The 71,681-nt window shown below is 45.6% G+C and overlaps 1 protein-coding gene across 5 annotated transcripts; it reads left to right on the top strand.

Annotated features, from left to right (window-relative positions):
- The first annotated feature begins 19,540 nt into the window (after window positions 1–19,540).
- Window positions 19,541–62,985, top strand: LYRM9 (LYR motif containing 9). 5 transcript variants are annotated; one of them, XR_003506715.1, is made up of 6 exons: window positions 19,541–19,635; window positions 30,005–30,147; window positions 31,806–31,898; window positions 32,791–33,035; window positions 35,134–35,269; window positions 40,450–41,245. XR_003506715.1 is itself a non-coding variant. In XM_027517110.1 (4 exons), exons 2-4 carry the CDS (start codon window positions 30,022–30,024, stop codon window positions 32,806–32,808), a joined length of 237 nt encoding a protein of 78 aa, XP_027372911.1. In that variant the 5' UTR covers window positions 19,541–19,635; window positions 30,005–30,021; the 3' UTR covers window positions 32,809–35,078. The 5 variants fall into 5 exon arrangements, 1 of the variants encoding a protein (XP_027372911.1); XR_003506716.1 differs by lacking the exons at window positions 35,134–35,269; window positions 40,450–41,245 and adding an exon at window positions 62,922–62,985; XR_003506714.1 differs by lacking the exon at window positions 35,134–35,269.
- Window positions 62,986–71,681: the final 8,696 nt, after the last annotated feature.

Raw genomic sequence — 71,681 nt, 5'->3', positions numbered from 1 at the left:
AATTATTGATTGTGATGAGCAGCTTCCTCGTAGTGAGTTGGGAGGGCATTTGAGTGCGGTAGGCGGGGGTAAGGTGGTGGGGAGCCTTCTCTCCAGAAGGGATATCTGAGCCTGAAGGACAGAAGGAACCACAGTGAAGACAGAGGCAGAGACTTCCAGGTGAGGTGGAGGCAAGGGCAGGGAAGTTGCCGACAGAGCAGCTGTGTGTCTGGGCACAAGTGGCTGAACAGCTGAGTTGAGGCAAGGACCAGAGTGCTCTTCAGGGTTTGGGATTTTGTTCTAGAGGAGAGGAGAAACCACTGACCTGTTTTAAACTGGGGAGTGGTGGAGTCTGATCTCAGTTTTAAAAAGATGGTTCTGAGGACTTCCCTGATGGTCCAGTGGTTAAGACGCGTGTTTCCAATGCAAGGGATGTGGGTTTGATCCCTGGTCAGGGAACTAAGATCCCACACACTGAGTGATGTGGCCAGGGGAAAAAAAAAATAGACTGGCTAGGATCAAGATAAGTTGGGCCATTAGAGACCCCCTTTACTCCCCATACCTAGAAATGCCTTTCATTGAAAAAAAAAACTATAATATAAAAATATAATAAAATATAAAATGTATTTTTATAAAAATATAATAACCTATAATGGAACATAATTTCAAAAATAATATATGTGTGTACATATAACTGAATCACCTTGCTGTGCACCTGAAACATTGTAAGTCAATTATATTTCAATAAAATATATATTAAGAAAAAATGACAACAAAATTAAACTGAACTATATATCTGAGTTTGATAGAAAGAGACAAATAACCTTGGATGAGAGACTAAAAGGGAAGTTAAACACAGAACAGGAAGATTCCAAGTGGACTCTGGCTGCTGGGGGTGGGGGGCATGGGAGAGGGGCCAAGAGAAAGTTCCAGAATACAAACCCTACGGGATGGTGGCTGGAGTTTTCATGCCTGTGCTGGGCAGGAGACAAGCCTTGAGCCCTTTTGAAAAGGGAACTCAGAATGAAACCCCTTCATAAATGCAGGCCTCTGAAAGAGGTTTCCTGGTAGCTTAGCAGTCAAAGAATCCACCTGCAATGCAGGAAATACAGGTTTGATCTCTGGGTCGGGAAGATTCCCTGGAAAAGGAAATGGCAACCTGCTCCAGTGTTCTTGCCTGGGAAATCCCATGGACAGAGGAACTTGGTGGGCCCCAGTCCATGGGGTCACAAAAGAGTCGGACACGACTTAGTGACCAAACAACAACAAAAAGCCTCCAGTGAAATGGCTCAAGATACTTTCCCTCATTAGCTCAGGGAAGGAACAAGAATTCGTGTCTTTGTCTTGTGGAAAAAAGAATCTCTAAGAAATTAGAACTGCAATCCTGTGCCACGTGACAGGGTAGATTAAAAAAAAATTACACCATCTGAGTGGTATGTGCTTAGTCTCTCAGTCGTGTCTTACTCTTTGCGACCCTTTGGATTGCAGCCTGCCAAGCCCCTCTGTCCGTGGATTCTTCAGACAAGAATACTGGTGTGGGTTGCCATTTCCGTCTCCAGGGGACCTTCCTAACTCAGGGATGGAACTGGTGTCTCCTGCACAGCAGGTGGATTCTTTACCAGCTGAGCCATCAGGGAAGCCCCTGAGTGTTGCTCTTATTGTTCAGTCGCTCAGTTGTGTCCAACTCTTTGCCACCTTAGTGGTGTGGGAATTGACAGATTGGCCCCAGACCAATGGGTTAGGATGAGGAAAGGGAGACCACATTAGGAGGCTCTTGTATTATTTTCTGGGGTTCTTGATCTTTAAAGTACAAATGTGGGACTTACCTGGTGGACCAGAGGTTGATTCTGAGCTTCCAATTCAGGAGGCTTGGGTTCAATCCCTGGTTGGGGATTTTATTAAAATGCAGATTCTGATTCCCTGGGTCTAGGTGGGGTGTGAGACTCTGCCTCTCTAACAAGCTCCTAAGTCATGCTGCTGCTGTGGGTGTGTGTGTGCCCAGTCATGTCTGACTCTTTGCAACCCCATGGACTGCAGCCCACCAGGCTCCTCTGTCCATGGGATTTTCTAGACAAGAATACTGGAGTGGGTTGCCATTTCCTTCTCCAGGGGATTGAAGCCATGTCTCTTGTATCTCCTGCAATGACAGGTGGATTCTTTATCACTGCACCATCTGGAAAGCCTGCTGTCGATGCTGCTGCTCTCCAAACCATTCTCTGAATGGCAAGTCTCTATGTAACAGACCATGAGGGCTTGGACTAGGCTGGTGATGAGAGAGACAGAGGAAGATGGACTCAAAAGATAGGTTGGGGGAGAATTGCTACTGAAGGATAGATGTGAAAGGGAGAGAATTGATACTGAAGGACAGATGTGGACGGAGGGGAAAGGGAATCAGGGGAACCCAGGGCTGGGTTTCTGGCTTTGGTAATGGTGGTGCCATTTATTGATATAGAGAAGACCAGGGCAAGAACAAGCTTTTTTTTTTTTTTTTTTGCAGGGGAAGGGTACTGTGTTTGGGAGGATCAAAAACTCAAGGCCAGGCAACTGCAAATACCATGCCTTATCTGCTTTCTCCGAAAAATGTTACTAGGAGGCATGCAGGATATGAATGATCTGTTTTCCCAGCTTGGGTTGCTGACAACAATCTTTGCTTTGTAGGTCCAATCTGGCAAGTCTTAAAAGCTTAATAAATAGCCAGCTTTGTAAACGAGGTCCAGAAATGACCAGCAAACTCCTCCTATCTGCCCCTCAAACCTTCAATACACGCTTCCCTTGCTTAATACTGGCTATGACCAGAACACAAATCAATTGAATTTAGGCTCTATCTATGAGGATCTTCCAAACTGCTCCACATGCAGTCAATTTGAATGAGCAGACTGCTTGTCCATTGCACTTTCTAATCAGTGATATAACATGTGCAGAGTTAAGGATTCTTTTTTGGACAAATATTTCTTTAAAAAGGAAAAGAAGTTATCTTTGTGTCAGGCTCTCTGTTAGGTACTTTTACACACACGATCCACTTCAGTTGCTTCAACAGTTTTTCCAGGTAGGTACTGTTATTTCTCTTTTCACAGATGAGGAAAGTTGGAAAAGACCCTGATGCTGGGAAAGATCTGGGGCAAGAGTGGGCAACAGAGGATGAGATGGTTGGATGGCATCACTGATTCAATGGACATGAGTTTGAGCAAGCTCTGGGACATAGTGAAGGACAGGGAAGCCTGGTGTTCTGCAGTTCATGGGATCACAAAGAGACAGACACGGCCGAGCGGCAGAACAACAACTGTTATTCCCCTTTGCACAGATGAGGAAACTGGGCTCAGAGGGACAAGTAACTTGTTCAAGGTCCCACACAGTCAGCGAATGGAAGGGCTGAACCTCTGTCAGCCTTGGTCCAAAGTCCAAGTTCTTTTTACACTGCTCTGGGCTCCCCAGTTTCCAGGGGAAACTAGTTTAGTTTTCTAGTTGCTAGCTAAATCCCAATTATATGATTAGGCCACCCAAGATGGCTATTCTCTTGCTCTTCCTGCTTGACCAATGCCTGTCTCACCTACACCCCGATTGACTTTCCCTCTTAATCAGAGAGCCTAACCAGTAAATGCCTATGTACTTGCCCCCAGCCCCAGCTAGTGATTGTTCTAATCTTCAGATCAGAGCCATCTCCACTATGATAGTTTATCAAAGGGGCAATGAGAGGCGTGCCCCTCTGCTGGTTTCTCTGGCAACTGATGAGCCAATCTGATATTAATTAACCCTATAACTGGTTACCTCCTTTTCCCTCTGGTAGCAAAGACTACTGCCACGTTCTGCCGGCTGTCTGCTGCACACATTGGGGCGTTGCTCCAGGACCTTGCTTCAGTCATGTAAGATCCTTCCTCCATTAAACTATCGATGTCTCTGTTACTGACTCCAGGCTTTAGTCTTGAGGCTGGGCAAGCACAGGGCTTGCAGGCCTGGGAGGGGCAGCCCAACACCAGTGTCTTCGGAGATATTCTTTCAGAGTCAGGGGAGGGAGGCTCAGAAGAGTATTCTAGAGAAGGCAGCACTTTACATCGTGCTTTCAAGAATGGCGAGGACATGGAAAGACAGGGGACCCTCCCAGGTAGCAATTCCAGGTCGTGAGACTAAACGCAAGCCGGGCAAGCTGGCAGCCTCTGCTCACAGGCCTTCTTCCACTCCCATCTTCCCTACCAACATCCATCCAGGTTTCTCCTGGCCCAGGTTAAATGCCTGACACCTTCAGGCTGAAAGAGGTGTCCATTTCCTATTCACTCATGACACCCTGTGATTATTTCTATCACTGCTACTTCCTTATTAAATGATTCTGCATTCAACTATATATAAAATAAGTAACGAATAAAGACCTACTGTGTAGCACAGGGAACTCTACCCCATACTCTGTAATGGTGCATATGGGAAAAGAATCTAAAAAAGAGTGAGTATATTTATATATATAGCTGATTCACTTTCTGTACACCTGAAATTAACACAAATTATAAAATCAGCTATACTCCAATAAAATTTTTTAAAAAATTAAAAATGATTGTGTTTTGTGTTCCCTTCTTGAGGTCAAGGATTTCATATATTTTTGAAGCCCCAGAGACAAAACAATGCCTAGTACATAATAAGCTCTTGATAAGAAAAAAGTTTTTTGGAAGAATTGAATGTTTTTTCATGATGATTTTCCTTCCCTCTGCACTGTTTTGTTAGTTGGTTTGTTCCACTCCACGTTGGTTGGGATACCTCAGTGATTTAAACAAGAAAATGTACTGCTTCCATGTAAGAGTCAGAGTAGCAGCAGGCCATACTGATAAGGTCCCTTTGTGGCGGGGGGGGTGGGGGTGGGGTGGGGGTGGGGTGGGGTGGTGGTACCCAGGATCCTGCTGGCCAGTAGCTCTGTCATCCCTCAGATGTCGCCTTCATTTATTTGCACGATTGGAGGTGGCTCACCACCCCATCTGGAGAAGGCAATGGCACCCCACTCCAGTACTCTTGCCTGGAAAATCCCATGCACGGAGGAGCCCGGTAGGCTGCAGTCCATGGGGTTGCGAAGAGTCAGACACGACTGAGCGACTTCACTTTTCACTTTCATGCACTGGAGAAGGAAATGGCAACCCACTCCAGTGTTCTTGCCTGGAGAATCCCAGGGACGGAGAAGCCTGGTGAGCTGCCTTCTATGGGGTTGCACAGAGTCAGACACGACTGACGTGACTTAGCAGCAGCGGCAGCAGCAGCGGCAGCAGCAGCGGCAGCAGCAGGACTTAGTTGTGGCACTAGAGATTTTTAGTTGCGGCATCCGGGATCTGGGCTTCCCTGGTGGTTCAGTGGTAAAGAATCTGCCTGCCAATGCAGGAGACTCAGGTTTGATCCCTGGGTCGGGAAGATCCCCTGGAGAAGGAAATGGCAACCCACTCCAGTATTCTTCCCTGGGAAATCCCGTGGACAGAAGAGCCTGGCAGGCTACTCTACAGCAAGAATCAGACACAACTTAGTGACTAAACCACCACCATCACCACCACGTGGGATATAGTTCCCTGACCAGGCATGGAACTCAGACCCTCTGCATTGGGAGTGTGGAGTCTTAGCCACTGAACCACCGGGAAGTCCTGCTGCTTCCTTTTTAAAGGTGCACCTCTCCCATCTCTTCACATCCCATTTTCAGGACCTGGTGATGGCTACAAAGGAGACTGGGAAAGTAGTTTTCATCTGGGCAACCATCTAAGGCTAAAATTTCCATTACCAGAGAAGGAAAGAATAGATATGGGAGTGTGGGGAGGGCAGGAAGAAGTAGCAGTGTCTGTCTGCCACACTTTCTTTTCTTTTAATAAAAATTTTATTTTATTGAAGTATTATTGATTTATAATGTTGTGTTAGTTTCTGGTGTACACCCAAGTTATTCTGTTATACATATATACAGATTCTTTTTCATTATGGTTTATTACAGGATACGGAATATAGGTCCTTGTGCTATAGAATACGACCTTGTTGTTTATACTCCATTCTTATACTGCTGCTAAGTCACTTCAGTCGTGTCCGACTCTGTGCGACCCCATAGACGGCAGGCCATCAGGCTCCCCCATCCCTGGGATACTCCAGGCAAGAATACTGGAGTGGGTTGCCATTTCCTTCTCCAATGCATGAAAGTGAAAAGTGAAAGTGAAGTCGCTCAGTCGTGTCCAACTCGTAGAGACCCCATGGACCACAGCCCACCAGGCTCCTCTGTCCATGGGATTCTCCGGGCAAGAGTACTGGAGTGGGGTGCCATTGCCTTCTCCATTCTTATACTGGTGTATTGTAAATATTCAGACAGTTCCATATGATATGCTTGACCTATTTTTTTCTTTCCAAGGTGCATTTTCGATTGAATTACTCACCAATCATGCATAGTCATCTTACGTGTCCTCTGAGAGCATGAAATCTTTCATCTGTATCTTGCACAACCTTGATCTTATAGCATGCCTGGTACCTAGTTACTTAATCAGTAGTTGCTAAATGAATACATGGGTGAAGAAGAGAAGAGCTTTGTCATTCCTCCATAACCTGTTTCTATGGAGCTGGATTTATCAATCACATTAGGTAAACAGTACAAATAAATCAGTATTATCTGTGTTGAGTTATTACAAAATGTGGAAGCATTGAGGGACATCAACATCGTCTTCCCTGCCCTGTGGTGGTGCTGCTCTTGAGCCACAAGAGTCAGACTGGGGACCAGTGACTTTACTCCCAGGACACATGTCATGAGGTCAGCTGTACCACCACCATCTTCTCCCCCTTTCCTCTCGTTCTCCTTCAGAAGAAGGACCTGTCTCCACTCTGCAGTTCTAGAAACACTTCTTTTAAGTTAGAATGCAAATACCAAGGAGTTGTGTGTGCGTGCTTAGTTGCTCAGTTCAGGGTAAATAAATAATCCTGAGGATTTCCATTTTCTAAAGAGTCCTGATACTGCCCTCTCTGCACATTTTGACCAGTGGCTTTGGCTTTTTGCCAGGCTTCTCTGTCCATGGACTTCTCCAGGCAAGGATACTGGAGTGGGTAGCCATTCCCTTCTCTAGGCAGTCTTCCCAACCCAGGGATGGAACCTGGGTCTCCTGCATTGCAGGCAGATTCTTTACCATCTGAGCCACGAGGGAAACCCCAGCTTTACAAAACCAGATAACATTTTGGCAATGTCAGAGCCAGCTGGCCCCCAAGAGTCTGTTACCATGGCAAACAGTGAGGTCACATAAGGATTACCCACTTGACCCGAGCTTGTTATGTCTAGACACTCATGCTGAGGGCGACATCACCCAGGAATTCAGGGACTCTGTAGGCCTGCCCTCGTTTCTGGTTTGTCACATTTTCCTCCAGCCTCCTGGAAACCCCAAACAGGATTTCCAGCTCCTTTCAGATTCCTGTCTGGCATTTCCTCGCTCTCTGCTCTCCTGGGGACAGGACTGCTTTTGGCAGACAGACGCTACCCCTCCCTCCCCCAATCCAGGAAGGGCCCTGGCCTCTATGACAGCAAATCCATTGCACCACTTAGGTTTAATTAGAGCACAATGACGGATGATTAGTTTACACATCAAAGCACTGAAACAACTTGACAAATTGGCCCCATCCCAAAGCCCAGCGCGGGAGCTGGCCTTGAACTCAGAGGCTCTGCCCTTGGGGGCCGCGGAGGTGGTGATGAAAGCTCGGGAGCCCCAGGCAGGGGCGCACAGAAGGAGTTCTGTTTCTCAAGAGAAGAAATGCATCCCAGCTGTTGCCAGCCCTGATTGTGCCTCTGCATCTCCCTCACCTTGACTTTCCTCCTCCTGGCTCTCCCCCGGCTGCTGCTCAAAGTTCATGTGTGGTAGGCTCGAAGTTCATGTGTGGTAGGCTCTCAGTACTTTGGAGACAGATAATCATGAGTTACCCAAGCCCTTTGCTAGTTCTCTTTTTTTACCCTGTTTACCCTCCAAGTGGGATTTGGAGTGTTCAATTAGGAAACCTACCAAGGAAGGAGAGAGAAACAAAATTCATCTTCAAACCAGCCACTTGGTTACCAACTGATGATTTTTTTGTTGGCAAACTAATGGAGGAAAGAGAAACTATAGACTGCAATGAAGTAAAGGAATTATTTCTAGGTCTCCTTTCTGTACGCTCTCTGTGTATGACCTGAAGTCAGGTGAACCCAGGAGAGCACGTGGCATTAGACTGTTTCCGAGGTTTATCACATATTTCAGATCTCTGATTGTCATGCTGGGTCCCAGAGAGGTTGATGGTGTGTTGGAAGCCGTTCGGGTTCTTCTGGCTCAAAAGACCAGTCTGTTCATACTAACAATCACTTAATTCAGCGATTAAACCAACAAAAAAACCCTAAACGTCCACCCAGTAGTTGAACTGAATTCACCCTCTCACTTGGTCTACACTCATAGCCTCATGGAAGAACAATTGGTGTGTCCTGCTTCAGAGTCATCTCATCAAAGTCAATGGCAGAGCAGAGACTTGAATCAAGGTCTTCCTCCGTAGCCCTTATCCCCTCAGGACTACGTGATCTTTCCAGTGGTCGGAAGGATACAGGGCGGAGGTCACATAAACATCGCTCGAAGCGCGAAGGCTCAGGCCTCTCTCCTGAACAATTGATGGAGACGCAGTGCATGGTGGGATTCTTGTTTCCTCGCTGTGGGCCTCGGGTGTGAGCGGACATCAGCCTCAGCCCCGTGATGTGGGCAGACAGATGAATGCTGACTGCCGGTAGCACTGGACAGTCAGTGGGCGGGAGCTGGGTTCAGACTGCTGTAAGCGGAGCACTTCAGAAGGAGGATGACACGGCATTATTACCATAAACCAGGAGCCTATTGATCGGGCTGATTAGAAAACCTTCCAAGGCACGGGGGTAATTAGCACAATTTACAGCGTAGCAGTTATCAGCTTCATTGCTTAATTAACAATGTAAATATCTTCCTAAATGACATTTTATAATCATGATCAGACCCTCTAGCGTTTGCCCTGTTCACTGCTTAATTCCTTCCCAGATGTACAGATAGCCAGCCGCCTAACATACCGTTGCTGCATCTTATAAGATAAAACAATTGTTCGCGCCCCGCGTCTCCTCTTTTGGATTTTACTGGGGGTCTGTTCTGCCTTCCTCTCTCCAGCCTGAAATCTACAGTCTGCCAATTGAATTGCCAATTAAAAGTACTTAATTAGACGTGAAAGGGGAGTTCTGTCATGTTCTGGATTCTGAACTATTTTTTATTTATGTGCTTAGCAGGATAAGTCATCTTAAATTAGCATCACATTTTTCCCTCTGAAGAGCATGTGAGAAATGAGGCTATTAGGAGGAGAGGTTTAACACAATATTTGTGTACACTAGTCATGGGTGCAGGGAATCATCCCAAGCGCATATGGCGTTTTGGCAAGCAGGGTTACTCTTCATCTTTATTTTATTTCCTTATCATGTCTTGTTGAATTAATGTTTGCAATAGAAATTTTGGCCTTCCTTATCAAACATATGTGCAGACAACTTATTGTTTGATTTTTTTTAAACTTTCAATTCACCTCTTCTTTTGAGTATCAGGGCCATACCGAAAGATTACTGTTCCACGTTTAAGTTCCCAATGCATACAAACAAATTCAAATCTTAATGCAGCCCTGGGGTTGGAAAGTTCAGATGCTCATAATCCTCCCTGGAAAGAATGCCCCCTAAGCTTTCCATTCCTGGAGGCTTGATGATTTCACCTGGTGAATGATCCACTTCTGATCTATCTGCACAATGTGCAGAAAGGGGGTTTAATACAAACCAGTGCGTAGTATATTGGAAAAATGGTAGGGAAGGCAAAATGTGAATTTTGGAGGAATTTGCTGTGGGTTTTAATTAACCATCTTGCCCTTGTTCCCCATTATCATTGATTTGTGTGATAAGTGCCAATTATACGTGTCATAAGTATACTGCTTTTCGCTGAAGACAAGAGATCTCATGTGTGATGCAAATCAGGACTCTCAGAATGCTAATTTTGTAATGAGCCAATGCATTCTTCAAGGAGTTTATAGTCTAGAGGGGGAATAAAACATGTGCATAAATAATTATAATGCAAAGTAGAGAACTGGTGGGTCATGAGACAGCGAAGAAAGAATTATGGCCAAAAAAGAGGGTGGAGGAATAAATTATAGTTGAGGGATTTAGGAAGGCCTGCTTGAAGGTCGGGGCAAACTGGCTTAAAAGCAGACTGAGAGTATAGGGTGTGGTTTCCAGATGAGGGGGGCAGCAGGAAGAAAATACAGAGGTGGGACAGCATGAAATTTAAATGAGGAACAAGATGTTTACCATGGCCTTTACAGGAGGCATGCGAAGGGAAGCAGTGGCGGGAACACTGCAAAGGTAGGTCGGGGCTCCCTGGTGCAGAATCTAGCATCCAAAGCCAAAACATCTGCATTGATTTTTTAAAATATATCTTTATTCATTTGGCTGCGTCGGGTCTTAGGCACCGCACACGGGATTTTCCTTGCGTCGTGGCTCCGTAGGTGCAGTGCCCTGGCTTACTTGCCCAGAGGCATGTGGGATCTTAGTTCCCTAACCTGGGATGGAACCTGTGTCCGTTGCATTGCAAGGTGGATTCTTAGCCCCTGGACAACCAGGGAGGGCCTTGCACTGATTTTTGCATATCACAGGTTGGCTATTTTTTTTTTTTTTTTTGGTAAAGGGCCAGAGAGTACATTTTAGGCTTTGCAGGATATGTGATCTCTGTCACAACTGGTCAGCTCTGCCATTGGAACACGAAATCAGTCAGAGGCAACATGTACATGAATGGGCATCATGATGTTTCAATAAAACTTTACTTATGGACACTGAAGTGTGAATTTTGATGTGTTACAATACATTCCTCTTATGATTTTATCAATACTACTCTCCTCTGCTATCGGGGTAGGCAGAGGCATGAAGTTGTGCGTGCATGCTAAGTCACTACAGTCGCGTCTGACTCTTTGAGACCCTATGGACTGTAGCCTGCCAGGCTCCTCTGTCCATGGGCTTCTCCAGGCAAGAATACTGAAGTGGGTTGCCATTTTCTTCTCCAGGGGATCGTCCCAACCCAGGCATCAAACCCACATTGTTTATGTCTCCTGCACTGGCAGGTGGTTTTTTGTTGTTTTTTTTTTACCACTAGCAACACCTGCAGAGTCCACTGGGGTAAGGGGTATGAAGCCGTAACCATCTCCTAAGCTCTGAGTTTTTCTTTACTTTTGAATATATTCCCATAATCACAGAGAACCAAGTGCTGATGAGTTTGGATCCAGGGCGGCAGAGAACCACAGAGTCAGGGCCTCATGTGATGGTGATGGCACACGCGTGCACCGGGGGCTGTGGTTCTATCATCCTGTTGGCCTGGAACAAGCTTCAGCATGTAGCACTAGGGCAGCACTCCCAGTGGGCTTAATGGTATTTGGTAGTTAAAAAAGAAATACCTAGGTCAAGAGTTTTGACAATCCCTGTGTGGTAAATGTAATACATAGACCGTCCTCTACTTTTATGAACCCGCCTTCTGGTACACTATACACTGACATTCCTAAACCAGTTTCCCTGTATTGAATTAGGTCTTTCTGTACATGAGCAGGCTAATAACTTCCATCCATCTCCTGGGTAAGATTCTGTGTGTGCGTGTGTGCTCAGTCCTGTCCGACTCTTAGTGACCCCATGGACTGTAGCCTGCAGGCTCCTCTGTCCATGGGCTTCTCCTGACCAAGAATGCTGGAGTGGGTTGCCATTTCCTCCTCCAGGGGATCTTCCTGACTCAGAGATGGAAACTGCATCTCCTGCATCTCTTGTATTGGCAGGTGGATTCTTTACCTCTGAGCCACCTGGGAAGCCCCATGATTCTGTAACTTCCAGAAAATAGTTTTCCTCCTCCCCAGTCCCCCTGCCCTTGACTGTACCAACCTGCCCTCCAGGACTGGGATGGGAATTTAGACTGTGGGAAGCCTCCTAGCCCCTTCCAGCTTTCCTTCCCGCCCAGATTCCCTGAGAGTTAACGTAGGGCTCACAGAGGCAGGTACAGAAGGAATGCTGAACCAGGCTTTTCTTTTGTGATCTGGATCAAAGTAGTTGTCTCTCATTTCCGATTACAACTGACATGACATAGAATTTTCTAAAACCATAAAATGTATTTTTTTCTGATTTGCAATTTCATGTTTATGCCTAAATAGAATGTATCTTATTTATCTCCTCTTTTATCTTCCCTGCCCTCTCTTACTCAGAAATGTCTTTAATTTTTTTTCTAACAACTAATGTTGAACAATATACGGCAAAGAAAAGGTTTATTGCTGCTGCTGCTGCTAAGTCGCTTCAGTCCAGTCTGACTCTGTGTGACCCCATAGACGGCAGGCCACCAGGCTCCCCCGTCCCTGATATTCTCCAGGCAAGAACACTGGAGTGGGTTGCCATTTCTTTCTCCAATGCATGAAAGTGAAAAGTGAAAGTGAAGTCGCTCAGTCGTGTCCAACTCCTAGCAACCCCATGGACTACAGCCTACCAGGCTCTTCTGTCCATGGGATTTTCCAGGCAAGAGTACTGGAGTGGGTTGCCATTGCCTTCTCCAAAAGGTTTATTAGGTAACTAACAATGTTTCATGGCACCCCACTCCAGTACTCTTGCCTGGAAAATCCCATGGATGGAGGAGCCTGGTAGGCTGCAGTCCATGGGGTCGCTTCACTTTCACTTTTCACTTTCATGCATTGGAGAAGGAAATGGCAACCCACTCCAGTACTCTTGCCTGGAAAATCCCATGGACAGAGGAGCCTGGTAGGTTGCAGTCCATGGGGTCGCTAAGAGTCGGACACGACTGAGCGACTTCACTTTCACTTTTCACTTTCCTGCATTGGAGAAGGAAATGGCAACCCACTCCAGTGTTCTTGCCTGGAGAATCCCAGGGACGGGGGATCCTGGTGGGCTGCTGTCTATGGGGTCGCACAGAGTCGACATGACTGAAGTGACTTAGCAGTAGCAGCAGCAATGTTTCAAGAAGGAGGGTATGGTTGGCTGACCCAAAGGCTGCCAGGAGCAGAGGAAGGAAGCTAAGGACAGAGTGGAAGGAAGCTTATCATAACATGGAAGCCATTGAAAACCTTGTTAAGAGCAATTTTGATGGCATGATGATGGAAGCCACCTATATCCCCGTAAGCGTGAACAGGGGAATGAGTGAAGAAGTGAGATAGCCTGTGTAGACAATTAATAATGGCTTCATCACTTAGATCTCAGTTTAAATGTTACCTCTTTGGAGTGATCTGAAGTAGCCATTTGATGACTGTCTGTGCTTAGTCACTCAGTCGTGTCTAACTCTTTGCAACCCCATGGACTGTAGCCCACCAGGCTCCTCTGTATCCTGAGGATTACAAGATTCTGAGATTACAAGATAAACAAGTCCATGGGATTCTCCAGGCAAGGATACTGGAGTGGGTTGCCATTTCCTTTTCCAAGGGATCGAACCCAGGTCTCCTGCATTGCAGGTGGATTCTTTACGGTCTGGTGACTGTCACAAGGCTATATTTCTCACCAAAGCACTTATCTATGACCCGATAGTGTCTTCTTTCTTTCTTTGCTGTTCTCTGCCACCAGGACACCACGTATGCACAATAATCAGATCATGTTTTATTTTTGTATATCTCAGAACCTAGAAGATTGCTTGGTTCCTGTAGGTATTCTGTAAACATTTGTTGAATGAATGGATACAAGTTTGGCTGTGGTAGAGGATGGAGCAATATAGCCCAGAGCTTCTCACACTCTAGTGTGCCTGGGGATCTTGTTAAAAGGCAGACTCTGATTCTGTAGGTATGGGTAGGAGATTCTACATTTCTAACAAGCTCCCAAGTGAGGCCAGTGCTTCTGGTCTGTGAATCCCATTTTGAGTAGCGAGTACCCTGGGTTACTTTGGTACATCGCTCAGAGTGAACAGGTGGAGAAAAGAGGGGGAAGGCAGAGGGGACAGAATACAGAGACCCAGCCGGAGGAGGGGTTGGTTTTTCAAAGGCAAAAGGAAACTTTCCCCTGTTTAATAGGAAAAAAGCAGAAGAGGTGAGGAGAGGAGGAAATTCTTGACTGAGGGTGCCTAACTTTTCAATGAGGTCATCATCGGAGAGAGAGGGTGAAGGTGGGCTGTGGGTGTTCCAGAAACAGTCATTTTCTTCCCAGGTATCTTCCAGTATGACTGAGTTTGCATCAAAAATTTAAAGCGAAACATCAGCTCTCTTGTGTCATTTTCCCAACATTAATCTGCTCTGGTGCAGGCTGGAGAAAGAGGATGGGAGGGTCATCCAGAGAGAGCATGACAGATGGCAAGAGGAACCAGGGAGTTGTGGGTGTTGGTAAGGGAGAGTGATTTTAATGATGGAACACAGGAAGTGGGGCAGAAACACTGGGACCCTGAGACACTGCTGCTCAGTCCTGCTCTCATGGGGCTCTAGGGGTGAAGACAACATACATATCTATTGTTGTTGCTATTCAGTTGCTAGGTCATGTCTGACTGTTTGTGACCCTATGGACTGCAGCATGCCTGTCTCCTCTGTACTCTCCACTGTCTCCTGGAGTTTGCTTAAATTCATGTCCTTTGAGTTGATGATGCTATCTAACCATCTCATCCTCTGCTGCCCTTCTCCTTTTGCCTTCAATCTTTCCCAGCTTCAAGATCTTTTCCAGTGAGTTGTCTCTTTGCATCAGGTGGTCGAAGTATTGAAGCTTCAGCTTCAGCATCCGTCTTTCTAATGAATATTCAGAGTTGATTTCCTTTAGGTTTGACTGGTTTGATCTCCTTGCAGTCCAAGGGACTCTCAAGAGTCTTCTCCAGCACCACAGTTCGAAAGCATCAATTCTTTGGTACGTATGTATGTAACCAGCAGACCTGTCAATGCCTCACCCATAATTCCTTGAGCCTTCCATTACGTATATCTGGCTGACTTGCAGCTGCCAGCATCTGCATCTCTGCCTGAGAGCATTGCAAGCCAGAAGTAGTACCAGGGAATCAGTGCTACTGAGAGCATCAGGCAAACGGTAACTAACAGGAACTGATGTATAAATACCCTGGCTCCCACAACCCTCCAGTGGGATAACTGATGTGTGTGTTCTATTTCGGTTCTTCAGCAAGATGAAACTTAGTGCCCTTGGTGATAACTTGCTGAGCAAGATTCTCTTTATGGGTTACCTTCCCTGTCTCACTGCCCATAATGGATATTTTCTAGGCTTATCTCCTAAACAGGTTACTTGCTCTTGAATCCTTGTTTCAAAGTTGTCTTCTTCTGGGGGAAGATGAACTAAGGTGTATATAATTATAAACTGTGATGAATACCTTAGAGACAAGTACAGGCTACTATTTGGGAGGAGAAGGGTATCTGCCCCAGTGTCTAGTGGGAGTGGGGGCATCGGGGAAGTTGATCTAAAGGAGGTACAGGATGGAAGGAACATGGGGCTTTTGAGGGTCTGAAAGGCCACGATGGGCCCAGCAGGGAACTAGGGGCACTAGGTAAAGCCTAAGAAGGAAGATCCTGCAGGGTCTTGCTGAATGTGGTAAAGCATCCAGCATACCTATTCAGAGAACGTTGAGAAGCCGTTACAGGAGCTAAAGAGGATAGTGTCAAGATCACATGTGCTTCTAACAAAAAGAGGAGAAGGATAGGAAAACAGGACTGGGAGAGATGGAGCTCAGAGGCTTCTGCTAAGACCCTGGGCTTTGCATGGAGGAGTCTCAACAAATGTTTGCTGAAGTGGAATTCTCCAGGCAAGAATGCTGGAGTGGATAGCCATTCCCTTCTCCAGGGGATCTTCCTAACCCAGGGATGGAACCCAGGTCTCCTGCCTTGTATGCAGATTTTTCACTGTCTGAGCCCCCAAGGAAGCCCAGCTAATGCTAACCCTATTTGATTGATCAGAATGCCTTACTTCTGGGCCACAGTGAGTGAGTAATGGTTTCCCTTAATTGATGATGCCCTTTTGTTCAGGGCTACTTCACTTAACTTTATCAGGCTTTGGGGGAGGAAAAGATAAATTCCTTTAATTTTTTCTCATTCTCCACTTCCTTCCTTTTTTTTTTTTTTTAACCCTTCTCTTCTCTCTCCCACCTTCCTCTCTACACTTTGTCTCTTATCTTCCTCCAAATTATACTTTTAAATAAAGTGGATCATTTCATACAGTCTCCACTTCTATTAACCATGGCATTTAATTCTTCTTTGTGGCCAGCTTAATGCTCTGCAGATGTAGTCAATGGAAACAGGATTACATTTTGTGAACAAGGTGATTTTAAAGCAGATCGTGAGTAAAATGCCATCAACATGATCCTTTGTGAATATCTCCATATACACACGCGGCAGGCACTTACACTTTTTATGGGAAAAATTCCATTCCAAAACTGATTAATACAAAAAATTGCCTGCCTGTGTGCATGTTATTTATAATCTGAAATCACGAGACATTGAGCATATTTTCAAATAGAAAAAGTAAAGACTCCGTATTCAGAGATGACACGCATCTGACCATCAGTGTGGTCTCAACGTGTGGCCACTGTAGATATATGACTACAGAACACGCTGAGGATATAGAGTGATTTATACTGGTCAGCAAGTTTAGATTTACAGAGCTGCAGAGAGAAACCCAAGACAGAGAGAGGTCCAGAAAGGCTAAAACCCAGGCGGTCAATTACTCTCCTAGTGTGAACAGTCACAGTTGTACCCTTCTTCCTCTTTTACTCTTTTTATGTGTTTTAAATCCTTGCTCATCCCCTTGTGCAACCCAGCAATGAAAGAAAAAAGACATTAGTCCTCTGAGATTTCACATAACCTTTTATACCCAATATTTTCATTGTCTTTAACAAAATCTTGAGTAGTCAGTGAGGGTTGTTTTGCAACACCCCAGGGTGGAGAAGATCTGTTCCTAGGGCTTTCCGTTGTCACCCTGGTGTCCTCTTTTGGCACATTCACCAGTCACCCCAGGCCCCTCACCCTGTGTTTTGGCAGGATTTGAGACATGCAAATGGCAAACTGGTAAACAGCAACTTTGCATATTTTGAATAGAAGAGAACCTTGGAGTACTACTCTTTCTGTTCACAGGGAAATCTGAGATAATGGGGAATGAGAACAAGGGCAGACCAAGGGTCCTGAGTGTTTTCTTCAAAGTGTTTATTATGCTTGTTAAATCTATTGTACAGTGATGAATGAATTTGAATTATTTACATGGTCAGCTTTTGAGACAATAACCTGATTTAATCAGACAATGCAAATGTATCATGTCTCTTTGAAATCTAAAAACAGGTTTAAACTAGAAGAAGCTTCAGGACTTGTAACTTCTCCCACAAATATGGTTACAAACCTGCAGTTGTCAGGTTAAATGACATATTGTCAGAAGTCAAGAGAATAGAATGATGTATTTCTTAGGAAAGTCGATAAATGCCCCTGGGAGAAATGTCCCCTGGACTGCCAACTCTTAGGTGACAAAGTTCTTAAGTAAAAAGACTTTCAATTCTGTTTGTCTCTAAATATCACTCACGCACTGTCTGACATGAGGATGTTCATCTGCTAAAATGTCAGTGTAATGGAAGTTGACATGGTAAGAATGGTTGGATTTTCATTAGATTGTGTGCCTGGTATCATTTTAGTGACTGTTTGGACTGTAAGAATTCTTCAGTTTTACTACTGAAGTTGTAAGAACCTAAAGGTTGCTGTCACATTAAAAGTACTATAATCCAATTAGTTCAAAATCTAGGTTTCCATCACCATTTGGAAAACACTGGACATTATTATCCAAGCCTAGTCTACTTTGGATTATTATTTTTTTTTCCTGGATGCTTATAAGGAAATTTTTGTGAAAGGTTAAAATTATTTGTAAAGACAGAAGAGGCACCAATGATTCTGAAGGTGGAGTCTTTCTGAGGTAAAGTGAACAGCTTGCATCTTGAATATTTTATAAGATCTAGGTATTAGAACAATGTTTGTGATGCAGGAACACAGAGATCTAGGAACAAAAGGGAGATAGGGCCAAAGAACAGACTGTAATGTTTCATCAAAATATTAGGCAGTCTTAAGACTGAAAACAGGAATGGATGGATGGTGATACTGCAGATTGTTCCTAATAAGAGCTTTAAAAGCTTCATCATGTATCAATTGGATCCACACTGATGTGCCCTTGACTCTGTGTATGTAAATAAAGGACTGATTTAGGAGGGTATAATTGTATCTTTCATATATATTTCAGATATATTTGGTCCAAGTCTACATATTGAAAATAAGTTAAAGGATTGAGGTCATTATCTGACTATTTCAGGGGAGCAACCCCCACCTGATTTGGAGGGAGGCTAGTATATTAGGTGGGCTTCCCTGGTGGCTCAGTATATTGGGTGGGCTTCCCTGGTGGCTCAGTATATTAGGTGAAGAGGAACAAAAAAGAAAGAAAAGAAAGGAGGGAAGGAGAGAGGGAGGGAAAAAAAGGAAGGGAAGGGGGAAGCAAGGTAATTTTCCCTAATTACCTCTAAAGGTAATTAGGAAAAAAGAAAAAACTTTACAACAACACTTCTGTTAAGAAATATCTCCTACTTTTCTCATCCTAAAAGAAGAAAAAGAGATCCCCAGGTGCCATCAGGGAGCAATGTTTCCCTTCAAAAATAAACTAAAGAAAGAAGGAGAAAGAAAAAGAAAAAAAGTTAAAATAAAAAGTTGTCTTGTTAAATCAGCTACACATGGAGTCTGCCTGTGTAAGGAAATCAGCCTTTTCATTACAAATAGGTTTAAAAAGCCCTAGAGAAGGGAGATGTGAACAGAAGCAATATTACCCACTAACAACCTAACTCCCTTTTCGGCATCAGCTGAGAGAAGATCAGCAGCTCATTGAACAGCGGGTTTGTCTTAAGATAAAGACTCATCTTTATTTCTTTCAGGACATAAAACTTGTATTTAAATCAATTCAGAGAAGCACTTTAGCTCTAAACATTAGAGAGCAGGGAGAGCCTATTTAATAAAACAGCATTATTTCATTTTCAAAGAAAGATACTGGAAGTAGCTATGAGTTTAAATTCTGTATTCTTTTCCTCAATTATAATTATAGATGGGTCTGAAAGGAAGCATGACTATTACTGTCATATTTATTCTTTTGACAGGTGTTATGGGACTGTAATTTGATGAAATGACTCAATACGCAGTTTCCCATCCAAATATAATTCCGTCATCAACACGAGTGGCTTAGGAAAAGTCCTCCTGCAAGCCTTTTCGCAGATCTTGAACACTCATATTTTAGCAGTAATTCATATTCAGGAAAATGGGGGGAGACTTGTCTCTGAGGTGGCAAAAGCCAAAAGGAAGAGTGGGTGTTTCAAGAAGGCTGTTGCTCAGTCAACTCGGTCATGTCCAACTCTTTGAGACCCCATGGACGGTAGCCCGCCAGGCTCCTCTGTCCATGGGCTCTCCCAGACAAGAATCTTGGAGTGGGTTCCTATTTCCTTCTCCGAGAAGAAGGCTGTTAGTTGGATAGTTTTATTTTTTCACAAGGTGGGCTCGGATCAGGGAAAAGGGCACCCAATCCAGTTCCCTCATTAACAGACGCCAAGTCCCACGCGCGGCCGGAAGAGGGCGCTCGACGCACAGTCGCCTGGCGGGGGCGGTGCTCGGCAGCCGCGGGGCGCAGGCGCACTCGTGGCCGCCGCGACTGAGGCGGATGTTCCCCAGCGGAGGCGGGTGAGCCGCTCGGCACAGGCGGAGGGCGGGAGCGTGGGCGGGCGAGCGGGGACCGGAGACACCTGGGGCGGCAGGGACGGACTGCGGTTGGGAGGCCTCGGGGCGTCCTCGACCTGGCGCGGCCTGTGGAAGACCCAGCGCCGCTCTCTCGACCCTCTGACCTCCAGAGAGCCGGGTTGTCCGGAGTGCGGCTCCCTGTACACGCCGCAGGCCTCGCGGCAGGGGCTGGCTGAGGGCCGGGGGTCGGAGGAGAAGGCCCCGGACTTCGGGGAGGGGGCTTGGGAGCGCCACGAGGAGCCCAGGGGTCTGCGGGCGCCGGGCCTGCTGGTGAAATGTGCCTGTCGGGCCTCGGTTTGCCAATTTTTAAAAGCAGTCACGGCCCCTGCGCGGCCCGAGTGCTCGCAGCAGCCTGTGAGCGCGCTTACCTCGAGTCACCTTTATCTACTCTTCTGCCTAACAGATCGAGCCCGTGGCCGGAACTCCTGCGCCTTTACGACTTAATCTGTCCTTTTGTTTGTTTTTACATGGCATACAGTTCACTCCCTTAAAGTGCACAGCTCAGTGTCTTTTTAGTTCAGTCACAGGACACAGGCCTCTCTCCCTACCTTTACCCAGCCACACTCTCCTTGTCCCTCAGATTTAATGTCCCTTTCTCAAGAAACCTTCTCTGACCCTTGACTGGGTGAGGGACCCCGTGTGCCAGTCTCTGGGGACCTGAATTCCACTTTGTGGTCTGCGTGTGTGCATGCTCAGTCGTGCCCCACTCTTTGCGACCCCATAGACTGTAGCCCGCCAGGCAACTCTGTCCATGGAATTCTCCAGGCAAGAGTACTGGAGTGGGTTGCCACTTCCTTCTCCAGGCGGGTCTTCCCAACGCGGAGATTTAAGCCACATCTCTTGAGTCTCCAGCATTGGCAGGGGGATTCTTGACCACTGCACCACCTGTGCATGCTCAGCTTCATTCAGTGCTTCCAGTTCTTTGTGACCCTGTGGACTGTATCCTGCCAGGCTCCTCTGTCCATGGGATTCTCCAGGCAAGAATAGTGGAGTGGGTTGCCATGCTGTCCTCCAGGGTATCTTCCCAATCCAGGGATCGAACCTGGATGTCCTGCATTACGGGTAGATTCTTCACTGTCTGAGCCACTGGGGAAGCCTGCACCATCTGTAGTATTTACTAATACTTGGGTTTTTTTTTTTTTATTATCCTGTTAATGTGTAAATTTCTTGGGGTGAAGGGTCACCTTGATTGTTTCTGTAACTCCAGCATCTAGCACTTTATGAGTGCTTGATGACTGTTTCAACACACACATGTGCCTTCTGTGTGTCAGACACTGTGCTAAGGATACAGCCATGAACAAAATTACTCCTGCTCTTGTGGAACTTACGTTCCAGAGGGGGAATTAATACAAAGAGAAATAAATATATACAGTGGTGAAAAATGCTGTGAAGCAAAGTAGGCGGGACTGTGGTCAGAGAAGGTCTCAAGTGAGACTTGGATACACAGGTGGGTGAGCCACGTGGGTGCCTTGAAAGGTGGTTAGGTATGTGAAGGCCAGCAAGGAGGCCAGAAGGAGGAGGAGCAGGAGAGGAAAATGGTAAACTAGGAGCCTTTGGCTCAAGGGCCCTTGGAGACAAGCCCTGGTGTGTGTAGAAAGAGCTTGGGTTAAGAAGAGAGAGGCCCAGCTGTGGCTCTTACCAGGTTCTTCTGTGTGACCTTGAGCCTCAGTTTAAGTAGCCCCTTTGAAATACCCAGCCCAGTATCTGACATCTGGTGGCTGTGCCAGTTCCCTTCTTTGACCCTCGAACAGACTGGTGGCCTGTGTGGGCAAAGCCATTGGCACAAAGCAGTCCAGATATCACTAGATTGAGCTAAGGTTGCTGGTTGCTCTGCTCTGCAGCCAGCGTGTTCACCTTTTGGATGATGTTTCTGGTTTGCTTTTGGGGGATGACCTCGCCAGGTTCACCTCTAACTGGTGAAGGCCCAGGGTGGTTTGGGCCTACAAATGTGATGTTTGAGATCCTTTGAGATAGCACATGTGATAGAGCTGTGGATTCAGAGCGGAGGACCTGAGTTTGAGACCCGGCTCTGCCACCTGCTGGCTTCATGTCTTCAGGACAGTCCCCTCCTCCTGCCTTTAGTTCCTGTCTGGTAAGCGAGACGCCATTGCTGCTGCTGCTGCTAAGTCACTTGAGTCGTATCCGACTCTGTGCGACCCCATAGACGGCAGTCCACCAGGCTCCCGCGTCCCTGGGATTCTCCAGGCAAGAACACTGGAGTGGGTTGCCATTTCCTTCTCCAATGCATCAAAGTGAAAAGTGAAAGTGAAGTTGCTCAGTCGTGTCCGACTCTTAGCGACCCCATGGACTGCAGCCCACCAGGCTCCTCTGTCCATGGGATTTTCCAGGCAAGAGTACTGGAGTGGGGTGCCACTGCCTTCTACACATTTATTGAGATTTTGTTTTGTTCCCGGGCACTGTTGACTATGGAGGGGTAACTAATACAGTAGAGTCTCTGTCCCCCGGAAGCTCACAGACATCTAGGATCACAGGTAGCCGGGTAGAGTAGGAAAGGGTGAGATGTCCAAGTACCCGATGGTGCCAGACCCTGGCCTAGGCGTGATCTTTGCAAACACCTCCCTCACCCCAGCCCCGTGAGATACATACTCCATTGTCCAGGTTACAGAGAAGGAGGCAGAAGGCCAGAGAAGGTGAGTTTCATGAGAGAAGATGGAAACAGACTTCATCCAACCAGACTTGGATAAAGAACATTCCACAGAGGCTGGTATGTTTTTTGTAGGATGTGTCTGTGGGCGGCACTGTCGGGGCCAGACTGGAAGGAGAGAGTCTGATTAGGAGGCATTGTTACAAAGCTGGGAACAGAGGTAGTATCTAGGGAGGCTGCAAGGCTCAAGCGTGGGACGTGGGGCTGGAGCCTTGACCATGTCAAGAGAGACCAGAGGAGCAAGGGTTGTTCCATTTCTAACTTAAGAGAACGTGCATGCAAGCTGGAGCCCTGGAGTTGGGGGAGCAGAACCATTCTGTTCCTATATTGTGACTTTCCTCACCCCGAAGAATAATTGCATATTTAAACAATGGGCTGTTCAGGCTTAATTTAGCTTCTATCAGTGCTCAGTGGGGCAGAATTTCTGATTATTTTCTGTAGTTCCATTCTTTTTTAATGTATGACTTTTTCCCCCATTTATTTTTAGGTGTCTTTTTGTCAGGGCACAGGTTAGGGAAAGAGACAGTGGGGTTAAATGGGGCCAAAGCCCTATTTCTCAGAATCTCTTTTGGTGATATCATGCGGCTCCCAGGAAATTCCCTTTGTGACTTTGTTTTCCTTCTTTTTCTTTATTCTGTCTCATTCTCCTGTATTCTGTCGTCCCCTTTTGAAGAGTCCATAAACTCTTCAGAGTTTCCTAGGAGCTTTTTTGTTTTGTTTGGTGTCTCTCTGGTTACTCCTTTGGTTGTGTAAGTGACATAGTCTCAGGACTTGTGTTTTCATCTGTATGCAGGGGAAGCCGTAAATGAGGTTCTTGGGTTTCTGAAAAGCATGGAACAAGGGTTTATGGAGAAGGTGGAAAAATAGGAACTGGACATAGTATAGTCAAGCGCTTCCATGGATGCTGGGACCTGGTCTTGACGAGCCCTGGGGAGTGTTCTCAGCTGGGGTCCTTAGCACTGATCTGGACATTTGTACATGTCTCAGATGTGGACATAGGTGGTGTTAGGAGCAGGTAAGGGCATGGACTTTGGAATAAAATGGGCCTAGGTATGATTCCTCACCTGACCGTGTACTAGCTGTGTGGCCTCTGGCAAGTTGCTTACCTCTAGAGTTGGCAGTTTCCTTGTCTGTAAAATGGGGCTAATGATACCCAGTCCGTAAGACCGTTCTGAGGATACATGAGATAACACATGAAGAGCTCTCAGCACCTCCCTGGCACATGCCAATCACTCCCTGAATGGTAGGTGGTAAGACACGCCGTCAGCTGTGCAGAGGCCTTGGGGTAGGAGAGCCAGGTAACCCATCAGGTGCTCACCTCTGTGCTCCTGGGGTTGAGTCCAGAGTCGCACATGGGCTAGAGGCTCTGAATGGCCTTGCAGGAGTGGCTGGCAGAGCTTGCTGAAGTTCCTGTCTCTTTGTGCCCCATTTGTGCCTTGTATGTGATTGCTTCTGTGCTTTCGTTGTGGTGAATTGAACTGAATAAGAGACAGGACCTGGTACCCCAGAGATTGGGGCAGACTGTGACTCCGGACTGAATTAATAAAATACAAGACGGGGAAACAGACTTAAGCATAGTTCACGGGAAACAAGTTCCTTTGAGTCAAATGCCAGGGCCAGATGAGGGCTGGAGCATAGAAGGCAGTCTGGGTTGCGTTCCTTGGATTCCCAGGTAGAGGAGCTGGGAATTGCCCCATGAGCTCCAGTGCCCACGGAGCTGGTCAGAACACAAGCAAACTGTGGTTTTTCCCTCTGGAGTATGTTTAAGAGTGAGATGGATAGTGAGGGGGTGTGTCCAGAGAGGAGGGTGGGTGAGATGGGGGGGTTACAGCACTTTTCAGCGTGCTTATCTTGGAAAAGATAAGGCTGGGGGTCGGGGATGACTGACCTTGAATACTGACAGTCTGGACTCAGCAGTAGGTTAGGGAGACTTAGCTCCAAAAGGCAGAGCTCAGAACAGTGAGTAAAATTTTCCAGAGCAGGTCTTAACTCCGAAGTGAAAGGACTTCAGTGCACTGCTGAGAGGGAAGGAGGTGAGGGAGAAAAACTGGGTGACTCCCCACCAATAAGAAGAGATTTTTTGACACCTGGTGTGCAGAGGTTGCTTTCAGGGCTTTGGCATCCTGGTTTTGAAGGGTGACCTACTTTGCACTATTTCTGTTCATTCAAGTTAACACCTTTCCCCATGAGCCTGCAACTTTGGGTGTTTCTGTAAGTTTCTAATTCATTAAAGGCTGCAGGATGAGTAACCAGAACTCACTTCTGATTTGGGAAAAAGCTAAATAAATTTCACCTGATCTGTACTTTGATTTCAAAGGAAAAAAAGGTCTATTTTTTTCTTCCTCTAATTGAGTCGATGAAACCCACTAACGTCCCTTGATCTCAGTTTGCACCAAAAGCTTCCTTTAGCAGGCCATTCCTACTGTGGACATGTGTGCTCAGTCGTGTCCAACTCTTGGTGACCTCATGGACTGTGGCCCACCAGGCTCCTCTTATCCATGGAATTTTTCAGACAAGAAGACTGGAGTGGGTTGCCGTTTCGTCCTCTAGGGGATCTTCCCAGTCCAGGGATTGAACCTGCATCTCTCGTGTCTCCTGTATTGGCAGGCGTGAAAAGGGCATCTTGACTTACTGTTTTTTCTTTTGCTGCTCCTCCAGGGTCAGAGCAGGACCCGGGAGAGGGAGGTCATATCCGTGTGCTGCTGCCGTAAACCAGGCACGCGTGTCTCTTACTTATCCTCACATCAGCCTTGCCATGGTGTCGGACCCGCATGCTTCACAGTTCTACTCAGTCAGTACTCAGGGGCAGAAAAGTGGCCTAACTGTTGTTGGGGAGAGGGAGGATTCAATCTTGACACCCCTCTGTTGAGTGGCCACTGCATGCCAGGCACTGTGGGAGGGACAGAGGAGGCAGAGCTGGGAAGAGTGGGGAGTGTGGGGATTTGGTTGCAGATGGGGTAGAGATTGGGGGTTGATTGGGGAACGTCTTCAACACCCCGCTCCACCACAAACACACACATACTCGAGACCCTTGGGTTGGTTCTGTGGATGCCATTTAAGGATATCAAGCAATGGGCTCAAAGATGAGAGAGTTTTGTTCTCAGAGGCTCAGTCTGGCTGAGCATAGGGAGGGACTGAAGAGGCAACAGTTGAGAAGGGTGTTGGGTTAACCCAGGGCTAAGGAGTCCTTGGAAAAGGAAAGGCCCCCTTTTCTCCAAGAACTTAGGGAGGTTGGGGCACTGGAGCTGGAGCCAGAGCCTACAACCCAGCTCCACCACTCACTGGCTGTGTGTTCCTGGGCACGTCAGCCCACTTTTCAGCCTCAGTTTCCACATCTGCCAAGTGGGATAATAATGCTTTTCATCAGAGGGTTATTGTAATACAACTTGCACTGTGCTTAGCGTCTTGGTTGGCTCTCAGGTGAAGATAGATTTTGTGGTGGAGGGGAGTTAAGGATACTTTGGTCTGAGGGCTTCTCTAGACTCAGTGAAGTAGGAGGTGTTGGTGACCTGCGAGAATTCCTGCAGATGAGCTGGAAGCTGGAAGAAGCCTGGAGTATCTGGGTGGGAAAGTAGGGTGTTTTTGCCAGAGGTGATGCCCGGAAGTACCCAGGCATGGAGGATCGTGCGGAAGGCGGCGGTCCTCACTTTATAGTGGGCAGGAGCACAGGACCGTCTGTTACCTTTGGACCGAGAAGGCAGGGAGGAGGCTGAGCTTTTGTTTTCTCAAGCTTGGAGAGTGCTTGGGTTTTGAGGTTCTTCACTCAGCAAGCACTGATGGAGGAGTCCACTGGGTGCCCAGGGCTGTCTTGGGCACCGAGGTGCCAAGGTGGAGGGCCTGACACAGTCCTTGCCCTCAGTGGGGTTTTGCTGGGCAGGGAGATGGACGAGAAAGCAGAGGGTGATTCCTGTACGTACAGCAGGCTGTGGGGAAACAGATAAGGAGGTGAGTCTCATTCCATGTGGGGGGTAAGAGGGGTAGGAGGAATTAACCAAAAGGAAATTATTGAAAGAGTGTTAGAAGCTCAGAGAATCAAGGGAAATCCCTGGAGAACTGGGCAAGGATCTAGACATTTCTGGAAGGCCAGGCAACAGGATCTTCCAGAAAAGTTCGAAGCAGGAAGAGGCTGATTCAGACCCACGTAGGGGTGCATGAACTCATCATCTGGCTCTTTGTAACTCTCCTCAAGAGCCTGTTTCCCAGGTGGCAGATACCCACGTGACCTGTGCCCAGGCGGCCTGTGCTCAGTGTGCCTGGTCGCTCAGTCCTGTCCGACTCTTTGTGACAGGCTGTCTGGAGTGTGCCATCAGCTCAAGTTTGCCTGGACTCAGTAGCGAGCAGTGGGTGATGTGTTGAGGGGTGGTGGGAAGGGGCCAGATCAAGAGGGGGTCTTGGAGGAAGGCAGTATGGAATTTATTCTATAGACCAGTGCTTTTCCAAAGTTCAGTACCGCTTTCATGACTCTTGGCATATCCAGATTTCAACTGCATCCTCACTTGCTTGATACATTTTTAAAAATCACTTTTCTGCCTGTCCATTTTTTAAACTGTTTTAAGCTGTGATACCTATGAGATTATGGAATTTTTTTCTCATTACACATGAAAATAAATATCAACGCATGACAATAAAAAGATGTTGGTCCATATACTGCTTAAAATATTTTCATCTTTGTCCCATATTTTGGGAAAAGTTGTTGTGAGTGATGGGGCTGGAGTGGACATCAGGGGCTTTAAGCAGGAGCATGACTTTGCTGTGATGTGTGTTTTGGAAAGATTCACCCAATTAATTGCAGAATAAATTGGCAGACAGTAGATTGCTGGGAACTCTTGCAGGTGTTGCCTGGGCTGTGATGAGTCTGAGCCAAGCATATGCAGCAGAAATAAGAGGGGACAGATTTGAGGGGTTGTCCAGAGGTAGAATTTGTTAGGATTCAGAGACCAGTGGTGGGCTTCCCTGGTGGCTCAGTAGTAAAGAATCTTCCTGCAATGCAGGAGACCTGGGTTCGATCCCTAGGTCAAGAAGATCCCCTGGAGAAGGGAATGGCTACCCACTTCAGTATTCCTGCCTGGAGAATTCCAGGGACAGGGGAGCCTGGCTGGCTACAGTCCATGGGGTCACAAAGAGTCGGACCCGACTAAGCGACTAACATGCACACACACACAGGCCGGTGGCGTGGGGGTTGAGGAGAAGGCAGGCTGTCTCTGTGACAGCTTTGGGAAGTCAGGGGTATCTCTGATGAGGCAGGGAGCCAAGGTAGAGGCTAAGGTCAAATTCAAAGAGCAGGATATAAGAAGTAAGCGTTCCTAGCCACAGGGTTTGACTACAGGTTTAGCAACGGTGATATGAAGTTCCTTGTGCCTTAAATAATAGCAAACCCATGCTTTAAATTAAATTAAAGCATTTTAAACTCTTCTGAGTGGACCCACACAGGCATTCTCTGCTGTTATTACGGAGAATGACTAAGTATTATAATTGAGCTGAAAATAATCTCCCGCCCATACTTGCTGGGTTGGTTTCTAAGTATTGAGTTTTTAAGTAATGTAACAAAGTTGCATTCTCTCCAAGTGTTAATTTTAAAAACTGCAGATGGTAACCATCTGTTACACGACTAGCATTTTACAATGTTTGATTAGCACTTTATATAGTTTGGGGAAGCCTGCCCAGGGAGTCTGCCCTGCCCATCAGGTTGGGGATTTCGGGTATGTCTTCTGTGGGTGGCCCTTGAGAGTCTCTGTCCCCACCATATGTGGTTCCCCTCTCTGCTGTGCTGAAGTGTGGCTAGTTGGACTGGCAGGTTGCGCCCTGCCCTGTTGGCACTCTTAGAGCTGGAGCCATCGGAGCTCACTGGGGACACAGGATGTGGGAGGGCTGGATCTCTCCATCAGTCAGGACTCTCTTGGTTGCAAGTGACAAAACGAACCCAAATCTAGGGGTGGGACTACCTTCAGGGGCATGGTGTTTGGGCTCAGGTGACTTCTTCAGACTTGGTGTCACTCAGGGTCTCAGCTCCGCCATCTGCCATGTGGCTTCAGTCTCAGGCTTCAAGAGGAGGCAAGATGGCTTCTTTGGGGGTGAAGTGCTCTCGGCATCAAGTCTAGAGTGGAGCCTTTTCATTCACCCCTGCAGAGGCGGTGAGATCTGCTCTGATTGGACCAGCTTGTCACGTGCCCATCTGCGAGCCAATCCCAGCGACCATGTAGATCAAGGGCTCTGAATGGTCAGGCCTGGAGTGGCGCCCCATCCAGACCTTGGGGGCGGAGACCTGGAAGGGTGGATCCCCAGTGGCTCATCCCAGGATGTTACCAGGTGGGAGGATGGGTGGTGGGGGCCAGCGGCCACTAGCCCACCCCACTGTGAGAGTGAGAGGCCAAAATACAAGGAGCACTTGGCAAATTTAGCTGTGAAGATAGACAGACATTGTTACCAGGAAGATAAAACGCTGGAAATGAAAGAGCCTCTGGAACTAGCTCCTTATAAGTTTCCTCTCCTAGTTTAGCTCCTTAGTAAGTTTCCTTTCCTAGTTTCCATAGATTAGATTTAGTGTTCTAGTTCTTTATTTTTTAGAGTGGGTGCAGGTTGTCTGACTTATTTTTATGTTACTTTTAAACCAAGGCCAGCCACTTAATCTTGGTCTTTTAGCTCCTCCATTTGGAACACAGTGAGCCTCTCTCTAAGAGGGGAAGTCTGTGCAGAGGAGATAACAGGAGATAACAGATTCTATTCAGTCCAGTTCAACAAACAGGGCACGAAGTGAAGTGTTGGGGCCTGGGCCAGGCTCTGGAGGCCTGGCAGCAGGTAAGTCCCCAGCAGTGTGGGAAGTGCTATAACAGCTTTAGAAACAGGGCACTGCAGCACACCCCGCCCCGCCCCCCCCCCCCCCCCCCCAAGCAAGGGACAGTCACAAAGGGCTTCCTGGAGGAAGCGACACTGAGCTGGCCCTGGAAGGACAGGCACGGGTTCCTCAGGTGGAGGAGATGGGGAAGGGAGCTCCAGGCTAAGGGGGCCGTGTGTGCATAGGCATAAGAGGTGACCTACTTGCTGGCTCAGGGGATCTGGGAGAAGATCCTTGCATCTGACAGTGGGGTGAGCCCAGCACACTGGTTCCAGAGCTCATGCTGGCATCAGTGTGGCGGCGGCTGGGGAGTGACAGGCTTCAGGCAAGGACATCAGGCAAGATGCTGTGGTCGAGGTCCAGCAGGATCCTGTGCGCATCTTGTTAAATTGCAGGCCTGGTTGTTTTGGGGTGAGAAGTGTTTCTAATTAGCTGCTGGTGATGTCGGTGCTGCCGGACCACACTTTGAATAGTGAGGCTCAGACCTCTGGGCATCTTCTCCACTCTCCACTCCATCCTCCTGAAGTCAGCTGGTTTCTCCGTGATTACGATGCAGGGTCTTCTCACTTGTTGTCAGTCTCCAGAAGAAAGACCACAGGATACAGCCGTGCCTCCCACCTTTGTCCTTGTGGGCCTGCTCGGGGATGAGCCTTCTGCAGGGCTGATGCCCAGCCTGAGCTCAGGGGCTCGGTTCCATGGGGATCAGGCCTCCATCCACACTGGGTCAAATACGCCTGCTTCCCAGAGTGCTAGGAGCTGGGGGCCAGGGCAGAGTATTGGCTGCATGCCTAGAAGTGATGCTGTGCATTTTCCAGGGACTGAGGTCTGGCGGATGGCCCCACTACCGGGGGCAGAGCTGGTCCAGACGCCGCTGCAGCTCTACCGATATCTGCTGCGCTGTTGCCGGCAGCTGCCCACCAAGGGCATCCAGGAGCATTACAAGCATGCCGTCAGGCAGGTGCGAGCAGGGTACCCTGGGCTTGGGGTGGGGGTGGGGCTTCCTGCGATAGGGGGCCCGTCACAGGGTTGGGGCCCGCGGCAGTGGGCAGGGCTGGTCTTTCAGGTGGTGATGGTGTGGGCTGGTGGCATTTGAGTAAGAGCTACCGGAAAGCAGTGCTGGCTAGCCCAGCTCCTTCCTCTCTGGTTTCTGTTTAGGAAACAGCATGCATCATCTGGGGATACCAACTCTGTGCCAAGGCTTGAATAAGACAGCTGAATGGATAATTAAAATTGAGTGTGAGACATAACATCATTTTGACAGGCATTTCTGCCAATAATGCACAACCTGAATTTAATCAAGAGGAAACATTAGGTAAACCCAGACTAAGTGACCATCTACCGCTTAACCGGACTGTGCACACCGCATACGGCAGTGTCATGAAATACAAAGGCAGACGGCTGCTCTGATTTAAAGGGGACCAAAGAGATGTGACAACTAAGTGTCAGGAGTGATCCCAGCTTGGATCCTGGACCAGAAAAAATGATGATAAAGAAGATTACTGGGAAATTCATGAAGTTGAAATATGGACTGTAGATTAGATAATAGTATTATGTCAATGTTTCTGATATTGATTACTGTGGTCAAGTAAGAGAATGCCCGTGTTTACACGTCTGAAGTATTCAAGGATGAAGGGCATGATACCTGCAACTTTTAAATGCTTTCTCAGATTTTTATACAAACCTGTATAGAGAATGATAAAGCAAATGTGGCAAAATATTAACAGTTGGTGTTTCCAATAGGGAATTCTTTCACATTATTCTTACAGCTTTTCTGTAGATTAGAAATTATTTCCAAATAAGAAGTTAAAAACTGAAATGTATAGAAATATGTGGAAAGTGGAAAAAAAAAAAAAGGTAGCAACAGAGAGCTGTGGAAATATGGAGAAGGAGCAATTAACTGTCTGAGGGAATCAGAGAGGACTTCCTGGAGGTGAGCATTTGAGGTGCTCCTAAAGATAAATAGGAGGACAGGTAGGGTCAAGAGTGGCAGGTCCGAGGAAGGAAGGAACCAGTTCTTTTGAAGGGTCACGAGTGCCACACCAGTGAACCTGAGTCTCATGTTGGTCCTCAAAGGTGAACATCTGGCCAAAGCAAACAGCAAACCCACATTGCGCCACTTAAGGCCTGGCTGGTTTTTCCAAAGCCCCCCTCCCCACTTTCCTTCCGTCCCTGCCTGGCTTTCCAGCAGGGGCCCAGAGAAACTCTGTACTTGCCCGGGGAGAAGGCATGCGGTGAGCTCAGCCCACTGACAGCAGGCTTCTTGGGAGCAGCAGAGAGATGGAAGCGTCCCTTAGGCCCCTGCTGCCTGATAACCTTTGGACCTAGCTTGATTAGGGGGTAACTCAGGGCCAGTCTTCCCTTTCACGGCTGTCCTGCTGGTAGGAGCACAGGCTGTGTAATCAGTCTCGGATTCAGATGCTGCTGCTGTTGCGTTGTGGCGAGTTAGGGTTTGGAGCCTGTTTGCTCACCTCGGCAGGATCATCATAACTGTGTGTGGAGGGGTAAGAGCAATGTTGAGTACCCCATGCCCACCGCATGCCTGGCTGTCGACTGCAGCTCTGAAGCTGCCAGTCCTGATTTTTGCCAAGTCATTGTGTCTTATACTTAAACCCCCAGAGTTTCCGGGTTCATTCGGATGAGGACAACCCTGAGAGGATCCAGCAGATTATTAAGAGAGCCATTGAAGATGCCGACTGGATCCTGAACAAAGTAAGCCCTTGGCTCCTGTTTCCACCCTCAAGTTGGGAGTTGAGGGCTATAATCCCCGTGACCACTAGGGGTCGCCCCAGCCCCACAGTTGAGACTAATGAGTGTTTCCCTGCCCGCCCCCGACCAGCAGCTCCCCTCCTCCAGAAGACCAAAGGGGATGGCAGATGCCCTTCCCGTTGCAGTTTCTGCAAAGGGTTGCACATCCTCAGTCCCTAAAGGCAAACTTCTGCCTAATAATGCTGAATAAGTTAAGATGGGGCTACAGGAAGACGGAAGAGAGGAGTCTCCAGGCAACAGTAGTGCCAAAGCCGACAGCAGCCTTGTGACGGATGAGAGGAAAGCTGGGTGGGTGAGGCCGGGTTACAGAGGAAACAGTCAAGTGTCTGTTTTGGTGGAGGCAGGAAGGGAGTCAGAATATAGACAGGCTTGCTGGTCCTCACACTTTGGTATTAGAACAGCCTGAGAGCTGGAGCATACCTCACCTTCCGGTCCTTCTGAATCAGATCCTCCAGCTGTTGGCTCTAGGATTCGTTTTTCAAACTCAGGTATCAGACCAGATGGTTTCTGAATGTTGTCTTCTAGAACCTGAGATTCTTTTTTTCTCCTCTGAATAAGACTCAGCTTGAGGAGAAGGTCGGACCCACCACAGTTTTCAGTTCCAGTGTTCCCGGTGTCATTTTTGTCCTCTCTCCCCAACTCCATCAGCTTCCTTTTCCACTGGTACCAAGTAGAGACTTGACCATCTGGTGCCTGCTGACAGGGTCCTGCCGCCTCCATGAAGACCCTGCAGGAGGCGGCTGAGGCCTAGTGACCACAGTTCTCAGGATTTCCCAGGTCCTCCCTTCCCTGCCGGTTTCCCTCACCCACTCCTAATGATGTCTCTGTCTTACAGTATAAAAAACAAAACTGAGACTCCAGGGCATAAGGAGTGCAGCTGCCTTGGAGACGCTGACATGGAGAGCCCTCGCTTTGCCCGGCCCTAGCAGCAGCAGCAACCATGCTGGGATATCCACTGGCCTGGTTGGCTGGGAGCAGGAAATCAGCGATAGGAGAAGCTTGTCATTTGCTCAGACTGCGCTTCCTGCCACATTTGTGTCCCCAGCGTCCTTCACATTTGCTTTTCCAGCTGGTGATGAGGTGAGCTTTGGGGAGAAGGTGTTTTCTCACTTGGCTCTGAAAGTGATTCATTTACTCTGGACGTCGTCGTTTGAGAGGCAGAGCTGGTGTCCCCTCACACAGCAGCCTGTGCAGAGGGCAGGGCGTGGGCCTTACAATCAGGCTGATCTGGATTTGGAGCTCAGCTCGCTGGCTTTTCAAGAGTGTTGGCTTCAAGTCCACTTCTTCCTTCGTTAGGATTAGATAAGATGAAATCAAAGAGCCTGACCCAGGACATGGTATGCGGTGGGGCCAGTAAATGTCCCTCTGAGGAAGCCGGCCTCTGACACTCTCGCGGTGCTCACGCGTCTCTCTGGCTCCCTCCACATCAGCTCTTAGTTCTCTGTGGGCGTCTTCTGTCCCTGCTTGTCACCCCAGGCCCCGAGCCCTCACAGTTGCACTGTGCCTGGCGGTCCACCCAGCAGCTGCTCTTCCTGACCCCGACCCTCCCAGCCCAGAGAGACAGAAGCCCTGGTCCTTGTCTTCGTGGGATCTGTCGTATCTCAGGGTACCGAAACAAAAAATGCCAGGGCAGCTGCAGTAGACACTGATGGGTTCAGGCTGCATGTGACCAGCCCTTGCCTACTTTGGCTCCATCTTAGAAGACGAGGGAGGAGGAGCAAGCAAGCAGTCGTGAGGGTCATCATGAGCCTGAAGTCCGTGGAGAAGGCAGACCTGGGTCGTGTCCCAGCTCCACACAAAGTGCTCTTGGGTAACTCACCTCGCCTCCTTCAGTCCCGGTTTCCCCATCTATCCTGGCAGTAATGACCATACTACCTCACGGGGCCACAGTGAGGAGTCATAAGCCCTAATGTATGCCAGGTGCTTCACCCAGGATCTGGCCTGGGGAGCCAAGGAGAAGGGAGCACCTTTTCAAGAGATTGAACCCCTTTTCAAGGTCACAAAATGACCAAGTTGGGTCTGTGAATGTACCAAACCCTCTAGATTTAAGAGGGGAAGGACAGCAGGGTGAGAGGGAGGAAGCGGGGAGGGCGAGCAAGGAACATTGGGGTGACTGGCTGGAGCGGGCGGAGCAGCGAGAAGATGCAAAGAGAGACCACACCAGTGGTGAGTGTCCCTGGAGGACTCCCAGCCAGACGATGCGCTTGCGATCACGTGACTTACAGTGACTCAGATACGCCCATGTGTGCTCAGCTGATCAGCAGATCATGAAGTAAATACGTCAGAGCTCTGGTGTATGTTCCCTGCTGTGTGCTGTCACGTTCGATGTTGAGGGTTAGAGGCAGGCAGACAGACAGCTGCCAGGAGGGATCATTCTTTCATGTTTTAATTCATTAATTGAAATGTCCGGTCCTAGGTAAAGATAAAATTTCAGAACTTGCATGAAGGTTGAGGCATCTCTCTTCCGGGTGGGATCTGCCCCAGTGGGAGACCTGCTGTCAGAGGAGGGGACCACGGGCCGCCTTTGCTGGCTTGGGGTGGGGGAGTGGCAGGGGGTGCCTGGCAGACGGGTAGTTTCACCAAAGGCTTGGAATAGCACCACTTGCTCAGGAAGCCCTGTGCTGTTCTGTGTGGTTGAGACATCGTGGACTGAAGAGATGGTTCTGCAGCCATCTCTTTATGTAATTGTCTCCTGTCTGAGAGTGAACCCCTTGAGGGCAGGGACCATATGCTGGTCAGTGCAAAATCTTCTGGGCCAGCTGTGTGCCTGCTGCCAAAGTGGCGAACTTTAAGCATTTGTTGAATGGAAGAATGATAATCCAGGCAGACTGATGTGCTGCTTTTGTTGGCATGTTTATTGCTTTCTAATAATGGGGGATGCTGGGAGGTGGTGATTGTTTCTTGGCCAACCACTGATATATGTGTGTGTGTTCTTATCACGGATGCTCAAATAAAGTCTGATTGCTACTATGGAAGTAGTTTTGACTTTGAGAATCTCCTGAAAGGATTTTGGGGATTCCTTGGACTGCACATGGGGTCCATGGACTGCACTTGAAGATCACTGTCTCTCTGTGTAATCTGAATAAAGCAGAATACTAAGAGGATTTTTACCTCCTTTCTTGATACTATGGCTTTGTTACTTTGCCTAAGATTGTATTCCTTTTTTTTTTTTTTAAAGTACCAGTGTCATCTGATTGCTTTGCATTCAGCATTTAACATGAAGAAAATCTTGGAAGACATGATGTGAGGGGAAGCAAAAAACACCTTCGTCATGCTTAAGCTCAGTCTTCATAGAGGAAAGAATGTTTTTTCAGGTGAATAAGGGAGGCAAGAAGAGCATGCCAGATAGGAGGAGACGTACAAGCAAGGACAGGTTAGGGTGCTGAGGAGGGTGAGGAGTCTAATTGCAAGGGACAAGAGTACCAGATAACAGCATGAACGGGGCAGGAGGGAGGTCAGCAGTGGGGGTGAGAAAACCCACATTTGTTTGGAAATGGGAGCAGGTGAGACTGGTGATTCAGGAGGCCTGCTTTTGTCCGGTGGCTGAAATGAACAGGCATAGGGGTCTCAGGCTCAGCCAACCTCAAGGTTATGAGCCCTAGTCAGTTTCAGAGGTCTAATGAAGCTTCTCTTCTGCATTCATTGCTCAAAGCTGAACAAGAACAGCCTACCTCCCCAGATGTCAGTGAGAAGGGATCCACTCTCTCCACAGATGCTGTGTCTCCGTGGTATTGACAGCCACTGATAGCAGTTAGGAGGTAGACATAGATTCTGATGGTTTGGAGAACCTGGACCTTGGTGGCACTAGTGGTAAAGACCCTGCCTGCCAATGCAGGAGATGTAACAGATGTGGGTTCTATCCATAGGTTGGGAAGATCTCCTAGAGGAGGGCACGGCAACCCACTCCAGTATTGTTGCCTGGAGAGTCCCAAAGGACAGGGAAGCCTGGTGGGCTGTAGTCCATAGGGTCGCAAAGAGTTGGGCACAACTGAAACAACTGAGCATGACCTTGAATGAAGCTAAGTGCCTTCTCAAGGGCATGCCCCTCCTTTGGGACCCACTGCTATCCATGTAGACCCCTGAACTCAGACTGGGTGTTTATGGAGTTAAAGGCCTCGCTACTCGACCAATGAGTTCCGGAGGCAAGGATCATGACTTCAGTGCATGCGACAAACGTCTGTGAAGCCGCCACACTGCAAGGCCTTGTGCTGGGTGTTGGTGAAGGTGAAAGGTGCTCAGTTGTCCAGCTCTGAGCAAACCCCAACCCCCAACCATGGCGTTTGTGACCCCATGGACTGTAGCCTCATGGACAGGCTCCTCTGTCCACAGAATTCTCCAGGCCAGAATACTGGAGTGGTAGCCATTCCCTTCTCCAAGGGATCTTCCCGACCCAGGGATCCAACCCAGGGCTCCCGCATTGCAGGCAGATTCTTAACCATCTGAGTCACCAGAGAAGCTATAATTTCCTTGCTGGGTGTTGGTGGGTACTTTCATTTAGGGCCTTAATCTGGATGCCAATCACATTTTCTTACTTACTTAATTCATTGGTTCAACAAACATTAAGCACCTTTTATATATCAAAAGGGAGAAGGCAATGGCACCCCACTCCAGTACTCTTGCCTGGCAAATCCCATGGACGGAGGAGCCTGGTAGGCTGCAGTCCATGGGGTCCATAAGAGTCAGACACGACTGAGTGACTTCACTTTCACTTTCCACTTTCATGCATTGGAGAAGGAAATGGCAACCCACTCCAGTGTTATTGCCTGGAGAATCCCATGGATAGGGAAGCCTGGTAGGCTGCAATCCATGGGGTCACACAGAGTCAGACGCGACTGAAGCCACTTGGCGGCGGATATATCAAAAATTCCATCTGTACTTCCGTCAAGGTTGGGTTCAGTTCACTTCGTTCGCTCAGTCTTGTCTGACTCTTTGTGACCCCATGAACTGCAGCACGCCAGGCCTCCCTGTCCATCACCAACTCCCGGGGTTCATCCAAACTCACGTGCATTGAGTCGGTGATGCCATCCAGCCGTCTCATCCTCTGTCCTCCCCTTCTCCTCCTGCCCCCAATCCCTCCCATCATCAGGGTCTTTTCCAGTGAGTCAGCTCTTTGCACGAGGTGGCCAAAGTACTGCAGTTTCAGCCTCAGCCATCAGTCCTTACAATGAACACCCAGGACTGATCTCCTTTAGGATGGACTGGTTGGATCTCCTTACAGTCCAAGGGACTCGCAAGAGTCTTCTCCAGCGCCACAGTTCAAAGGCATCAATTCTTCAGCGCTCAGCTTTCTTCACAGTCCAACTCACATCCAAACATGGCCACTGGAAAAACCATAGCCTTGACTAAATGGACATTTGTTGGCAAAGTAATATCTCTGCTTTTTAATATGCTATCTAGGTTGGTCATAACTTTCCTTCCAAGGAGTAAGCGTCTTTTAATTTCATGGCTGCAATTATCATCTGCAGTGATTTTGTCTGCAGTGTCAGAATAAAGTCTGACACTGTTTCCACTGTTTCCCCATCTATTTGCCATGAAGTGATGGGACCAGATGCCATTATCTTCGTTTTCTGAATGTTGAGCTTTAAGCCAACTTTTTCACTCTCCTCTTTTACTTTCATCTAGGCTTTTTAGTTCCTCTTCACTTTCTGCCATAAGGGTGGTGTCATCTGCATATCTGAGGTTATTGATGTTTCTCTCGGCAATCTTGATTCCAGTTTGTGCTTCTTCCAGCCCAGCGTTTCTCATGATGTACTCTGCATAGAAGTTAAATAAGCAGGGTGACAATATACAGCCTTGATGTACTCCTTTTCCTATTTGAACCAGTCTGTTGTTCCATGTCCAGTTCTAACTGATGCTTCCTGACCTGCATATAGATTTCTCAAGAGGCAGGTCAGATGGTCTGGTATTCCCATCTCTTTCAGAATTCTCCACAGTTTATTGTGATCCACACAGTCAAAGGCTTTGGCATAGTCAAAAAGGTTGGGTTATGGATGGTTTAATTTCCTCTCCTTATTTCCTCTCTGTATGGTTTCTGGAGATATGGAGAGATTTCATTTTGGGCACCTGTGACTATCCACAGCAATCTAGTTTTTAATCAAACTAAATAAGTGTTTTTTTCCCTATTAAGTTTCCTGTTTATAGACATTAACCCACATGTATAAACACACGTAACATTTGCTGGCTGAGAAATGGTTAATCACTTTGAAAATATGTTTTTCTGATGTTTGCACCTTCCTGTTACCCTGAATCTTTAAAATTCTTGAATTGGAGTGATAGGATTTGCCCAGGGGGCCAACCTGTCTTCTAGGCTCAACCTCCAACCTCTAGGCATGTACGTAAATAAGCATTCTTACCTGATTCTTCATCTTGGCTATGCTGTTGATTTCATCTCTGTGGTCTGGGGCCCCTGTACATAATTGGCTGTGTTAGAAACCACTGCTTGAGGAGCTTGGAACTTTGATATACTGCTGGTGGGAATGTCAAACGTTGCAGCTGCTTTGGAAAACAGTTCAAAAGTTTTCCAAAATGTTAAATGTAGAGTTCCATGTGACTCAGTGATTCTACTCCTGTGTATATACCCAAGGGAAATGACACACGTCCACACAAAACCCTTGTACATGAATGTTCATGGTTTTATTCATAATAGCAAAAAGGAAAGCAAACAACCCAAATATCCATCAACTGATGAACAGATAAATAAATGTAGTGTAGTCATACAATAACAATAAGGAATGAAGCCCGGACACACCCTGTGACATGGGTGAACCTGCTATGATAAATGAAAGAAGCGAGTCACAAAGTGCAAAGTTGTATGATTCCGTTTATGTGAAATGTCCATAGTAGGCAAATCTATGGAGACGTAAAGTAGATTAACTTAGAGGCTTGGGACGTAGGTGCTGGGAGGAGCAAGAGTGACTGCTGATTGGTACGGGGTTTCTTTATGGAGTGATGAAAATATTTTAAAATCAGATCATGATTGTACAACTCTGCGAGTATGTCAGAAACCGCTGAATTGTGTACTTTAAATAAGTGAATTGTCTGGTAGGTGAATTACATCTCAATAAAACTCCTAAAAAGAAAATGAAATTAGATGCCAGGAGAAAACTGAACAAATCCCAGTGTATCTGAAAGGTACCACCCAGTCTGTCGTTAATTTCTAGAAGATACCCTCCTTGATACCTTATGCTAGTAAAGTAATGCTTAAAATTCTCCAAGCCAGGCTTCAGCAATACATGAACCGTGAACTTCCAGATGTTCAAGCTGGTTTTAGAAAAGGCAGAGGAACCAGAGATCAAATTGCCAACATCTGCTGGATCATCAAAAAACCAAGAGAGTTCCAGAAAAACACCTATTTCTGCTTTATTGACTATGCCAAAGGCTTTGACTGTGTGGATCACAATAAACTGTGGAAAATTCTGAAAGAGATGGGAATACCAGACCACCTGACTGGCCTCTTGAGAAACCTATATGCAGGTCAGGAAGCAACAGTTAGAACTGGACATGAAACAACAGACAGGTTCCAAATAGGAAAAGGAGTATGTCAAGGCTGTATATTGTCACCCTGCTTATTTAACTTCTATGCAGAGTACATCATGAGAAACGCTGGACTGGAAGAAACACAAGCTGGAATCAAGGTTGCTGGGAGAAATATCAATAACCTCAGATATGCAGATGACACCACCCTTATGGCAGAAAGTGAAGAAGAACTAAAGAGCCTCTTGATGAAAGTGAAAGAGGAGAGTGAAAAAGTTGGCTTAAAGCTCAACATTCAGAAAATGAAGATCATGGCATCCGGTCCCATCACTTCATGAGAAATAGATGGGGAGACAGTGGAAACAGTGTCAGACTTTATTATTTTGGGTTCCAAGATCACTGCAGATGGTGATTGCAGGCATGAAATTAAAAGACGTTTACTCCTTGGAAGGAAAGTTATGACCAACCTAAATAGCATATTAAAATGCAGAGACATTACTTTGCCAACAAAGGTCTGTCTAGTCAAGGCTATGGTTTTTCCTGTGGTCATGTATGGATGTGAGAGTTGGACTGTGAAGAAAGCTGAGCACCGAAGAATTGATGCTTTTAAACTGTGGTGTTGGAGAAGACTCTTGCAAGTCCCTTGGACTGTAAGGAGATCCAACCAGTCCATCCTAAAGGAGATCAGTCCTGGGTGTTCATTGGAAGGACTGATGTTGAAGCTGAAACTGCAGTACTTTGGCCACCTCATGCGAAGAGTTGACTCATTGGAATAGACCCTGATGCTGGGAAAGATTGAGGGCAGGAGGAGAAGGGATGACAGAGGATGAGATGGTTGGATGGCATCACTGACTCAATGGACATGGGTTTGGATGGACTCTGGGAGTTGGTGATGGATAGGAAGCCTTGGCGTGCTGTGGTTCATGGGGTTGTAGACAGTCAGACACGACTAAGCGACTGAACTGAACTGACCCTCCTTGATGAGTTTCTGTTGAAGGAAACAATTGTCTTCTCTTTCCAGTGGTGTCCAAAGCTGAAGTTTTCTACTGGGAACAAGGGCCAGTCCTCGTGCCTTCTGCACTCAACTGTGCACAGTTTATAATCCTGTGAGATGATTCTCCCCTTTCTTCAGAGAGAAACAAGCTTACAGAGGCTAACATTTGTCGAGCGAGGGTCACATCTCAAGAACTCACATTTCCCAGGTTGGGCCCTTTCTAGAGACTGAAGGCTGCTCTTCCAAAGGCTCTGAGGTGATAACCTATCTACATTGTTATGTTAAAAAACTTTATAAAAAATTCTCATCCCCTCTTAGAAGTCTAAGAGATACAAAAAGACTTGAGGAAATGAAGTGACCTTGGATTACAAAAAGTTTAACTGAGCTTCCCAGCTGGAGTGCCCTAGGCTTGTCACCTCCACTTGAAGCAACCTCAACCCATTATCCCAGCGTGCCATACTTACAGTGTTGCTTTTTACATATGCCAGGGAATGGAAAGGGCCGGGGAGTGCTGAGGTCTTGTCCTTGGCACTTTCCGTGCCTGAAAGCACTGAACTGAGGCGTCTCTGTGATGTGTACATGGCTACCACAGCCCAGAAGAAGACGTCTGATCTTGTTAAAAGATGGACTAATAGCTATGTGACTTTGGGAAAGTTACTCAGTGTTACTAAGCCACACTTTTCTCATTTGTATAATGGAGACAAAAATAATAGCTGTCTCCCAGTGTGTTCTGAGGATTCAGTGAGATACTGCATATAACATACTTAACCTGGAGCCTGGTACATGGCTAACACTAAATAAATGTAGCTGCTGTGATTGTTAATTGCATGGGGTCTCCTTGCTCTGGAGGTTGTCTGCAGCCAATTTGATTTCTCTCTGTACATTATTTCCTGGGCTTCCCAGGTGGCACTAGTGGTAAAGAACCTGCCCGCCAATGCAGAAGATGTAAGAGACACGGGTTCGATTCCTGGGTGGAGAAGATCCCCTGGAGAAGGGCATGGCAACCCACTCCAGTATTCTTGCCTGGAGAATCCCATGGACAGAGGAGCCTGGTGAGCTATAGTCCGCAGGGTCGCACAGAGTCAGACCCAACTGAAGCAACTTAGCACACACATACATTATTTCACTGATTAGGGAAAGCAAACTCATTTTAACGTCCTAAAAACTTCTATCATAACAGAAAAGAAATGTGAGGAGAGAGAAGGAGTCATCTTTTCATGTCACATGTGGGGGCTGGCATGTCAGGGCACATTTCAGAAGTGACCAGGGCTTCTGTTTGCACAAAGACCTTCAAGCCCTTCTGAGAAGCATGAAGACAAGTTGAAACACAGGTCTGGCTGTGCCCTGAGATGCTGAAGCAAGGAAAAGGGTGAAAGCCACCTCTTGAAAACCTGAAGGATTACCTTTCCATGTTTTTCTTATCCATTGCTGGGTAACAAGTTACCTCAAAATTCAGTGGCTCAGAATGGCAGTGACTTCTTATTTCTCATTATTCTGTCTGTCAGGAATCCAGGCAGGGCTTGGTTGGGTGGTGGCAAGTAATGACAGCTGGGCCACTCTGTGCTGTGTTCAGATGGTGGCTGGGCTGAGCTGAGAGGTTTGGGAAGATTTCACTTACATGTGTGGCACCCTGGTCTTCCTCTGTGTGGCTTCTCTCCACATGGTCTGTCATTCAGAAGACCATGCATTTCTTTACTCTGTGGTGGCTGCTTTCCTCAGAACATGAGTTGCACCTTTTGCATTTCCTCAAAGTCTGGACTGGAGTGACACTTCTGCCTCATTCTGATGGTTAGAGCAAGTCATAGGGCTAGCCCTGATTCAAGGAAAGAGGAACTAGACTGTACGTCCTTTTTTTTTTTTTGGCTGCACTATGTGCAGCATGTGGGATCTTATTCCGCAACCAGGGATCTGCTGCAATGTCTGCTGCAATGGAGGTACTGGGACAGTGGAATCTTAAGCACTGGGCCACCAGCGTAGTTCCTAGACTTTACATCTTGATGGAAGGAGTAGCATGCCCATACAATGGAGAGAGACATTGATGGTGGCCACCTTCGGAGACCATCCACCACACCCAGTGAGCTGAAAATTTAAATTTTGGGAAGATAGAAACAAAATGCTTTAGGGCAGACCCTGGTTGAAGGAAGGACAATTTTGGAAGCAACACTGAGGTGCAACACTATAAATGTTCCCCTGACTCAACTCAAGCTATTCTCATCAGTGTTAGAGACTGAGAGAGAGTAAAAATCAAAGACTTGATAATTAGAGTGCACTATGACATTGCAAGAGCCAGGCCATCTTGTTCAGGATTCTGATACAAGAATTACAACTCTGGTCAGAGGAGCTAAGTGTTAGCAAGGATTGATAGGAATGTAAACTGGTACAGCCACCATGGAGAACAGCGTGGAGATTCTTTTTAAAAAATTAAAAATAGAGCTATCACGTGGCCCCGCAACCCCGCTTCTGGGTATGTATCCAAAGGAATTGAAATCAGGATATGGCAGAGATACCTGTAGTCCCTTGTTCACTGCAGCACTATTTACAATAGGCAAGATATGGAATTGACTTAAGTGTCTTGTCAATGGATGAATAGATAAAGATGTGACATATATAAATATACAATGGAATATTATTCAGCCATGGGAAAGAAAAAAATCCTGCCGTTTGCAACAGCATGTGTGGACCCTGAGGACATTATGTTAAGTGAAATAAGTCAGACAGAGAAGGACAAATAACTATATATGATATCAGAGTCCCTTGGACTGCAAGGAGATCCAACCAGTCCATTCTGAAGGAGATCAGTCCTGGGCGTTCTTTGGAAGGAATGATGCTAAAGCTGAAACTCCAGTACTTTGGCCACCTCATGCGAAGAGTTGACTCATTGGAAAACACTCTGATGCTGGGAGGGATTGGGGGCAGGAGGAGAAGGGGATGACAGAGGATGAGATGGTTGGATGGCATCACTGACTTGATGGACGTGAGTCTGAGTGAACTCTGGCAGTCGGTGATGGACTGGCGTGCTGTGATTCATGGGGTCGCAAAGAGTCAGACACGACTGAGCGACTGAACTGAACTGAACTGAACTGAGAAATCTAAAAAAGCTGAATTCATAGAGATAGTAGAGTGGTGGTTACCAGGGGCTGGGGTGTGGGATGAAAGGGGGGATAAAGGGTACAAAGTTTCAATTATAAGATAAATATGTCCTGTGGGGTCTAGTGTGTAGCATGGTGATTACAGCTAGTAATACTTTATTATAAACTTGAAAGTTTCAAGGAGAATATATCTTAAATGTTCTCAAAATAAAAATGGTAATTTTATGAGGTGATGGAGTTTTTAATCATTAATGGCGGTAATAATTTTGCAACATATAAGTGCATCAAGTCCACACATTGTACACCTGTTACACAAGGTCGTCACATGTCAGTTATATCTCAATAAAGCTGGGAAAAAAAAACCTCTGGTCAGGAGAGGGCCTTTGATGGGAGGAAGAAATGAGTGGCTGCAGATGTGAATGGGCTCGCAGGAGTGAAGTGAAGGAGAGTGACGTGAGCATGGCAACAAAAAACCCCAGAGACATGGCTGGTCCTCTTGTTGGGGAGCAGTGGTGGGGCATCAGACAGCTGAAACCGAGGCCACTTGAGGTAGGCATGGAGTGGCTTTGGAAGCTGTCACAGAAGATCCATGGTACAGTTGCCTGTGAGACCATGTGGGAAGCCTGGAACCTGGCTGGAGGCAGGAGGACCATGTGCGGTGGGATGCCAGTGATGCCTACCTATAGCCCTCTCTCAATGATTATCTCCCAATAGGGGAAGCATATATTAAGTTATATGGTTTTTTTTTTTTTTTTGAGGGCATCACTTTCTCATAGGGGAAAATTAGTTAAGAACTGAGTGCATGGCTGAAGACATTAAAAATACACCATTTGTTACTTGGAACCAATTGCTTTGAATTTCACTAAGGCAACCTACACAAAAGAAATAGCGCCAAGGATGCTTGTGTATTCTCTTCAAAAGGTCCAAATACTACTGAATTGCTGAATTCAGTATTGCTGAGTTGCTGAATACTACTCAGCAATCAAAAGGAACTAACTAGTGATACATAAGCCAACTTGAGTAAATCTCAGTGGCATTATGACGATAAGAGAAGCACGGTTTACATGTAACCAAGCTTACATAGGTTATGATTCCACTTATATGACAGTCTCAGACAAAACCACAATAATTGACGACCCATCAGTGGTTACCAGAGGTTGGGGCGGTGGGAGCGTGTATCTATCAAGAGGTAGTGCGAGGAAGATGTGGGGGTGAAAAGGCGGTTCTGCGTCCTATTGTAGTAGTGGTCACATGGATGTGTACATGTGTTGAAATTCATAGACCTGTACTTGCCCCCAGAAGTCAATTTCACTGCATGGTTTTTCTTTAAATGGCCCAACCATCATTAATAGGATTTGGAGTCCTTTATGTCATAGCTTCCTCCATGATCAAGGGAGGGTGATCTCCCAACTTATTCTCTGGCCTCAGGAACAAAACGAAGAAAGGCAAAACATTGCTGAAGACAGGGATTCTTGAAAATACTGTCCTTTTAGGTTTTGCAAGGAAAACAAAAGAAGACAGCAGGCAAGATGGTAGAGGGGGAAAAAAGAGAGGGAAAGAGGGTATTCTGGAATCACTTTTATGGATTATTATATCTTTAATACTTATTACCTGCAGGCAGTCAAGTGATAAGTGCCTTGCTTCAATTTTCTCTGAACGGTATGTACTATTATTAGCCTCACTTTGCAGATGAAAGAATTAAGGCCCAGAGAAGTAAAACAATTTGCCCAGGGTCACACAGCCAGTGGACAGTAGGGCTGAGATTGAATTCAAAGCCAGTGCTCTTAATTCACATGTCTTTCATTCTACCTCCCAGGTCACATCATTTCAGTCCTGTATCTTTGAGTTCCTTGATCCCTGGGCTTAAGATTTATGTTTTATTTCCTCTTCTCTTGACCCTCAAGGATTTGGTCTTGGATATTCTCTCCTTGTTCTCTTCCATCTCCAGCTTTTGCTGAGATATCCCTCCTGGACCAGCCTCTCAGCAGACCCTGGTGTGACTTGGAAGGGTTACAAAGGTTTCCATCAGCTCAGAGACCCTTATATTTTGGAGGGTTATAATATATGATGTTCAATTCTCATTATCTAGTTGCTAGTATAATTAATGTATTCTGACATGGCCATTGCTGCAAAAATCTTACTATATTGTGGGCCAAACCATGTGCCCTACAACTTAACAATGACCCTAAAAGGCCCTTCTGATCTAGCTTCTTCCTGGCTCTGGCCTCCTCTCCCAAGCCTCCCTCCCCACTCCTACTCTGCTGCAGCTGCATCCTGTTACCTGCCCCATTGGGCCCAGGGGTTTGGGCTCCAGTCCCAGCTTTGTTTCTGTTCCCCTGCCTGGCGTGCCCTCCCCTCAGTCCATCTGCCAGACTCCTAACCCTTCTTGCAAAGCTCCTCTACAAAGTCTTTCTTGACCTCTGTCCACAGGCAACTCTGATCTCTCCCTAAGAATTCTACCATCTCTAGAACGTTTCTCATAGTTACTCAATATCTACCCTTTCTGCATGTTTCGTGGGTACTTGATACGGAGGTGGTGCTTGGTGTATGTTATCTTGAATTCTGGCAGCCACCATGAGAGGAAGCATTCATGTTTCCATTGACTGATGAGGACACAAGCTCAGGGGAGAGAAGGACTGGCCCAGGCTCTCACAGACATTAATGGTAGAACCAGGATTGATGCTGGGTTTGTATGACTCCAACACTCAGTCAAGTTTTGCCGATTGAATGGGATTACTCAGCCAGGTGGTGGCTGCTACAGGGGGTGGTGGCTGTGTGTTCTCAACAGTCACCTGATGGAAGGGGCTTGGCATAGCAGTCTGGTTGGAAGGGGAGCAGCTAAAAGATAGTCTGATGCTGCCCAAAGGCAGCAATCATACTGCTTTTTATGGGTTGTGTGTTTATGGAAGGGATCTTTAGAACGACTTAATAGAAATTATGGGGGGACCGAAACCCCTTCATAAGCACGGTGGATGGAATCAAGGAAAAGTTGAGGGTAGAGGACTGGGTCAGAGAAACAGAAGGCAGAAATGCAGCTGTGGGGAGGCGTGTGTTTGTATCAAGATGATCAACTGTCCTACTTCATCATTTACACTGAGTCAGACCCAAGAGGCATTTCACAGAAAGTGGATGGTACCATCCATTCCCTAGAGGACTCTCCATTCCAAAAGAGATGTGTAAAAGAAGAAATTCTGTGGGTGTTAATAATAAACAGCCATTTAGAAAGCTCTCACTGAACAGCATTCCCATGCTCCTGAGAAGGCTGTAGCAATTATTACTTTCTTTTTTTTTTCTAAGAACAGGAAAAAAAAAATTAGCTGGGAAAGCAAGAAACAATTGCTGTTGTTAACAATAAAATCATGACATTTGAATATCAAATTTTCAACTTTTTCAAAGCACTATCCTATATTATTATCTCATTTAGTTCTCACTTCCATTAAGTGAGATGACAGGAGAGCCTCTTACTCCTAATCCACAGGAAAAAACAAAAGCTCTCAGTGATGGATCAGAACCTGATGGGGCCCTCCATTGCTCATCATCAAGTTAGAACTTACTCGGTGAGCTGTTGTGGGAACAGAGAGAGAGGAATTAGCCAGGTCCTTGCTGTTTGGAAGTGAATTGAACCTTGGGTCCTGGTAGACAGAAACCATCATGGTGAAAAGGCAGGTAAGGTGTTGGTGCCCTTTACTTTCCTTGTTGGTCATTTTGGATTTGTTCAGGTTGACGAAGACATACATTCTCAATGATCTTCAAATTACATCACCAATAGTACTAGGCAACATCCTTGTGTGCAAGGCAGTTCAACATCTTCTTGACTGACCAGTCAGAGATGAATAATTTGCTCGTTGATCTTTGATCCCTGATACCTGTCAATCCAGGAGACACAGGAGACTCTTGTTCGATCCCTACGTCGGGAAGATTCCCTGGAGGAAGAAATAGTAACCCACTCCAGTATTCTTGCCAGGATAATCCCATAGACAGAGGAGCCTGGCAGTCTACAGTCCCTGGGATCACAGCGTCAGACATGATGGAGCGACTGAGCACACACACTCACGCACACCTGTCGCCTTCATCTCTCCCTTTCAGCTTGAATTAGTGCTCCTTTCAGGGTAGCAATAGTTATGGACGCACAAGAAGCATTGGTTTTATTAATATTATCTGTTTCTTGCATTCTTTTATCATACGTTAAGAAGTTTTTCTTAGGTCTAACACAAGTCCATACGGCTAACGTAAGATTGTATCTCCCAGTTTTGTCTTCAGAAAAGTCAAAAGACACAGTTTATGGAAAGTGAATACCCAAGTAACCGGAGCAGCCAGATCCTACCTCCAGTCAGGGGCTCTGGCTGTCCTGGGACCCCTGGGAATTTTCTCTTTGTCTTCTGACTGATAAAACAATTTGAGGATCCCTCATTGAGCTCATATGCACGAACCCAAGGTGAGAAGGAAAGAAAAAGGAAGAATTCATCTTCCTTGTGTTGGAAATAATGTACAGATGCCAAATAGCACATTGAGATGCAATATTAGAAAAATGGCATAAGTTCTTAGAAGCTAAATGATTGTTTCTGACTTAAAAAGTGAATAGGGCCTTCCCTGGCAGTACAGTGGTTAAGATGCCATGCTTCCACTGCAGGAGGCCAGATTCCATCCCTGGTTGGGGAGTTAAGATCCCTCACAGTACACACACACACACACACACAAAGTAGCAAAAAATCTTGGCAAGGAACGCTGTCTGACTTAATCAGATAGAAGGTTAAAAAAAATTCTAGTCTTCCTTCCTAAAACAAATTCTGATAAAAATCCTAAAGTGAATGAACTCCAGCAGTAGAGAGCCCTGGGCTCTTTTCCTGAGCTGGACACGTGTTAGTTGTAAAGATTTTAGACAAGTTGCTGCCCTTTTCTGAGGCTGTTTCCTCATCTGCAGAGTGGGGTGGGCAGGGGGCAGTAATCCTTTCTCCGTAAGGTTGCTATAGAAACGATCACATTATAGTACAAAAGGAGATGGGGGGAGAAGGGGTTAAGGCCCCCACTCCTCCCATTCTTTTCCCCTCCGTTTGTTATTGGCCTGCAGGCCTGTAGGATGGGACTCTCCTTCATTGGCACCCGGAGCACCCGGAGCCTCCTCCCGGGAAGTCGTCAGTCTCCTTTTCATCCTCCTTATCAAGCCCAAGTGATGACATCCGAGCTGCCCAAAGCACATACCAGTGCTGTTCACTACCCTTTCCCCTGGAATTTAATCAGCACTCACAGACCAGCTCTTCGGGTTGTTGCAATTCTGGAGACTTTGGTATTATTCACTTTGCTTTTCTCAATACTGTAAATAATTTTTAGATGCTGGTTTGTATGCAGGAAGGCCTAACTATCAGACTTTTGTAAAAAGAGTTCCCTGTGGAGAAGTGATTCCATCTTTTGGGGCCAGTTGCTACCTCAGAGACCAATGGCTCAGCTTTTCAGCAAGGAGTCTAATTAAACAGGCTTGGCAAAGTCTTCCAACTGGCTTCTCTGTGGGGCCACATGAAAGCATGGTTTCAGGATGAAAAAGGGAGGCCTTTCCAGGAAATTATGCCAGCTGACCGGAATAAATATTTTCTTCCCACATGCCTTTCTGAAGGCCCGGAGAGCACCTCTGTTGGTGATTCCCTGTGGGGACTCTGCCAAAAATTAGGGAAGGGGCAGAGGCTAGGAGTCTCTAAAACCTTTTCCTCTAAAGAGCACAGAGGAGTATTGACTGGAAGCCCTTTATTTAATAAATCAGTTTTCTAGTTCATTAGTTCCTTTAGCCAATGAGTACTTGCCACGTGAATTTTTTTAGTTTTAGAATTGGTAAGATGTTTGCATAGTTCAAAATTCAGAAGGGACACTGTAAAAGTCTCCCTTCAACCCACTCCCCAGGCTTCCCTGGTGACTCAGAGGTAAAAGAATCCACCTGCAATCCAGGAGACGCAGGTTCGATCCCTGGGTGGGGAAGATCCCCTGGAGAAGGAAATGGCAACCCAGTCCGGTATTCTTGCCTGGGAAATCCCACGGACAGAGGAGGCTGGCGGGTTGAAAAAGAGTCGGACATGACTTAGCGACTAAACGACAACAACAATCCACCCCCAGCCGTCCGGTTTCCCTTTCTCAAGTTACCAGTTTCTTGGGTCTCCTTTTCAAGTCATGCTAAGTACAGAAAAGCTGTACATATTTTCCCCTTTGCCTGTTTTTTTTTTCCCCATTGTTATTGTTGATTTGGGTTTTTCTAACCCACACAAATGGTAGTCATTTATAAACTGCTCTGACCTTGATTTTCTTTAAGACTTAATAATGTATCTTGGGATTCTTTTTTTTTTTTTTCAAATGCACAGAAGGCTTCATTTATCCTTTGTTATGGTCCATTTTTGGAGAAGACAATGGCACCCCACTCCAGTACTCTTGCCTGGAAAATCCCATGGATGGAGGAGTCTGGTAGGCTGCGGTCCATGGGGTCTCTAAGAGTCGGACACGACTGAGCGACTTCACTTTCACGCATTGGAGAAGGAAATGGCAACCCACTCCAGTGTTCTTGCTTGGAGAATCCCAGGGACAGGGGAGCCTGGTGGGCTGCCATCTACGGGGACCCACAGAGTCAGATACAACTGAAGTGACTTAGCATGGTTCATTTTAGTTCACTGTGATGCACGGAGGCATCACAACATTTTCAGTCATCTCCTATTGAGAGACACATTCTGCTGCTATTATAAACAACACTGCAGTGAATAATGCTGAGCAAATGTCATTTCATACAAGGCAAGTATACCGGTAGAGTAAGTTCCTGGAATGGACTTGCTGGGTGAAAAGGTACGTATCGATATATTTGTAAGTTTGAATGAGGTGGTGAAGTTGCCATGCATGGAAGTTGAATCAATTTTCACTTCCACCAGTAACTGTTTTCAAGGGACTTCCCTGGTGGTCTAGTGGCTAAGACTGTGTTGCCAATGCAGGTGGCCTGGATTGGATCCCTGGTCAGGGAACTGGGTCCCACATGCTGCAACTAAAGACCCTGCAAGCCACAACAACTAAGACTCGGCACAGCCAAATAAATACATAAAAATAAATATTAAAAATTCCGCTCTCTTAAAAAACAAAATACTCTGCTAGATATAAATTAAAAATAAATTTTATGAATAAATAGGTTTATATTTTTAAGATTAGAATTTATAAAATGTTGAAATGCATTTGATTTAGTCTACCGTCTTATTTATGAGGTTACAAGAATCTTGGGATAATTTAAGAATGAATAGAAAAAAGAATTTGATAGTGAATTTAATCCTGAGACTACAGGCAAAAAATAAAACCATGATCTTCTTTCTAAAAATTTCCTATCCTTTGTGTAATTGAGGTCAACTACCTCACTTCAGAATACTATAATTCACTCCATTCTTCTCAGCAATACATAGAAATATTGGAACAAATAAAATTTCCTGAAGATCTAACCATGTAAAATTATGCCAAAGACTGTTTATTTAATACTTATAAAACTCTTCTATTAATATATAATATAAACATACACTTATGTATTATAATAATTTTTTCTGAAGAGATTTTCAAGGAAGGAGCTTATCTCTACCTTCTAATCTATTTCATATTATTGTCAACATTCTATTTAGTTGAAAATAATAATTTTGGTCATCCTGCTTTCACAAGTGCCCGTCAAAATAGGTGTAAAGTCAAAATAATTGTTTCTACTGAAAGAATCCAACATATAAATTTGGTTTCCTGAGAATCAGGCAGGGTTCATCAAGTCACGATCAGTGTGATTACTGCCTCAGGAGGCATACTGCAAAGCATTCTGAAGGCGCTTGCCAGTACAATAAGCAAAACACTGTGCCAGCTGCCATGTCAAAATGGGGCCCGCTGATAGGCGATGTCACAGCGGTGTGCTGGGGCCAGCTCCACTGCCCACTGCTGGTGGTTGAAGATTCAGCAACTTTGCTAGCAGGATGTTTGACCATGGTAGCTTGAAATCATCTGTAGGGAGAGTGTTTCACCATGAAAATCAGGACACCCCTAAGAGCCGGTTTACCAGCACGTGCTGTCCAGGACTACCGTACTTTGAAAATCTGTTCCCCTCCCACCCCCAGTGCTTTGGCTGGATACACACCCAGCTATGATGCTGTGGCCATGACACTGAGCCTACTGCAGGGCCACAGGACAGAGAGGGCTAAACATCCCTCTTCTTCTTAGAGCTGTGTTGTGCCAACTCCCCCTCCTAGAAGGACACCTGAATTAACATGCATGCCTGTTTACTTCGAGCCTGGTTATTAACATGTATTTATACATGTTAGCATATTTTTCCTCACCATGAGTAACAGAAGATACATAGCGTACTTACCACCAGGCATAGTTTTGAGTAGGGAAAAGAAACAGGAACAGAGAAACTGCCTTATAAGAAAGTTTAGCAAGGCTCACAAAGGCAGAGAGTCCCATATTTTCAATTGTAAAATGAGAAAAGTCTATGTTCCATTGGTAATTATTGTTGGGAATAAAAGCACTCTTTTGCCTGAGATCCTTATTTGAATGGCGTCTTCAGTGAATAACTTTGTGATCTTGCCAAGTTACCCAGCTACTCAAGTTTCCTCTGTGGCTATGTTGCAGACTGGGTCCATAATGAAACAGAGCTGTGGTTCTCAAACCAGAGAGCACGTGCAATCACAGATTACTGGGCCCCATCCGCAGAGGTTCTGAGACAGTAGGTGTTGGTGGGGCCCGAGAATTGGCATCCTAAAAGTTCCCAAGTGATGCTACAGGTTACAATAGCACTCTGAGAACCATTGAAACAAAGCAGAGAAATAGTAACAGTTACATAATTCTGTCTCCCCTGCTCCCTTGACTGTTAGGTTGAGGAAAGGAGGAATAGCATTTATTGTGTATCTACAATTATGCAAGTTGTCTCATGTAATACAACATCCTCAAAGTAATTATTATTACCTCATTTTATGGATAAGGAAATTGAAGCTCAAAAAAGATAAATGACTTGCCCAGAGCTTTATAATGAGCACCTGGGGACTCTGGGATTCAAATATAAGTTTGTCCAACTCCAAAACCTATATTCAGTTTGTTGCATGTTGCTGCTGTCCATTACCAACTCCTGGAGCTTGCCCAGACTCATGTTCATCGAGTCGGTGATGCCATCCAACTATCTCATCCTCTGTCATCCCGTTCTCCTGCCTTCAATCTTTCCCAGCATCAGGGTCTTTTTCAAGGAGTCAGTTCTTCGCATCAGGTGGCCAAAGTGTTGGAGTTTCAGTTTCAGCATTAGTCCTTCCAATGAATATTCAGAACTGATTTCCTTTAGGATTGACTGATTAGATCTCCTTGCTGTCCAAGGGACTCTCAAGAGTCTCTTCCAACACCACAGTTCAAAAGCATCAATTCTTTTTTTTTTTTTTTTACATAAATAGGTATTTTTATTGAGATCATCAAAACCCTCAGTGCCTAAATGATTCTGCTAATTAACTGGAAAACACATGAAGGCATGTCAACCTGTCAAGCAAAAGAAAATGCTCTCTGTCCCTAATGTAAATGGATTACATAAAGGCCTGATCTCCCATTATAGCAAGTTCTGATGTTTCATGCCCTAAAGGTCAGATAGGTTTTACTCTCAAAAGCATCAATTCTTGAAGAGTATTGTGACTATATTGAAGAGTATTGTGAATATTAAATGAGATAACATGTAAGAGACATAGCAATCAGCCAATCAACAAGCAACCCTTGTTAAGTATCTACTCTGTTCCCGGCATGGTGTATGACTGTGAAGCAGAGTTCCTGCCCTAAAGGAACTGAATGACTATTCTAATCACTTCTGTTTGGAGGTGGAAGGGTTTAGATCTCAGATAGTTTTATAATGCTACTGCTGCTGCCTTTTCAATACTGCTTTGCTTCTGAGTTGGTTAGTTGGTTGGTTTATCAGTATGTTACAGGAGCCAGTGGATTGGCTGGGAACTTGGAATCCTACTTTCGAACTCCCAGCAGCTCCCTGTCTGCTTTCATACAAATGGACTTGCTTGTATCGATAATGCGACTCTCTCTGGGCTTAGGGTCTATGGTGTTGCAGGTCTGGGTGTGACTTGCTGCTTTGACTCCCAAGACAGCTGCAGAATTTGGAGTTAAGAGCGCGTTTTTCTTCCAGCATCTTCCGCATCACAGAACCTGAATTTCCATGCTTGGAGCGGTGCCTGAGGACTTCAGTGATTAGTGGTGCACTTGTCAAAGTCCCCTGGGTTTCCCTTGTGGCTCAGCTGGTAAAGAATCTGCCTGCAATGAGGGAGACGAGTTCAATCTCTGGGTTGGGAAGATGCCCTGGAGAAGAGAAAAGCTACCCACTCCAGTATTCCGGCCTGGATAATTCCATGGACTATACAGTCCATGTCGCAAAGAGTCAGACACAACTGAGCGACTTTCTCTCACATGTGAAGGTCCCCAGTGGCTGTCAGGTTGCTAAATCCATCGCTCAGCTCTCAGTCCCCATCTCAGCGATCTCATCAGCAGCATTTGCAGTTATCCCTCCTCCCTTCTCCCTCAGGCACATTCTTCACTTGGCTTCAAGGACACCACACATTCCTGGTTTGTAGTTTCCTTCTCACCTCTAGGGAGGTGTCCAAATACGACTTCCTGCCTGCCTGCCATCTGCTTCTTCTCAGATAAAGTGCTTTTGCCCTTCCACTTGCTCAAGGAAAACCCTTGCAGTCACCATTTACTCTCCTTTTCTCCCACCACACTATCTAATCCATTAGCGAATCTTGTTAGCTCTATACCTATAATCTGACCGCTTCATTCCACCTCTCCTGCCACCATCCTTGTCCAAGTGACCATCATTTCTTGCCTGACTTATTTTAATAGCCTCTGAACTAGTCTCCCCACTTTGATCCCTGTCCCCCTTAGCAAATTGTTCTTGACCATGATGGTCAGGTTCATTCTTCTTCTGTCTCTTTTTTTATTTGGCTGCTAGGGATCTTCATTGCAACGCAAGGGGGTAGTGCACAGGCTTCTCCAGTTGTGGCAGATGGGCTCAGTAGTTGTGGCCCAGGGGCTTACTTAATTGCTCCCCTTGAAGAGGAAACGTTAAAATTTTACATAACCTCCTTCTCCTTCTGCCTCTGTAACTCAGCTTGCCCCTTGCAAAATCTAGATCACGTAGGTCACGTAGTCTCAGAAAGTGGGGACTTGCAATACTAGGAACTGGAGTTTATCTCACTCACCCTTGTCCTGCTCTTTGCAATTGCCCAGCCCCTGCAGATCTGCTTAATCATGCCTGTCCAGGACAGGCATCCTCCTCCCCATCTTGACCACTGTTACCGTGCGTGCGCGAAACCCCTTAGTTTAAACCAGCCTATTGTTGTTTAACAACAGCTAGTGTTGCCCACTACAGTCTGTCTGTAAAAACTCTGTAATCCCTTTGTTCCAGGCTCAGAGCTTGGAGTGTTAACTCCTCTGGGCCCGCCAGCGTAATAAACCTGTGTTCTCCAGCTCTCCGAGTGGTGCTTGGTTTCTCGAGTACTGGTTTCTGCAACACCCTTGCTTCCTTAAGGAATTGACTCGAAGCTGTCAGGTCACACGGGGTGGGAGTGGGATTTTTTAATGTCTCAAGGAGAAGCATCTTGGCAAAACTTGCTTCTCTAGGGTGCTTATGGAAGAGACTGCTATAATATCTTGCTCTTCCTGATTTACTTGAACAGAAATTCACTCTATCTTGATTGATACACTTGTGTGTCCTTAATAAAAATTATAGGGATTTCCCTGGCGATCCAGTGGTTTAGACTTCACCTTCCAATGCAGCAGGTGTGGGTTCCATCCCTGGTTGGATAGCTAGGATCCCACATGCCTCAGGACCAAAAAACCAATACAACAGAATTAATATTATAACAAATTCAATAAAGACTCTAAAAAATGGTCCACATCAAAAAAATCTTAAAAAAATTATATTGAGAGACAATGCTTTTGCCTTCAGTAGCCAAGGATAATATAGTTTCTATGGGCTGAGTACAGCAAGGCTTCTTCCAATTTGGGTACATACAGCCAAAAACTTGAGCTAAATCAAGGTCATTCTTTGGATATTAGTACTTTTATTATCTCTCAGACATACACTTAACTTCTTATAACTTGGCCTTTTATGTTAAAAGCTGAAAATCTACATTTAGGAATGAGATGGATAGATAAAATTCCAGTTAACTGAGGGCTGTAATTAATGAATTGTGGTTGATTGATTTTGTAAATAAAGGAACCCTAAGGCAAATTTGAGTCCTGCGTTTACTCAACCTGTAAACCAGAAACAGTCACACCTCACTGTAACCAACCTTGAGCTCAGTCCAAATGTAGCTGTTCTTGTAATATACTAGTTGACAATTGTTCTATCAAGTGGACCGCTTCTGTTTCCCAAGGCTTAGGAGTCTTTTGTTCTATTGAGAATGTTGCAGGGCGGCTCCTTGTTGTAGCAAGGTTTAGCTCAAAGATAAGAGCATGGATGTGTGTAGTTGTGCAAAGCGTTTGGCGAGAGGAGAAAAAGCTGTTTTGCTTCACTGCACCTGTCTCCCTGGGCTGTGATGCAAAACACAATCCTTTCGAACAAAGGACTGTAGGAAGTGACAGTCCTTCAGCCTTACCAGTGAATTCAAATTGGCTCCAAGAAAACAGATTCAAATCAGTAACCCAAACCCCACCCAGAGCCAATTCTTTGTGAACAATAGCTGTAACCAATGATCAACTATTTTAAGGAGCGTGGGCACTTAACCCCAAAGTCAGGTTTAATTGTGTGTGCTCAGCCGTGTCCCACTCATTGCGATGCTATGGACTGTAGCCCGCCAGGCTCCTTTGTCCATGGGATTTTTCAGGCAAGAATACTGGAGCAGGTTGCCATTTCCTCCTTCAGGGGATCTTCCCAACTCAGGTTTAATTAGTTAATTAATTTTAGCCTGCCTCTTTATTTAAAAAAAAACAAAGGACAGAAAGGGTTTTTTTAATTTTAAATACAGTGAAAATGGAAAATTTAAAAACGGACCGGAAGCTGGTTATGGAAAAATAGGAAGTACTTTCAGAAATGTAGATAAAATAGTTTGAGCATGAAATTTAACCCTGAGCTTCCTAACCCTCAAGGCAAAAGTAGAAATGGTGGGCCATGTGAGTTTCATCATCATTATCTGAAGGAGATGGAGAAAGGAGGGGAGGAGATGGAGAAGCAAAGCAGCTGGGCTGCATCTAGTTTTGTTTGAAGAATGCCAGCATTCACTGGCATTATATTTTTGGAAAATTAAATTTTGTAGATCCTCATGTAAGGGACTTGAGATAACTTGCTCAGAGATGTCTTCAGCTGTAGTTTTGCAGGAGCAAAAGTGGCCCCCACCTTACCATGAAATCATGAAAACATAAATCAATGATGGTCCTTCCAAGGAAAGCCGTCAACTCATAATTATGCTCTGAATATAAGCCTAATTCCATGTCACGTTTATTTTTAACTCTGGTTCAGGGATGTGAAGTGGTTGCTCATCATGAACTGACTTCCAGAAAGATGGATGCTAGAGACACAGCCGGTACAGGTACTACAAACAAATCAGCTTGAGCAAACCACCAGAAAAGCCCAGTTTCTTCTTTTTCCAGTGGTTGCTCAATACTGTATTTACCCCTGTGTGATGCTGTCAAGAGAGAAAATGAAACAACCAGGACAGCCTTTGGCCAAAGGAGACGTGAAGAACGGCACTGACTTCATGGGCTGAGCAGGAGCCTCAGCTGTAGGAAATTCCCAGTGGGCACATTTTGGCTTTTCCACCTGGAGCATGGACTTCTGGGATGGTAGAACAAAGCCCTGCCTGCTATCTATAGTAAGAGTGGGTCCCTGACCAAGGACAAATATTGGTTTTACCAAACTGGCCCAGTTCCAATGTTTGACTGTGTATATACAATAACAGCTTTTCTGATACACAGTTATAGGAGATCAATTAACTTGTTTCCTTGCCCTCTCTCATCTGGTTCTTTGGAGCCATCTGCAAACCTCCATGTTGCAAGTGCGTTTCGGACCAAGGAGACCCTTATCATTCCTATGAGGCATTCTGGAGGGAAGCTCACAACTCTGGATCGAGAGAAATTGCCTCATAAGGAAGTAGGTACAGAATTGAATGCGGCCATTCCATCTCTTGATTAGAAGCCTCTAAATGAGACAGTTTCCACTTGGGGACAGCCTAGGGGTGGATTCTTTTTGGCTGTGTGCCCTTTGGAAGACACAAGATGCCAAGTGAATGGCAGGGGTGATGAGTAACAGTCTTCTTTCTGGAACACTGAGCTGTTTTATGGACAACAGAGGGGATGAGTTGGCATTGAGAAGCAAAGGGCTGTCCCCTCATGGGAGGGACATTAAGCCAAAATCAAATCAAAGGACAGGAAGAGAGCTCCCTAACTTCCCCATTTTATTAAACTGGTGCATTCTGAGGCACCCAGTTTTGTTCTGAGCATGGCAACTGTGGGGTTTTCCCTGTCTGGGTGAGACATGTGATTCAGCTCTTTGGCTAATATCCCTTCTTGGCTCTTGGCTCTGTCTTGACTTTGCTGTAGGAAAAAAATACTTTAGAAACAGGCATCACTTAAGTGAGTCACTTGCTAGGGAGACTGACATTCATGCAGAAATTCTGGCTTTCCGAGAGGAATAGAAAGTAAAAGTAGTAAAAAAAAAAAAATAATAGCATTGCTTCTATTTGCTGTTGTTTAGTTGCTATGTCGTGTCTGACTCTTTTGCAACCCCATGGACTGTAGCCTGCCAGGCTCCTCTATCTATGGGATTTCCCAGGCAAGAATACTGGAGTGGGTTGCCATTTCCTCCTCCAGGGAATCTTCCCTAACCAGGAATCTAACTGGGGTCTCCTGCATTGCAGGCAGCTTCTTTACCAATATATGCTGCTGCTGCTAAGTCGCTTCAGTCATGTCCGACTCTGTGCAACCCCATAGACTGCAGGCCACCAGGCTCCCCCGTCCCTGGGATTCTCCAGGCAAGAACACTGGAGTGGGACACACATATATAAATACATAAGTGCAGCTTCCATTTTAAGCACTTCCCTTACATTTACTCATTTGATGCTCTTAACAGCCTTATGAGGTTGGTGGTGTTATTCTCATTTACAGGTGATGAACTTTGGGAACAGAGAGGGTTAGTAAATTGTCCATGGTCACACAGAGGTAAGACAATGTCTGCTGAACACAGTATACTAAGAACGTGTCATCAGGTAATGGACTGGGTTGTCTGTAAGCCTGATGCTCTTGAATCTTCTTTGAATCCAGGAGCCCCTTGAGAATAGGTTGAAAGCATACACTGTCTTCCCAGAAAAATGTACCTATGCGTCATCATAGGAAAAAACCCCCAATATAGCTGCTTTACTTGAGGAATTGCACCTCACTGAGTGTTTAACAAGGAATAATATCATTTTTCTGATATTGATCAATAGTATCATTTATCTGAGAGTGGTACTCTCAGCCCTCTTTTCTGCAGGCAAGCTTCTGTTGATGAGAAACCAACAGGACTTCTCAGGCTGTCCCCATAACATTAGTCATTTGCATTTATTAAAGTCTTTTGTACACTTCACACATGTATACAATTTTATTTGTCAGTTACAGCTCCATAAAGCTGGGGCAGTGGGAAGGGAACAGTCTCATTTAAGTTATTAAACCTTAATATTAACGATGTTATGTACATTCTCTCCATTTAAAAACTTCAATCCTGTTTCAGTTCCAAACATGCCTCCTCTCCCAGGCCTCCTGTCCCAGGAGGCTCCTTTCCTTCTGAGATGTGTGTGTGTGTGCTGGACGAAGTATGTCTGCTGTCAGTCAACCCCTCTGTCCTCCGTGGTTACTCCCTGTTTCAGGTCAGACGAGGTACCTGCTAAGAGCCCACCTGCAAGAGACTCAGTGTCGACATCGATGTCAAGTGGCATGTTGAGGGGCGTGTGTGTTGGGGGCATGGTCCATACAAAATTGAAAAGCGATCATAAAACTGACAAAACTCAGTCTGTGTTTGTCTCCATTATGCCCAGAAAATACCAAACAATGTCAGTGATGAAATACTCCTTCCCACTTACGCAGACCATACTCCCTTGGTACACTATGGTGTTAAGCAACTCTGCCAGGACGTGGGAGTCCCTTGAGACTGGACATCTTCAGGCTGACTGCCAGCAGGAAGGCCCTGCCACTCCTTCCTCTGTGCCCGGTGGAGCTTGCTTCCTCATTTCCAGCAAACCAGCAGCCTCCCAGCTCATCTTGCTCTCCAGCCGCCCCAAGTCTGGCACCCGCAGGTCCTGGTTGCTGGCAGGGTTGAGGGGAGAGTTCTTGCCCTCTCTTGACACTGCCACTCCAGTAGCGTCAGGGCGGCTCAGTGGACATCAAATAGGCAATGAAGTGTCCATCTCCCCATCGTGCAGACACTGCCAGGTTTTTATTGAGTCTCATCCCCATTTGAACTAGTCGAAGGCCCACTCCTCCCTCTCCAACCCCAGGGGAGTAAGGATAGAAGAAGTTCTTTTCACAAACACTGTCCTTCCCCAAGAAGCATCTCCCCACTCACCCTAAACCACCAGCTTTATATAGACCCAGGTGGTGGAGAGAAGGGGGTCTGTCCCTGACTCCTACGAGTGTTCATCTCTTGGCAGGCCTGGTGGAAAGGTGGCTTACTTCAAGCTGGTAGCTCATGGACTTTGCTTTTTGGTTTTTAGATGATTTATTTGGCTGTTCCAGGTCTTAGCTGCGACATGCGGGATCTTTAGTTGTGGCGTGTGAACTCTGAGTTGCAGCATATGAGTTCCTACTTGTGGCATATGTGAGATCTAGTTCCCTGACCAGGGATCGAACCCAGGCCCCCAGCACTGGGAGCCTGAAGTCAGCCACTGGACCACCAGGGAAGTCCCTGGTGGCTCATGGACTTTGCTGCATGGTAGATCCAGTTCCTTTGGTTCTCAGTTCCTATCATAATTTTGGGAAGTCAGAAACAATTTTTCTTAGCATCTCAGGCCCCTAGACTGTAGTTGTATAACATTTCATGGGATTCTCAGACCAATGCCAAGATGAAACAGATGCTAGACTTACCTGGCAAGGATTTTAAAGCAGGCATCATGAAAATATTTCAACAAGCAATGACAAACATCTTTGAAACAAATAAAAACCTGAAAAATCTCATCAGAGGAATAAAAGATATCAAAAAGAATCAAGGAGAAATTTTAGAACTGAAAAATGCAGTAACCAAACATTTAAAACTCAGTTGATGGGCTTAAGGGAAGAACAGAGAGAGGACAGAAGAAAGAATTAATGAACTTGATGATAAAAAATAGAAATTCTCAAATCTGAACAGTAAAAAGAAATATATGGGAAAAACAGAGCTGTAGGGACCTATGAGACTATAACAAAAGAATAGTGTCATTGGAGCCCTAGGAAAAGAGAGTGAAGCTTAAAATATATTTTAAGCAAAGATGGATGAAAACTTCCCAAACTTGGCAAAAGACACAGATTAAAGAAGCTGGAAAAATCCCATATAGGATAATCCTAAAAAAAAAAAAATTCGTGCCAAGACACATAATCAAGCTTCTAAAAATTAAAGAAAAAAATTCTTGAAAGTGGCAAGAGAAATGATCCATTATCTATCTAACTTCTTCCATTTAACATAGTATCTGTGAGATTCTTTTATCTCACTTTGTAAGCTCAACTTTGTTCTTTTTTATGCTGAATAGTATTGCATTTTATGACTACCCCGTAATTAATTAATTAATTTGTCTGTTGATGGGCATTCGACTTGTACCTAGTGTTTGACTATTATGGATAAAGTGCCCTATAGACATTCTTGTGTGTGTATTATTGTTTGCACATGAACTCTCTTCTTTGGGTTAATATATAGGAATAGAATTGCTGGGTCACAGTTTCAGCTTTTACATTCCCACCAGCGATGTATGGGAGTTTGTTGTTCCATGCTCTTGCTGACACTTGGTTCTTAGTCTTTTGTTTTAGCTATCCTGGTGGGTATGACCCTCCTTTTATGTATTCTCAACCATCACCACAGTCCATCTACTGAACTTTTCATTTTCCCAAACTGAAGTTCTGTGCCCATTAAACAATTAATTAAACCGCTCATCTCTCCCTCCCTTGAGACCCAGCGACCATCATTCCACTGTCTGATGGTGAATTTGACTACTTCTAGGTGCCTCGTATGGGCTTCCCAGCTGGCACTGTTGATAAAATCAAGACTCAGCCTGCCAGTGCAGGAGATGCAGTTTCTATCCCTGGGTCGGAAAGATCCCCTTGAGTAGGAAATGGCAACCACTCTGGTATTCTGGAAAATTCCATGGACAGAGGAGCCTGGCGGGCTACAGTCCATGGGGTTGCAGAGTTGGACACACAAAGAGTTGGAGCACACACACACACACAGGTGCCTCATACAAGTGAATCATATGATATTTGTCCTTTTGGACAGGCTTATTTCACTTAGCATCATGTCTTCAAGATTCATCCATGTCAGAATTCATCTTAAGGGTTGAATAATATTCCATTGAAAGTATATACTACATTTGTTTATCCATTCAGCTGTCAGTGGATACTTGTGAATAATGATGCTATGAACATGAGGTACAATATCTGTTTAACACCTTGCTTTTAAAAAATATGTATTTATTTGGCTGTGCCAGGTCCCCGTTGCGGCATGAAGCTTCCCCTGTCTTTGTTGCGGCACGTGGGATTGTTAGTTGCAGTATGAGAACTCTTGGTTGCAGCATGTGGGCTCTAGTTCCCTGACCAGGGATTGAATCCAGGCCCCCTGCATCGGGAGCACAGAGTCTTAGCCACTGGACCACTGGGGAAGTCCTGACACCCTGCTTTCAATTCTTTTAGGCATATGCTCGTAGAACTGCTATATCATATGATAATTCTATGTTTAACTTTTTGAGGAACTGTCATACTTTTCTCCACAGTGACTGCACCATTTTACCTTCCCCCCAACCATATACAAGGGTTCTGATTTTCTCACATCTTTACCAACCCTTGTTATTATCTGTTTATTGTATTCTATTTTACTTTTTCAATAATAGCCATCATTCTAATGTGTGTGAAGTGGTGTTTCATTGGGGTTTTGCTTTGCATTTCTCTGATAGTATTGATATTGAGGATCCTTTCATGTATTTATTGGTACTGTAAATCATTTTGGAGAAATGTATATAAAGTCCTTTGCCCATTTTTTAATTGGGCTGTGTGTTTTGGTTGTTAAGTTATTGGAGATTTATTAACCCTTATCATAAAAGATTAGAGTTGCAGGTAGAAATATATACACACATAGAGTCAGATGGTCTCCAAACTGTGTTGGTTTGACTTAACAATTTTTGACCTGCGATAGTGTGAAATCGATAAACATTTAGTAGAAACTACACCTTGAATTTTGATCTTTCCCAGGCCAGCAATATGAGGGAAAAATACTCTCTCCTGATGCTGGGCACCAGCAGCGAGCCACAGGTCCCAGTCAGCCAAGCAATCACGAAGGTAAACAGCTGATATGATTACAATCGTTCTGCACCCAGCCAACCATGCTGATCACTTTCCATACAGCATTCAATCAGTTATAAGAGATATTCAACATACTATTATAAAATAGGCTTAGTGTTAAATGATTTTGCTTGACTGTAGGCTAATGTAAGTGGCTTGGGCCCATTTAAGGAGGGCTAAGCTATGATGTTCAGTAGTTTGGGTGTATTAAATGCATTTTCAACTTGTGATATTTTCAACTTCCAGTGGGTGTATCAGGATATAAGTCGAGGACATAGATATCCCATAAGGGATCAGAAATAGGATTTGCTGCAATTATTTTCTCCCACTTGGGGGATTTCCTTTCACTCTGTTGATAGTGTCCTTTGACACAGAAACTTTTTTTTAAAATTTTTGTCAGAGTATAATTGCTTTACAATGCTGTGTTAGTTTCTACTGCACAGCGAAGTGAATCAGCTATGCGTATGCATAGTGAAAGAGAAAGTGGTAGTCACTCGGTTGTATGTGACTCTTTGTGACTCCATGGACTGTAGCCTGCCAGGCTCCTCTGTCCAGAACAGGTAGCCATTTCCTTCTCCAGGGGATCTTACCAACCCAGGGATCCAACCCGGGTGTCCTGCATTGTGGGCAGATTCTTTACTATCTGACCCACCAGGGAAGCCCATATCTATATATACATATAGCCCCTCTTTTTTGGGTTTCCTTTCCATTTAAATTTTAATGAATTCCAATGTATTTACTTTTTCTTTCATTGCTTGTTCTTTTGCTATCTTATCCAAGAAATTATTGCTGATTGCAATGCCATGATGTTTTCGCCTAAGACTTTGGTAGATTTAGCTCTTAAATTTAAGTCTTTGATCTATTTTGAGTTACTTTTAAAAATGAGGAGTAAGAGGAGGACCCAACTTCATCCTTTGCATGGGGATATTCATCACACCAACACCATTTGATGAAGACTGTCCTTTAACCATTGAATGGTCTTGGCATCCTTGTAGAAAATTATTTGACCATGTATGCCTCCATGCACTGTCTTGAAACTTTATATGCCCCCGGTCCATTTGCCACATGATAGACCTTAAAATGTTGTAGACAGCTATCGTGCCCCCGACTTATATGCATCAACCGTCCTTTGATACAATTCTCCCATTTCACCTACAGTGCCTAAGAGGTACTTTTGAGGTTTGAATAGGTGAGTTCATTAATGAGTAAATATGACAGGGTATAAACTTTCCTAATGTCCTTTTTTTCTCTACTTTGGGCATGCCCCAGTGTCCCAATGTCCTTAAAAATGCGGTTTCCTGAACTGGACACAAAGTTTCATATGAGGATGAGCCATCTGTATGCCAAAGGTTGTCACCTCTTATTTTCAGAACACTCTGCTTCTCTTCACGGAGCTGAGAGTTGTTAGTATTTTTGGCAGATGTGTCTGTTCACTGTTGACTCATGCTGGGCTTATGATCTGTCAAAATATCCAATGATATATTAAAAGAACGTTTATTGCTATTTCCCCCACTTGGTTATGAAAGAGAGGGACTTTGGAAAAACATAGAAAGGTTAAAAAAAAATAAATCGATCATTAACATGTTTATCATTCATTCTACCTTCTTATCCATTTCTGTGTGTTTACACTTTTTTAAAACAAAATTCAGATTATATATTTCATGTCATTATGTGTTCTTCACAATCTTGCTTCATACTGAGGCTATGTGACATCATTTTGTTGTTTAGCTGCTAAGTCGTGTCCAACTCTTCTGCGACCCCATGGACTATAGCTCACCGGGCTCCTCTGTCCATGGGATTTCCTAGGCAAGAATACTGGAGTGGGTTGCCCTTTCCTTCTCCAGGGGATCTTCCTGACCCAGGGATCGAACCTGTGTCTCCTGCATCGCAGACAGTTTCTTCACTGCTGAGCTGCCAGGGAATCCCAAGTAACATCATAATGACTATATAATAATTCCTTCATTTAGTCTGTGTTTTACCTTAATACTCTTTTGTATGATTTACGAACTATTTTGCTATTGTTGGGCTTTTCTGTTGTTTTCCCTATCTGCTATAAATAATGCTACAATGAGCATCTTGGTACACAACTCTTTTTTAATCTTCTGACTATAAGTTGGACTTCACAATTTATCCCTCATTGAGCAGTATACATATAACCAATGCACATTTAATAAAAGATTTCAAGTTCTGCTTAAATAGAAAATTCAAGATTCTGTGTGTTTTACACAAAACTATATAGTGTTTCCATCATTAGGAGCTGTTGTTTTCTGCTGGCTCACATGCCCCCAGCGTATTTATCTATGAAGCCCTCGAGAGAGGTTTTATCAAATGCCCTTTCTGAGAACCAGTCATACTATGGGTGTGACAGTGCTTCTCAAACATTTTTTTCGCCCATGCCCTGTGCAATGCTTATTTATTCCACTTTTAAAATAGATCTATACGCCAAAGGAATTTGGTAGAAAAATCCCTCTGGAAATTCTGAGAGCTGTCTAGGGTGCCTGCCTACACAGCTTGAGAATCACTAGTCCCCTGATGGGATAATTTTTTTTGAAAAAATAAAAAGGACTATCTTCCAATGACTTGTTCTTAGTAAATTTGCATTGATCCCTAGAGATCAAGGCACTAAAAGATCATCTATTCAATGCTCAGTTTAGAATTTTTCCAGGGATGGGCATTAAGCTTCCTGACAGTGAGAATTATCACCTACTCTAATTACATCATAAGCACTGGTAAAACCTTATCTGGACTTTTACTTACTTTGGTAAATTCCCTTTTTTGTTTAAGCCAATTTAAGTTTTTCTGTCTGCTGTTTGCAACCGAAAACATTCTAACTGAAGAAAGGAGACTAACCCTGAGATATTACTCACTGAAATTTAAATCGTAAAACAGCCAAATGAAGTAGATGTTATTCTGCCAACTCATAGATGAGGAAACTGAGGTTCTGAGATAGCAAATGACCTATCGTTCCGGGGAACTCAAGCTTTGCCTTCAGGGGATTTCCTTGGTGGTCCAGTGTTAAGGACTCCACTTTCCATTGCAGGGACCATGGGTTCGATCCCTGGTTGGGGAACTAAGATCCCATATGCTGAGGGGCAACTAAGTTTGTGTGCCACAACTAGAGAAGCCTGTGTGCTGCGATGAAGAGCCACGCACTTCAGTGAAGACCTAGCACGCTCCCCCCACCGACAAAAGATCTTAATTCAGATCCCAGTCTTACCTCCGTGCTCATGTACTTTACGTGGCTCATCATCCCTGTCTTAACCACCATGCACAAATGTCTTCTATACTTCGTGATTGGAAGACTTTCTCTTTGATGGAGACTGACATGAAAACAGATGTTGAATAGCCTTCTTCTAGTTGTGCTTGTTCTTTGCAAAATGTTTAGTTATTTATGGCTGCTCTGGGTCTTTGTTGTGGCACGTGGGCTCTTGGTTGCTGCGAGGGCGTTCTCAAGTTGTGGTGAGCAGAGGCTGCTCTCTAGTTGCAGCGTGTGGCCTTCTCTTTGCGATGGCCTCTCTCATTGTGGAGCTGGGCTCTAGAGCTTGGGCTCAGTAGCTGTGGCTCACAGACTTAATTGGATCTGACGAGGTGTCTCCTGTGTCCCCTGCACTGGCAGGCAGATTCCTAACCACTGGATCACCAGGGAAGTGACGTGCTTGCCCTTTAATGTAGCAAAGCATGTCCAGAGCTATTTTTCATAGAACCCTAATGTTTCTCTCTGTGTTAATATGTATGCCACGGAAAACAAAATTGTTCAGTGGTTGCATGACTTGGGAAATGCTCCTCCATCGTGGAGTCATGGGTGGATTAGCATTTTAAAGGCTCTGATGAATCTTACAGTAAATAACCTGGTTAATTTCACTTAATCAGTATTTCTCAAACTTATTGGTTACAAAACCTTGTGTTGGAGGAACATTCATTAAGATTTTGGTGATACATCAATTGTTCATTGGAACAGAGTTTGGGAAATGCTGATGTAATGGATGAAACCCTATGCTTGGTATCAGAGACTCCTTTGTCTAACCCTTAACGAAGTTTATTTATCTGAACTTTGATGTATCCGGGGAAAATAGACCAATAATCACATCCTGTCTGACACAGAACTATGAGAATTCAGAGAAGATAGAGGAGCCATAAGATAGAGGATTCTCCAGGCAAGAACACTGGAGTGGGTTGCCATTTGCTTCTCCAACTTAAACACTAACACCTTAATTTATTTAATTCTCACTATTCCTGCATGGTAGATTTTGTCATTGTACATGGGGGAAATGATGTTCTGGAGGGTCTCGCAGTCTCTAAGTGGAAAAGCCAGGATTTGGCCCCAGATAACATGGGTCCAGACCTGTAACCACGGCCCTGTCCTGCCTCTCATTTCTTATGCTCTGACAATGACCAGGAGGCCCTTTGACAGCTCTTTGTGTGTTTTCTAACCCCTGTCTCTTCTGCACTTCTTGCTTCTGCCTTGGAGTTCATTCTCCAAACTCCTACCCTGGGCTGCAAGAGCTGCTGGAAATTCCACATTGGTACAGCATGGTGTTTCCACCCAGGGTGTGTGGGCACAACCTCAAGACAACACGTTCTTACCTCAGGCTGTGGAACAAGTGATGGAGGACGGAGTGCCGGGCACGGTGACAGACCTGGCACGCAGCCTGTGGGCACCACGAACTGGCCAGCAGGAACACTCTGGAGCCTGTGCGTGCCTCTCATTCTGGAACAGCTCTGAGCTGGCTTTTCAAGAACAATGCCCACCAAATGCCCTGTTCCCTCCTCCCATCCCTCCCTCTCTTCCTTTCTTAATTTTTATTTTTTTTAGTAGACAAAATTTATGCAGGGTAAAAAAGTCAAACAGCCTCAAAGAATGTAGGATAGAAATTAAGTCTTCCTCCCAACCCTGCCTTGTGGCTCAACTGGTAAAGAATCCACCTGCAATGTGGGAGACCTGGGTTTGATTCCTGGGTTGGGAAGATCCCCTGGAGAAGGGAAGGGCTACCCACCCCAGTATTCTGGCCTGGAAAATTCCATGGGCAGCATAGAGTCGGACATGACTGAGCGGCTTTCACTTTCACCCAGCCCTGATTCTCTCCCACACCCGGTCTCCCCTCCCAGAGGCAACCACAGTGCCCATTCGTCTCCAAGACACCTAAAGTGGGAAAGCACTGGTGGAGGTATTGGGCCCCCACTGTTTTTTCACAAGTCGTGTGATGCTACCACGTCTTGTCTTGTTTGCTCTTTGTAACAGCCGCTGAAGACTCCATCAGTTTACCTGCTGCTGCTGCTGCTAAGTCGCTTCAGTCGTGTCCGACTCTGTGTGACCCCATAGGCGGCAGCCCATCAGGCTCCACCATCCCTGGGATTCTCCAGGCAAGAACACTCAGTTTACTTAATGCAACCTATTTCCTGCAGACTCGTCTGGCCACATTGTCTGGCCTATTTGATCTTGCCCATGGTAGTCAGGTAGGGGTCCACACAGGTGTCTCTGTGCACACTTTTCTTATTCTCGTTTTTTTTTTTTTTAAATCAAATCTAGTAAAAGTGTTTTGCTTTCCCATGATTCTCCACAGGCCCGAATACTGAGTGTCTGTTTTACTGTTTAACTGTCTGTTCCTTCCCTAGGTCCATAAAATTCCAGAGCTGTACACAGGCAACATGAAACGCATATGGTGGAAAATACCATATTTTTTCTAATACACCTTGCTCGAGTCCCTAGTAGGACTGGGAAAGCTAATCAATTCCAAATCATGTTTGCTAGGTGCAGGTAGTGTTAAATTTGTTAGTAAGGCTACCACTTATAACTTATTGTCTTTCAACTTTCCTTAAATAAAAGGTAAACCTCTCTCTCATGCAGTGTCTTCATACCTTCCCTGAGGAGAAAATAACCCCATTAGTCGATTTTTGTTCATTCAGAAGCACAAACCACCAGTTCAAAGGGTATGGATTCTGTGTAAAACTTCAGTTTACCACAGAAAGAAAAAATCAAAGACCACCACTCAAGTGCTTTCTTCAAAAAAAAAAAAAAATTCCTACATAGAAAAAAAAAACAAAAAAAAAAACACACCTGCCTGAATATGATGGAAGGGGCAGCTTGAACCTGGACTTTATGAAGGGGAATGACTGGCCCCAGGTGCTGAAAGGAGGATGATACGCGTTTTCCTGGATGGTTATCAAATCCAGATGTGACCAAATCTCTAAGGACAGGCTCTTTTCTTATCCTGAGCTCACCTCGGAGGTGGGCACGTCATAGTATAGTAATAAGAACTGGGATCTTTACGACACTTGGGTGGAGAGACAGAGAAAAGGTGCTCCCCTAGACACCAGCTTAATAAAGATCCCCAACCCCATTTCCGATCAGTACTTATCTCCCTGCTCCCCTCAGTCTCACCCACTGCCTCTTCCTCGCAGGTTCTTTCTTCCCTTTCTAGAGCAGTTTGTCTCTTTCCCTTGGCACCCTCACACCTCCTGCCTCAGCCTGCACAGCAACGCTTCTCAGAGTGTGGTGTCCAGATCTTCTGGATCAGATTCACATGCCGAACTACTGACAATGCCACCCAGGACCTGGGGAGGAGGGGCCAGGAATAGGCGTCACTAGCAAACTCTCAGCTTATTTACAGTTGTCCTGAAGTCTGAAGGCTAAATGTGGAGAGTCGCCTTTGACACCATCCATTGGATCTAGCTCTCTGGAGCCAGGTTGATGGGCTCAAGCAGTACGAAGCATGGTGACCTGTCGCTATAAATGCAAAGATCTTGGCATGCTCGAGTCAGCAAGGGGCCAGGGTGTGGCCACTCCAATACTGAGTTCAGTCTCTGGGATGAAAGAAGAACCCCCCCTAATGTGCTTTGCATGTGGTAGACCTGAAGTGAAGTGAAAGTTGCTCACTTGTGTCCAACTCTTTGCGACCCCATGGACGATATAGTCCATGGGATTCTCCAGGCAGAATACTGGAGTGGGTAGCCTTTTCCTTCACCAGGGGATCTTCCCAACCCAGTGATCAAACCCAGGTCTCTCGAATTGTGGGAGGATTCTTTACCAGCTGAGCCACAGAGGAAACCCAACAATACTGGAGTGGGTGGCCATTCCCTTCTCCAGCGGATCTTCTGGACTCAGGAATCGAACCGGGGTCTCCTGAATTGCAGATGAATTCTTTACCAACTGAGCTACCAGGGAAGCCCTTGCCTGAAGACCAGCACTTTTTCCCCTTTAAAATTGAAGAGACATTATATGCAGTAAAATGCACTAAATTACACTAAGCAGCTTGATGGGTTTTTGCATAACGACACACCAGTGGAATCTCCACCGTGACCCCATCAAGAGACAGAACACAGACTCCCTCTTGCTTCCTTCCTCGCATCCACCCAGAGGTAATCATTGGCTTGACCTCCACCACCAGAGATTCATTTTGCCTGCTTCTGAACTGTATCTAAATAGAATCATACAGGGTGCACTTGCGTTTGGCTTCTTTCACTCAACATTCTGTCTGTGAGAATCACTCAGGCTTTTGCATGTATTAGGGAGTCGGTCTTTGTGAAAAAGACGTGCTGTGTATCAGGGGTCAGCAAACTGTTTCTGTAAAGGGTAAGATAATAAGCATTTTCAGCTACACAGACTATATAAGCCTCTGCTACAGGTACTCAACTCCACCATTTGGGTCAGTATGTTGTGGTATCTCCTTGTGGATTTTGTGTTTCCTTGGTGACTAAGGATGTTGAGCACCTTTTAAAATGCTGTTTTGGGCCATGTGAATATTCTCTTTTGTGAAGTAAAAATTTTCTGCTGTTCCTAATAATTGAATCATTTGTCTTTTTCTTGTTGACTTTTAGAAACTTGTTATATATTTGGGATGTGTGTGTGTGTGTGTGCTAAGTTGCTCAGGCGTGTCCAACTCTTTGTGATCTTATGGACTATGGCCCGCCAGGCTCCTCTGTCCATGGGATGCTCCAGGCAAGAATACTGGAGTGGGTTGCCATGCCCTCCTCTAGGGGATCTTCCTGACCCAGGGATCGAACCTGCATCTCTTATGTCTCCTGCATGGGCAGGTGGGTTCTTTACCACTAGTGCCACCTGGGAAGCCCATATTCAGGATACAGAAATATATAAAATATGTTGTTACTTGTAAGTATGGCAAATATCTTTTAGTTTATGGCTAACTTTTTACCTTCTTAATCATATCTTTTTGCGGAGAAGGCAATGGCAACCCACTCTAGTACTCTTGCCTGGAAAATCCCATAGGCTGCAGTCCATGGGGTCGCTAAGAGTCAGACATGACTGAGCGACTTCACTTTCACTTTTCACTTTCATGTATTGGAGAAGGAAATGGCAACCCACTCCAGTGTTCTTGCCTGGAGAATCCCAGGGATGGGGGAGCCTGGTGGGCTGCTGTCTATGGGGTTGCACAGAGTCGGACAGGACTGAAGTGACTTAGCAGCAGCAATCATATCTTTTTGATGAACAGAAGTTTTTAATTTCAATGAGGTCTAATTTATTAACTTTCCTTTTAGAGTTAGAGCTTTTTGCATTCTGCTTAAGAAATCTTTGCCTACCCCTTGGTCAAGAAGATTTCATACTATGTTTTCTTCTAGAAGCTTTATTGTTTTACCTTTTCATTCCTAGGCCTGCAATTCATTTTGAATTACATTTTGTGTTTAATGTGATGTAGGGCTCAAAATTCTTTATAT

Source organism: Bos indicus x Bos taurus, chromosome 19, assembly GCF_003369695.1.
Source record: "Bos indicus x Bos taurus breed Angus x Brahman F1 hybrid chromosome 19, Bos_hybrid_MaternalHap_v2.0, whole genome shotgun sequence".
Lineage (NCBI taxonomy): Eukaryota > Metazoa > Chordata > Mammalia > Artiodactyla > Bovidae > Bos > Bos indicus x Bos taurus.
The sequence above is the reverse complement of the archived record's forward strand: the minus strand, read 5'-3'. Positions and strand labels throughout refer to the sequence as shown.

Coding starts and splice junctions, on each gene's coding strand:
- LYRM9 (XM_027517110.1), top strand. CDS start 30,022: ATGGCCCCACTACCGGGGGCAGAGCTGGTCCAGACGCCGCTGCAGCTC. Junction 30,148..31,805: donor ACAAGCATGCCGTCAGGCAG/GTGCGAGCAGGG, acceptor TTAAACCCCCAG/AGTTTCCGGGTTCATTCGGA.